This window comes from Gopherus evgoodei, chromosome 1 (assembly GCF_007399415.2).
Source record: "Gopherus evgoodei ecotype Sinaloan lineage chromosome 1, rGopEvg1_v1.p, whole genome shotgun sequence".
Lineage (NCBI taxonomy): Eukaryota > Metazoa > Chordata > Testudines > Testudinidae > Gopherus > Gopherus evgoodei.
Window position 1 is genome coordinate 242,979,196 of NC_044322.1, and position 72,089 is coordinate 243,051,284.

General features: G+C 42.0%; 1 long non-coding RNA gene across 1 annotated transcript; it reads left to right on the forward strand.

The window, feature by feature from the left end:
• Window positions 1-41,643: 41,643 nt before the first annotated feature.
• On the forward strand, window positions 41,644-56,965 carry LOC115646955. The gene is made up of 3 exons (XR_003999179.1): window positions 41,644-41,653; window positions 46,105-46,107; window positions 56,913-56,965. It is a non-coding gene; the product is annotated as an uncharacterized LOC115646955 (long non-coding RNA).
• Window positions 56,966-72,089: the final 15,124 nt, after the last annotated feature.

Consider the following 72,089-nt stretch of genomic DNA (forward strand, 5'->3'; position numbering starts at 1 on the left):
TGGAAGCACCCAACCAGCTCACCCTTAGTATCTAAAAAAGCATCAGGTCCCTTAATGATCCACCGTGGGCCTTGTTAGTCACCTTTTCTCCTCGGGGACAGGGAAGGAATTTTTTCCTCACCGCCAACTTGGCCGAGTCAGGATGGATTTTTTCACCTTCCCCACAGAAAGTTTGGAGGTTAGGTTATAATATCACAACTTAGTAAGCACAACTTGTGGCAGGTGTCCGGTGCAGGTACTCTGTATGAAGGGATATAGTTATTGGATAAAATGGACTGGAAAAGGATTTGAAGGAAAGCATCCCTAAGAAAGTTGTTGGGCGGGGAAGGGGAGGCTCCTATGTCTGGTACAGTGAGGAGTCAACCCCCTCCTCCTTTCCTAACCCCCTCCAGTCCTTTTATGAGGGAAGGCAGTGTAGTCCCAACAATGGGCTGGTTGGTACCAGGTTGGGGGTTATGCCGAAACAATTAAGGAAATTATGATGACCTACACTGTACAATTTATTGCCAGGTACTCCCACATATTTAAAGTGAATAAAGTTACAGCCTAATTGAACCATATCCATTGTTCCTGACTTTCTTCTGGAGTGGCCAGACAAAGTACACAAACCCGATATCTGCAGGTATGTAACCAGTTCTAGTCTTTGCATAAAATCATAGGGATTTCTATTCCAAAACAGGCCAAAAATCAATATAATCTGACATCCATTCTCTTTCAGTGAGGGGCAAAACTCCCTTCATATACCTAATTGCACAATGCTACTCTATTTAGTGTAGCAGCGTTGTTGACTGGATGGAAGTTTGCTAGAACACAAAGTGATAATTTATCTTAATTTGCACTGTCGATCAATCTTGTGTAAAATCCCATGTTTTCAAACAGAAAGGTGATTAAAACCTGAAAGGCCATTATCAATCGAATCAGCTCCATACTATGTTTGCATTTATCGTTTAAACATTGTGTATAATGTATAAATGATGGCAAATCTATTATATTGATAGAAACAGAAAAAAGAAAATGCTTCCATGTGGTAATAATTCTTAAACCTGTTATGTACTAGCTCAAAGAGCTCACGCATCAGAGCTTTTATTATGATGGATTTTAGCAAATGCTACATACTATTAGAGCCATCTTATTACGTAGCAGTTTTACTTGCATCATCTATCTAATTACTACATGAAATTATGGTTCTTAGACAGCTGTTCACAACAGGATATTTCTCTGAAAAAAATATTTTTTTGCTTCAAAATGTAATAGTAAATAGGTTTCCGCCTTCTACTTTTGTAATTTAAGTTCCAATTTTGTGCTAGTAATATTATCCTAGCCCTGGTACAGAAATGTACTTCTTAACAAGAGCTCAGAAGAATTCCTCCCCCGCCCCCCCACCGAATGTGCATGTTCCTGGTGTAGCTTAAAAACTTCCATAAATCAATAAAGTAATTGCTGCATAATGACCTATTGTTAGTGAGCGTGCCCAGAATGATGTCATTGGGGGGTAATGGAGCTACTGAATCAAAAAAAAATGGCAGCTGTTTCCAATTTATTTGAGAGTCAGTTGGACCGAAAATTAAATAAACACATAGACAAGCAGGACAAGGGCAAGTCCTTGCATTATTCTTAGGATAGTTTTAATTCAATCGCAGAAGTCAGCAGGCAGCTGATATTATGGCCCTGAGTTTCATTAATTGCCTGTCTCCTATCTCAGTCAGACTACACATGCACATTTCATCATTTTAAGCTTTTGTGACTCGGATTTAAAAAAGACCAATGAAACAAAGATGAAATTCTTTTGTTCTCCCCCACCTCCTCTTCAACCCTCACTCCCTTTCCCCCTTTGCAGGATAACAGGCTATCAAAGAGCTGTATTAACAGAGAGGAATTTTCATTTCTTCCATCTGGCTCCATGGTGCCTCACCCTCCTATTCCCAGGATACACAGGAGAATTTTTTTTAATCACTCACATGTCCTTAGGGAAGCCCCCTAAAATTTCATATTCACTAGGGAGAAAAAAAAAGTGCCACCCAGCTCACTACTCTTTCTGCTTTGACTAGAAGCTTTGACGTGCTCTTTTGAAGTTACTGGCTTGAGGCTGCACTAGAGAAGCATCAAATGTAGCCTTAGCAGTGTGTGTGGAAGCTGGTAGCATGTAGTGGTCACATATTGAGCTGCATGGGCACCTGATGTTTACAAGACAGCAAATGCCAGGGACCATAATAGCGAGTCCCACATCATGGATGATTCACTTCTTTTTGCAGAACACTACCCTCCGTCTCCCACTGGTAATTTATTCAGAATGCGTCAGTGTGCACAATATTGTTCACTCCTTGAAGCTCCCATTACACCCTTATTTAGGCACTCACACATGTAACCTTGAAATGGGTCCTAGAATTGGAACAGCAGATCGAAACCCCATCAAACTTTGGGAAGGTTTGGATCTGGATCTGTACTCAACACTTAAGGTCAATCTCAGTAAAATGGATCTGAATTAAAACACTGGATCTGAAACCCTTTTAAACCACAAAGAAGATTGGATCCAGATCTGAACGTCACAGGTTCGGCTCACCTGTGCTTCATCATTTAACATAAGGGTGAGAATGAAGAGGATTATTCTTTGTATTTCAGAGTCTTCATACTACAGTCTCTGCACATCGGTGCAACTTAGTGTGTGTTTTTAAGTTTCCTGGTTTTTGCTTTACACTCACTGCTACATTCTATTACTTTTTGTGTTATCTGCATTGAGTGAAATATCCAGGTATAGGACTGTCTGCGTTTGTCCCCAGCTGGAGGAACGCCTTTCCATATTAGCATTACAGCTCTTTTAAGATCAAACTTAAAGTCTTCCTTTTGACTGATTACTTTAATTCAGTCCTACAAGTTAATTTGATTGCATAGCACCCTTTGCTACATGTGAAAGGTAACTTATAAATCAATAAATAATAGTAATAATTAAAATAGTCCTATATAGCAGAGATCTAGGTGGAAAAACTGGGTTATTCCATTAACCTTTTACCTCTGGAGACTAGAATTTCAAATTTGTATTAGGTCACAAGTGTGAATGAGTTGGTCTCTGGTGGAGTTTTGTCCACATCACTAACCACTGCACTGTTTGACGACGTGGGTATTCACCCACGAAAGCTCACGCTCCAAAACGTCTGTTAGTCTATAAGGTGCCACAGGATTCTTTGCTGCTTTTACAGATCCAGACTAACACGGCTACCCCTCTGATACTTGACACTGCACTGTTTGTCACAGTTCATCATGAGTGATTGCATAAGGCTTGAAGAATAACAGATCTTTTGCAGGTTATAAGACTGAGATGCACTGGCAGAGCCAGCACCTTCTCTCACTGTGCCTGCTTCTAGCCAGAACTATCTGTGAAAACAAACCACCACCTCTCGTCATTAAGTGAATATCACTAATGTTTTGTTTTACAAACATTGTACTAGCAAAATTTTTGCCAGTAGCGAGATAGTTTTATTCACAACACGATTATAGGTAGCATACAAGAAGTTTATCAAAAAGAAGGTTAAGATGTAACTTGATCATGGTGGTGTATAATTACACACATGTGAACAAGATATCTGATAGTAGACAACTCTTTCATCTAGTAGACAAAGGTCTGATTTAAGGTCTGATTACAAGATCCAATGAGTAGACCTTCAGGTGATTAAACTTGGTAGTCCTCTCCTCTCATTCCTTCCAGCCTCCCATCTGCCTCCCCTCCCCATCATTCATATGATTGGTGGAAACTCTATTATCTCTGCTCGGAGGATGTCTGAATGGCCAAAACATAGGAATCTGAAATAAAAACCAAAAATACTACAACTTAGCACCACACGACAGCAGGGTGAGGTATTAAAGTCCAATATTATTTGCTGTCAATTATACCAACAAGCTATTTTGAGCTTCAGAAGTACAAATTATTAACTGGAAACCCAGATACTTTAGAATTAGAAATGGTCAGAAAGTGGTAATTATTTTCTTCAGATATTTTTGGAAGAACTAAACCTTGTTAATTTTTTCAACACTTTTCAGGGAAGTGTTTTGGGTTTTGATGGGGCTGGGGGGTTGTTTGTTTATTTTCTTTTATTGGAGTTTTTTTCTTTTTTGATAAAAGAACTGAAAACCAAACACTTTTCACTTGTTAGTTATTTGAAAAGAGTTAATGAGTTTTGGCATTTCAATAAAAAACTGGAAGATTTTGTAAAAATAATTATTTTAACAAAAATATTTCAACCAACTCTATTTTGAATCATATTTGCTGCCAGCTCTCATTTTTTTCAACAGCTTCTGAACCTTTTGTCAATTAAAATACATTGGGTTTCCATTTTATGTCTGTTGACATATCTGCTTTGGTTGAACCAGCACCAGCCGCACCTCTTTGAAGACTATTCATTTTTAAGTGTAATATTGCACATTAGATCAGAGTAGGCAAGGAAGGGGCAAGGAGAGGCGTTGCGTGTGTGTGTGTGTGTGTGTGTGATATCAAAGTAGGCAAGGAAGGGGCAAGGAAAGGCTCTGTGTGTGTGTGAGTGGTATATAAAGCAGTATGGAGCCGTCTCTTTGCCTCTGTATTTTGGGTCAAGTGTGCTGTGTAAGATTGTCTTCGCTTTCTCAAAGATAAGATGGGTTTTTGGTATTTCACATTGTTATCTGTCAACTAATCTTTTTATTTACTGTGAATTTTTCATATAATCCCCACACACAGCCTTTCCTTGGTTACCAGAATTCGTTTATTTTGTTTCCTACAATTCTTTGAATACCTAAAACATTTTTGTTTTCACTTTCAATTTAATATCACATCTCCCTACCTGGAAAGTGCTCTGAAAAATACTATAAGTAAAAACACCCTATGAACTTATTATGGCCTATGCTTGTCTTAAGTTCTCAAAACAGTCTCTGATATGACTTAAGTAGCTTTGTGCTACTTAAGAGAAGAGAGACTCTTACCTGGCCAGAATAACTGATTTATTCAGGGTATGTATACACTACCCACCGAACTGGCGGGTAGCGATCGATCCAGCAGGGGTTGATTTATCGCATCTAGTCTAGACATGATAAATCGACCCCCAAGCGCTCTCTTGTCAACTCCTGTACTCCACCACTGCAAGAGGCGCAGGCGGAGTCAATGGGGGAGTGGCAGCAATTGACTCACCACAGTGAAGATACCACAGTGAGTAGGTCTAAGTACATTGATTTCAGCTACGTTATTCACGTAGCTGAAGTTGCGTAACTTAGATCAATCCCCCCCCCAGTGTAGACCAGGCCTCAGAAACATCTGGGCATGTAACCCAGCCAGAAGCAGAGAAGCAATTAGTGATATTGGTAGCAGTTAGCAACAGGTTTTTTAAACCAGGCTTCACAGCCTCACCTGTACACAGAGACTTAGCAGTTCTTTAGCTTTCTCCCTGCTATTACTGCTTTGCATGCCTTATCTCCTATTCTATCCCTAGAATTCCTTTATCTCTGGCAATGCTTCCATCATCTACAAGCTGGCCAGCATATGAGCACTTGGACTGAGGTGTTTGCCTCAAAAAACTTAGTGGTTTGTGAATGAACCTGATGGAATGGGGATCTACTCAGTGGTTTTTACATTATTCTATTTGTGCATCCAGACTTTTTCTACAGCTTTCTGTTTTTGGTTCCTACTCCCTAATGTCACTTTCCAGTTTTGTGTGTTCATTAGGATTATAGCATTGCTCCCAATCATGCAAATGCATTATTATTGGCTTTTCAGTAAAATTTCCAGGGAGAAGTAACACCTACAAGCAAGGGGCAGAGACTATTTTCCCATGTGGAGACACCACACATTCCAAAAACGGGTGCCAGACTCATCTTTATGAAGAAAAGCCTCCAGGAAACCAAAGTCTCCCACTTAAAGCTTGAGGATTGGAACTCTTACCCAGAGGCTAGTGGATGCCAGCCAGAATACTGCTTAGCTGTTAACACTAAAAGTCTAGAACTTTCCCATCCCATGAGAATTTTTAAGAGTTTAGAAAAAAATTCCTGTCCCGAATCAAGACAAAAAGTCAAAATCTCAGAATTTTTCACAAACAAAAAATCTGAAAAAAAATTATTCAGATCAGATCAGTTGAGAGATTTCATTCTCATAATTTCTAAATGTATTGACCATTTTTAACTTTTTGTTTTTACTGCCATTAACTTAAATTTCAAACAAAAGGTTGTTTTGAACTGAAAAATGGAACCTTTCATTTTGGAAATGTCAAATGGGATGTTTTGACAAATTTAAGCTTTTTTTTTTTTTAAATGTAAACAGAAAATGTATTGAAACTGACCCTTTCACATGAACAGTTTCAGTTTTGACAAACTGGCAGTTTCCAATGAAAAAACATTTAATAAAAAAATACCCAACACGCTCAATAAAAGTCACGATGAATAAATGAGTATACAAAGCATTAGGCAAACTGTGGGCTTCTCATACTAGAGTGGCCACAGAGTAACTTTTACCAGCTTTTCTAAGGCTTTGTTTGTTTATCAAACATAGTACACGTTTATTATCTGATGTGCCTTCTGTCTTGAGGACTATGTCCTACCCTGGTTTGACAGTCTAATAAGTCTTCTTTTCCATCTCTAATGTCTGTTACTTAAATCCATTCCCAAATAGATTAAAAGAGCAAAAGCAGCTCTGATACTGAAACTATGACAGAAATTGAATACAGACTACACATGGCACACACATTCTATAACTCCCTGGACGTTGGTAGAATTGGGTTCTGTGCCCCCGCCCCGCTTTAGTGATTTCAGTTCTGGATTTGGTCTTAGGTGCAACCTTATTTTAAAAAAATAAAAGTTGAGAAAGGCTAGCATTACTGATTTGCAACTAAGTTTCATTGTGGGGGAGGGGAGACAATTTATTTGAGAAATCTTTGGGGAAATATGCTCCTTTTCATCCTTTCACCCAGACATTCACATACACCTCGGTACTTGCCTCTTGCTTTCACTGACAGCCAGTAGTTTCCCAAGGGGATGATACATGTCCCCAAACTGTTCATTAGTTTAAAATAGTTAGTCATGTCTTGTGAAATTTAACTTCAGTCAAAATAAAGTACACTATGTTTTCTGCATAAGAACAAGTAGACACCCTGTTAAAGAATTATGTCATTGAGCCTGCCTATTTGGCTGCAGGAGTGAGCAAACAATTGTCAAGTGTATATTTACAGTGTGAGAAAATATTTCATTTTTATCATGGTTTTTAATAACCATGAAGCAATAATTTTCCAAATTTTGTTCATATGATGTGATGGGAACAAAGAGATCTTATGTTCAAAACATATTTTCATTCTCTTCCCATTATGGGAATTCAAAGCAAGAAACATTTCACTTTCAGGATATCCCTAGGCATCTTTGCTCTGAATTTCCTACTGTAGACCCTTTCATACGGTGCTCCTGTTTGTCTGTTTTCAAGAGTCCAAAAGAGGATGGTGCACTGGAGGTGGGATAAGAAGTAATGGGCTTAATCTGCAGCAAGGAAGATTTAGGTTAGATATTAGGAAAACCTTTCTAACTATAAGAGTATTAAGCTCTGGAACAAGCTTCCAAGGGAGGTTGTGGGCTCCCCATCACTGGAGGTTTTTAAGAACAGCTTTGGACGAACATCTGTCAGAGATGGTCAAAGTTTTACTTGGTCCTGCCTCAGCACAGGAGCTGGACTTGATGACCTCTCGAGACCCCTTCCAGCCTTATATTTCTATGATTTTATGAGTCATCTATTTCCCTTACACTTGACTCTATTGTGTAATGTCCTGATGATTTTCCCTCCAGATTCCTGAGCAGAGCTTTAAAATAACTAAAGTTTGCTTTTTTTGTTGTTGTTAATTCAGGTGCAGATTTTAACAGCGAGGGTGATGGAGCATTGAAACAGCTTACCACTGGGATGTGGTGGATTCTCCATCAAACGATCAAGATGGGTATCTTTCTACAGATATGCTCAGGTTCAACCATAAGTTTATTAGATTTGATGCAGGAATTACTGAGTGAAATTCTATGTCCCATGTTATGCAGGATAGTCTAGATGACATAAACAGTTTCTTCTGGCCTTAAAAACTGTCAGTTGCTATTTAGCTGATTAACGTTTCATATAAAGGATATCTTTGTTATTGCTTAAGATGATGTAAGTTACATAGCTCAGGGGTGTGAAAAAGTCACCTCCCTGAGCCATGTAAGTTACTCCGACTTAAAGCGGTGTCTGCACCGTGCTATGTCGGCGGGAAACTCTCTCCTGCCAACATAGCTTCCACGTCCTGCAGAGGTGAAGTAATTATGCTGATGGGAGAGTGCTCTCCCATTGGCGTAGAGCGTCTTCATCAGACACACTACAGCCACACAGTCGTCACCTCTCTTGTGTTGGAATCACATGATTCTCCCATTCTCAGACTGGGTTCTTTCTGCAGTTCCCAATGAGCAACCACGATTTACCTCCGCAGGTCTGACTTATCTTCAGCACCTGCAGTTCTGTTTCCCCAACCCAACATCCTTCTTACAGAAAATATTATTTATTTAGAACAAAAGCATTTCAGAGAAAACAGATCTTAAAAATGATAAACCAGTCTACACACATGCCTGCTTTTCGTCATGGCTTACCATTCCTTGGATCTGGGAAAAGATCCAACTCTTTCAGACTCCTCTGCAGTGTCAGCCTGTCCACTGATCACACCTGACAACTGACCTCCCCTCCCCTTCTTCTCCTAGAAGTTTTTCTTTTTAACAGTGTCTAGCCCATTGATCTATTCCAGCACTGGCAGAAGAGTCACTTGAGCCTGGGCCCTGGGAGTAGGCCATTGTCTTGTAATTGCCTCCTCAGTGTTTGCTAGGAGGCTATTTATCTATTGTTGTGGTGTTGCTTCCCTGTTTTTTGTTTTTTTCCCCCCAAGCTCCCTATTAAGCTAGAACAATACATACATACAGGAAAGTCTTATAATTACTTTCCCCTTCTGTGTAAGTGAACGCATTAACAAAATGTTAACACATATAAAATTGCCAGCAGTTGCAGGCTTTTAATTCGATATATTGCAATAGATATCTGATTCCTGCCAATTTCAGCTAATTTGTATTTCACATCTTTACAGTATTTATAAGAATATGGAATGCTGTGCCTTTCTATTGTTATGTGTAAGGTCCTGAACTAAGGTACTAGACTGTGCACTGTGTGATGATTTTATTGTCCAGATGGGTTTTTGTATCCCCCGGCCATCCCTGTTATCTATGTTAATCTGAATGTTGGCCTTAGGAGGGCTCAAATCCTCATATGGGGGTCCTTGCAAGTCACATTTTCTTTGTGAATTAAGAGTGAAGTGCACAATCTCTCTGAGGCAGCATGGATTGCTAATTTCTGTTTTTTTTTCATGTACATATATATTTTCTCTCTCATGTTTGCAAGCATGTGCACACACACAGAGATGCTGTAAGCTTTTTATAGTTAATAGGGCCTTTGGGGTTTTTTAAGCTTTAGTTTTGAAGACTAGTTTTTTTTATTCTGCCTCCCCTCTGTTGTAGTTTGGTAAGTGTTTGAGGTTAGTTTAAGTGAAGTTCCTTGTGATCATTCTTCATGAAGGGTACCACAGAAGCGACACAAACTGATTGAAATGATTGATTGGATGTACTTCTCCCTGCTATGTTCTTCTCTTCACTGGTGTTTTGAAGGAATGGGACTGAATGGCTTTACATATTTCATTGGGATTTCATAGCTTTCTTGTGCAGCATAGCTGCCAACAAAGTTATCTTCATATTTATAGCATCAAAATATTTAACTGGGAGCTTAAATTAAATATTTCATTTCCAATGATAGCTTGTTTTTGTAGTTGGGAAAGACCAAGAATGTGAGGGCACTTGCAAGTTAGAGCGCATTAAATCAGCTCAGGATGCCCTAACTCCTGAGGTGTCCACACTGGCAAGGCACGTAGAGCGCCTGGACTCTGCAGGTGGAGCGCTCCTGGTAATCCACCTCCACGAGAAGCATAAAGTTTGCTGTGCCCCAGCTGAAACTCCCAGGTGTCAGTGTGGATGACATGTTGCATTACTGCGCTGTGATTAGCCTCCAGAAATGTCCCATAATCCCCTGAAGTCAAGTGGCCACTCTTGTCATTGTTTTGAACTCGGCTGCAGGCATGCAGATATCCCCTTTCAAAGCTCCGTTTCTGACATCCGGCATGCTTATCTGCTCCAGGACAAAGCAAACCATTAGTGTGGAATGCTGCTGTTGTGATTGTGTGTGTGAGAAAGAGAGAGGCAGGGAGCAGGGTCTACTGCTGTCTGAACTTACAAGACAGCATGCTGACACACTTTCTGCCCCCCAAAACACACAGTCTCTCCCCCACATACATACAACACACTCCGTGTCACACTCCACCTTCCCTCACCCCCATTTGAAAAGAATGCTGCAGTCACTTGCACACTGGGTTAGCTACCACAATGCACTGCTCTTTGTGGCATTGCAAGAGCTGCTAATGTGGCCATGCCACTGTGCTTGGAACTGATAATGTAAACACATGGCAGCGTTTTCCCTGCTGCAGTCTCCGAAGGCTGGTGTAACTCCCAGTGCTCTACATCAGCAAGTGTAGCCAAGCCCATAGACTCTTTGCAGTGCACCCTTGGGCAATAGCTGTAATTTGCAGAGAGAAGGGAAGGCATGTCTTGTCCCCCACCTCTCCCATATGCTGCGAGAAGCATGTGCCATATCTAGTAACAAGAATCACAGATAAGGGTGCTCTCACCTGGCACCCCTAGAAGTATTATGTGTGCTCTTGGCTTCCCAGGTTAATGCCATCAGATGGTCCCTTTATATCAGTGCAAATGCCAAGTAAGCCACCTATGTAACTTGCTGAGAAGTAGTACTAGGAGACAGAATAGATGGCCTACTAGGTCTTTTCCAACCTTAACATCCATGGGGACTGTTTTGTCATTTACAACCGTTGATCAGCCCAGTGACTCACAGAAAAATTTTCAAGGAAAGGCAATAAAGTATGTAAGAAATATATATTTCTTGTAAAAAGGCATTCTACTCAGAGTAACTTGAGAACAGGGCAAATAAAACATCAGTGCATTTTTGTTTATTAATAATTATCTTTTATGGAGGAATATTTTAAAATCCTTTGCCATTGGAAGGACACTACTGGGCTATGAATCTAGAAAATTCTCCTTAATGATGATGACCTACATTCTTAAACATTCTGATCAACCACGGTGTCTATAACTAGGAGATGCCTATGGCCTTCTAAGACATGTTATCGCAGTCTATGATCTCATCTGATCTCATAAACTGGGCATTTTGTGTTCATTGTTCAATATTATTCCATTAATGTTGCATGAGAATCAGTTTCATCCTCTGGAGTATGTTGCATGTCATATTCATTCTAACTGCTGTATGATAGGTCACTTGAGTCACAAGTCCTTGGTTCTGTTCCCTGATTGTTTGAACATAACTGTATGAAGAAGGGGAAGACATGATCAGGTTGCTGTGCTTTTGAAAAGGTAGAAAAAGTTTGTGGCATTAATGAGCTAGGTCGGCCAGTTTAGGGAATGCTTAATTCATTTAAAAACTCTTCTTTTGCAGGCTATTTTAGTCAGGCTTTGCTGAACACATCGTTGCTAGGAATATTTGACTATTGTGTTCAGATGTAAAATGAAGTTTCTCTCACCACATTAACACAAATACATGGGTGCATTTTCCCAGTGTGGAAGGGTGAGGCCAAATCTTTGTCTGGCATATTTAATTGCCTCTATTAAATGGGTTTTTTTGTGGTCCTAACTATGAAGGGTGCAGTCAGATACTCAAGTTCAGCCTCATTTACTGTTAATGCCAGTGTTGTCGTCTGAGTTTGTGCAATGCAGTCCACTTGGGGCTGTGTTGTTAAGTAGTCTATGTTGTCCCATAGTCAGCAGTGTTTCATAACCAAATACATTTGTTGAATTTTCTAGTCTCTAGTTTCGTGTCCACTTTTCTCCATTCACCACAGCCATTGTCATGAAGTAGTAATTGGGCATTCATATATGTGTGTGGACCTAGCTGGGAAGACCATAGTCAGGAGGACCACAAAAGAGTCTTAATTTCATGGCTCAAGCCAGAACTCTGGGCTGCATTAGGAGACACTTTGGGGGTGAAAGTGCGTATATAAATACAACATAATAAAATAATATTGAGTTTTACTCAAAGGTTTCAGGCTTCCAAGACAATTATAATCACAGTCTGAGAATGAAAATGTCACCGTTTACAGTAAGTCTAATTATTATTTCCCAGCAAGCTTTCAAAAATGCATCAGTTTGCAAGAGGCATATTTCTCAGTAAGCATTCTCTTAATTGTTTTTAAAAAAATTATTGACTGGGAACAGCCTGGTTCTATAGAGATAATCCTGGACCACCCAAGCATAGTTTTTACAAGGTCCAATTTACTAAAGAATGCCAGAATCACGGGGTTATCAAGGAAGAAATTAGTGTCTGTGCACTAGAGGCTGTTGATTAAGTTATAACTCCGAAAAAAAGAAGGTCATGGTAAATCATTTTAATATTTAAGCTACAATTCTCCATTCCTTTTGCTAAAGTATGTTATGGAAAGTGCAGTGTTAAAAATAAAAATGCGGACATTAGAAAAACCCAGACTGCCATGATTATGCCCATATGGCAAATATAGAGATTTTGCTGAAAAACACAGAAGCAGAACAATCTAAGTGACAAAAACTCACACATCGTTATAGGTATAAATTGATAACCAAACATCTAAGCCATGATGTCATTCATCCAATCGCAGAGGTGTAAAATGACAATCTGATTGCAGTCTTACGCAAACAGTCATACTGCAGTGATAATAGAACAAGGATAGAAGCAGCTATTTAAAAAGTACAAGGTCCAGTGTAAAAGAAGGAAGAAATTCATACTAGCTGTGATGTTTTACTTGCATCAGTGGCTTCTATGATGGGACTGTACTGGCTATAATCTAGACCAGGGGATCTCAACCTTTTTCTTTCTGAGGCCCCACCAACATGCTATAAAAATTCCACGGCTCATCTGTGCCACAACAACTGTTTTTCTGCATATAAAAACCAGGGCCTGCGTTAGGGAGTAGCAAGCAGGGCAACTGCCTGGGGCTCCACGCCACAGGGGGCCCTGTGAAGCTAAGTTGCTCAGGCTTCAGCTTCAGCCCCAGGCGGTGGGGCTTTGGCTTTCTGCAATGGGCAGAGTCTAATGCTGGCCCTGCTTGGTGGACCGCTGAATTCTGCTCACGGCCCCCCAGTGGGCCCCAGACCCCTGACTGAGAACCACTGAGAGGAACTGCAAGTGATAGGGTTTTGTAATTGGAATTTCTTAGTTTATTTTTTTTAATTTTTAAATGGAAAATACATAGAATTCCATAATCTGGAACTTTGTGGTTGGACAGCACTTAAAGGCAATATCACATATGAAGTTCACACACAATGAGACTAGGGCTCTCCCTTGTTGAGGGCCATTGTCTCCCTACCTCTGATAGGGGATGGGGCCCATATAACATTTGAGCAGAACTCCACTCCCTGTACAGAAGGAAGTGCAGATACTTCCTCATTCCTACTCCTGGAGGAGGGGGAGGAGGAGGTGCACAGGGCCTCAATGGAGGCAGAACTGCACTGAGAGGAGAATGCTGAGGCCTTGAGGTATTCCCTCTGGGTCTGTGCCTCTCAGCAGGCCACTTACCACAGCTATGTGAAATATGCACAGCCTAACTGTGAGTACAAATCTGTGTCACTGAGCATCGTGAAATGCACTCATGGTGTGTGCTCTGGGGGTGAAATGCTCCTGTGCAGAGAGCCTGAGGCACCACTTAAGTCCTCAAAACTTATAACAAAAACAAAAAGTAAGTGGGACTTAAAAGGTGGATAGCCATTGCTGACCCTCTTCCTCACCCACTGTGAGGAAAGGTGCCAGAATCAGGCCTGAATGGGCACTTTATTATACCTTTTAAGATTGCATAATGCCCCCAGTCCACAGATCTGCAGCTGTGCTGTGAAGGCTTGCCCTGACCCCAGAGCTCTGGCTGGTTGGGAGAATGGCAGAGTGGAGAAGGGGTACTTTTCACACTTCCTCACCACAGATACATAACCTTGGTCCACTAGAGAGTTGGCAGGAAATCCAGTCCCTTTTTTAGTTCTCCTATGATTGGAGGATGGAATTGCCATTGGAGAAGGGCCGAAGGAGAGGGCATGTGCTGTTGTGCTGCAGAGACACAGCAGGCTGGCAGTGTGAACTTGGGGCATGGGTCAGGTCCTTATGAGCATGTACCACATGTAACAATGGGCCACTGCCCAAATGGAAGGAGGGGCTTAATCTGGGGCTAAGTTGCTGAGGCTGGAGGGGCAGTCAAGATGGTGAGGTGAAGTTCCTTGTAGGCATCTGGCATTCATGCCCTATTCCCTTTTACTGTTCTTTGCAATCAGGGCCGGCTTTAGGAAGTGCGGGGCGCAATTCGAACATTTTCAGGGGGCCCTGGCAGGGATGACTTAAAAAAAAAAAAGTGGGAAAAAAAAGCCTTTCATTTCTTTCATATATTATTTACTTTCCATAACTATATAAATAAAATTATATATTATGTACATTGCATCATATATGTTGTTGATTGGTTATTAATGACTGCCGTTTCACATGTGTGGGTCCTAGCTGCTCCCTGCCCCCCTCATTGAAGCAGGTGTGCAGGGTTACTGCCCTGGGAACGGCAGGGCACAAGTGGACATGGGGCTGGCTGGAGGCAGGGCAGGGGCTGACTGGAGGTAGGGTCTGGCTACCGGCAGGGCAAGGGGTGCGGGACTGGTTGGAGATAGGGGGTGTGTGGGGAGGGCTGGCTTCAGGCAGGGCCGCGGGGGGATGCAGCAGGGGTTGGCAGGGCTGGAGACAGAGGGGTGTGAGACTGGCTGGCTTCAGGCAGGGGGGTGCAGCAGGGGTTGGCTGGAGACAGGGCAGGGTGTGCAGGGCTGGTGCGGGCAGCAGTGTGTGTGAGGCTGGCTTGCTTTGGCCAGGGCCATAGGGGTGTATGGCAGGGGTTGACTGGAGACACGGCAGGAGGTTTGACAGGGACTGTCTGTGGGCACGGGGTGCACAGCTGGCTGCAGGCAGGGGGAGCAGGGCTGGTGTGGGCAGGGCAGGGGGTGCAGCACAGGCTGCTGGAGCCCCAGCCCTTTAAATAGCCCCCAAGCTCCCTGCTATCCCAGGGCTTTGGGGGCTATTTAAAGGGCCCAGGGCTCCCCAGCTTCTATCCCGCCCCAGACCTTCTAAATAGCCGCGGGAGCCCTGGGGAATGCATGGGGGTGGTGGGGCTCTGGCGGCTATTTAAAGGACCAGGGTGGCAGAAGCAGCTGGAGCCCTGGCCCTTGAAATAGCCCCCGGAGCCCCTTACTACCCCAGGGCTCTGGAGGCTATTTAAAGGCCTGGAGCTCCAGCCAGGAGAGCGGGGCCACGGGGCTTGCCGCGCTCCGGCCGGGGCTCCAGCTGGGAGAGCGGGGCCTCGGGGCTTGCAGCGCTCCGGCTGGGGCTCCAGCCGGGAGAGCGGGGTCGCAGGGCTTACCGTGCTCCGGCCAGGGCTCCAGCCGGGAGAGCGGGGCCTCGGGGCTTTCAGCGCTCCAGCCGGGGCTCCAGCCAGTAGAGCGGGGCTTGCCGCGCTCCGGCCAGAGCTCCAGCTGGGATAGCGGGGATTGCTGCGCTCCGGCTGGGGCTCCAGCCGGGAGAGGGGGGCCTCGGGGCTTGCTGTGCTCCGGCCGGGACTCCAGCCGGGAGAGCGGGGCTTGCTGCACTACCGCTTGCGCTTTGCTCAAGGGAGCGGGACCACAGGAGACCCCTGAGCAGATCGCTGCCAGGGACCCGGGGTAAGTTTAAAAAAAATAAAAAATGTCTAAGGCGCGGGGCCCTCTTAGGCGTGGGGCCCGATTCCTGGGAATCGGGCGAATCGGCGTAAAGCTGGCCCTGTTTGCAATTGCACTGGGGTTCTGTACATGATAATGAAGGCATGGGATGGATCTTTGCATTGGAGTGATGCCCAGGTTAATTCCTGCCTCCCCAAAGGCTGTGAGAGTTAAAAACAACCTAGCAGAGAGCGCCTTCCCCTGATTGTGTTAAGCAGAGAAAAGCTGTTATGAACCCAGCTTATTTGGTGTGATCACCTCTAGAGATGTGCACGTTCAGCACTAAGAGAAAGAAGCTGTGCACACACACTACAGCCTCCTTTCCTAAGATGGGCAGTTAGTTGTATGACTATCTTTGGTACCGTTGCCTGTCCTATGCAAATTGCAACAATCAGTGCTTCCTAACGCAATCAAATTTCAAGCAGTTTTCATTGAAGCACTCAAGTGTGCTTTCCCTCAATGAAGACAATTCCCTGCGCCAGCTTTCTACTTCCAGATGTAGAGCAGGTAAAAAAGGAGACAAGTTGCAATATTTTTGTTTTTATTGTTTTTTTGGTGTTTTTGTTTTACTTTCCACATACTCCAAAATGGCAGGGACGTATTTACTTAAATTTTCCAAGAAAATTCACTTTCAGGCAGAGATAAAGCCTGGAAAATTTGAACTGCGTAGGTGAAACTTTGCAAAAGTTATGAAAGATAGAAAACAAGGGAGTTATTCTGAAAACACTTTGGCAACCTTAACTATAGTAGTTAATAGTGATCCACCTGTACCACATGCTCCTCTGTTATCACAGGAGCTGGAAGTGCTGTTGCTGTAATAATATCCTACAAACACCTAAACTGAACTTGCTTTTAAGCTAACAATTATCAAGTATGAGCCAATAACGTTTTTGTAAGTGACACCAACCTGTTTTTTTTCAAAGTATAATGTACATTTTCAGTCACCATCCAGTTTAAAACATTCATTACAGAGAACAGAGACAGCTGCCAGAGTGGACACTGAACATTCTCCTAGCTGCAATAGTAGCTCCCAGGATAATTATTACTATCATTGTTCAGAGTTAAAAAAAAAAATCCACCGTAACAAACTTACAGAACATAGGGATCAGTCTCATTAAGGAGGAAAGGGGAACTTTATGAAATATATTTACAGAAACAGAGAGCAAGAGAGGGAAGAAAAGAGTACTGTATCAACTCCACTAGGGAAATAAAAGAGACAACCAGCCTTTATACCAACAGAAAGAGGCACAGAATTACCAGAAAAACAGCTATAAAGACATTGTAAATCAAACAGCATAGAGTTTAGAACATCAAAACCACAGAAATTTTCATCTATTATTAATCATGATAAAAAAGTTCTATCTCAGAATATTTTACACAGCAGCTGTTGCCAAGAAAATCTACATCTCCTTGAGTGGAGGAACTTTAAAATCAGGCTTAAATCTTTGAGCATGTAGTCGAAATAGCATAGATATTAATGAAGCGTTTCAGCATCCACTGTCCATTTTTCAGTTATTTAAAAATACAGTTATAAAATACAAATGCTATTTTTATTTTAGTTTGGTGTTATTTCAATATTTAACTCTGCCCCATCTAGAACAGCTATATTATATGTATATATATATTATATAGGTGTCTGAAGGTCAGAAATTTCTTTGTAGTTGGGTGATGACCATTAGCCCAGGGGGATGAGCATTGAGTCTTCTATCTTCCAGCCTCCTAAAGGGCAATTTAGTTCTTTTTTTCATTTACAATGGGTGGAATATGAATAAGAACAATTTTTTAAAAAATTAACAGTAAATTTCTGATACTCTGGCCTAACTCCCTCCTCCTATGAAACCCATAAATGCCAACACCGTCAGTTAAAATTACTGTGACTGAGTTGCTATCGCTTACCTCTTGCCTATAAATATATTTGTTCTAAGGACTCGATTCTGCATTTGGATGCATGTGTGCCACTGTGTGTATCCATTGTCTTCAGTGGGACTTTAAATGGATGTAGGGGTCTGCTTGTATGAATCTGATTGCAAAATTGGGGCCTAGGTTTGCATCTTCTTCTGGGTCTCCTCATGCATGTTGTGTTGTCTGTCTATTTAGATGGTAAGCTCCTTGAAGCAGGGACTGTGTCAGTGTCTGATGTAGGACTGAGAATATCAACACAAATAAATAATTCTAACTTCTGTGCTGGAGACTTAAAACCCTCTATCCACAAAACAGGCACAAGTAGATGGAATGCAGGCTTCCTCATGCTATTCTACCAATATGCTTTGATTTCACCTAAAGACAGGGGTGAAAGTAACTTACAGGATTTACTGGTACTGCTGGAGTCCTGGGGAGGCGTGGCCTCATCCGGAAGAGGCATGGCCTCTCAAGATTTAAAGGCCCTGGGGAACCAGCTGTGGCTGGGAGACCCAGAGCCTTTAAATCAACCAGGGTATCCCAGCTGCAGAGGTGGCTGGGAGCCCCCCGGGGCTCAGGGGCAAATTAAAGGGCCCGGGGCTCTGGCCGCCAGGGGGAACCCCGAGCTTTGCGGGGTTGGGGCAGGGATTTAAAGGGCCCAGAGCTACTGCCGCTGAGGGAAGCCCGAAGCCCTTTAAATCCTGGCCCCAGCCCAGCCACTGAAGCTGCAGCCAGGATTTAAAGGGCTCAGGGCTGCCCGCAGCCACGGGGAGTGCTGAGCCCTTTAAATCCCGACCCCAGCCCAGCCAGCGGATTCCTGGCCGGGTTTAAAGGTCTCTGGGCTGCCCGCAGGGGAGAGGAGCTCTGAGCCCTTTAAATCCCAGCCGCCGCCAGGATTTAAAGGGATCTGGGCTCCTCTCCCCTGCGGCCGTGGCTCCGGCGGCAGGGCTGGGGCCTGGATTTAAAGGGCTCAGAGCTCCCCGTGGCTGCGGGCAGCCCAGAGCTCTTTGAATGCGGGTAGCCCAGAGCCCTTTAAGTCCCGGCCGTGGCTTCGGCGGCAGGGCTGGGGCCGAGATTTAAAGGGCTCAGAGCTTCCCGCAGCTGCGGGCAGCCCAGAGCCCTTTCAATCCCCGCCGTGGAAGTTGATGCGGTCTGGCACAGCTTACTGGCTCTTGCTGGTACACCGTGCCAGACCGTACCAGCTTACTTTCACCTCTGCCTAAAGGATCAACTCTAAAGTAAAGAAGATGTTTCAGTCTCTGTGTTCATTCAGTCCTTGGCCTCTCTGCCAGCATGATTTAGAGCAGGGGTCAGCAACCTTTCAGAAGTGGTGTGCTAAATTTTCATTTATTCACTCTAATTTAAGGTTTTGTGTGCCAGTTATACATTTTAACGTTCTTAGAAGGTCTCTTTCTATAAGTCTTTAATATAACTAAACTATTATTGTATGTAAAGTAAATAAGGTTTTTAAAATGTTTAAGAAGCTTCATTTAAAATTAAATTAAAATGCAGAGCCCCCCGGACTGGTGGCCAGGACCCGGGCAGTATGAGTGCCACTGAAAATCAGCTTGCGTGCCGCCTTCAGCATGCATGCCATAGGTTGCCTACCCCTGATTTAGAGTGTTTTAGACCAGCGGTTTTCTAGAACTTTTTTTTTCTGGAGACCCAGTTGAAGAAAATCGTTGATGCCCATTACCTAATGGAGCTGGGGATGAGGCGTTTGGGGCATGGGAGGGGCTCAGGGCTGGGTCAGAGGGTTGGGGTGTGGGAGAGGGTCAGGGCTCTGGATTGGAGCTGCAGGTTCTGGGATGGGACCAGGAATGAGAGGTTTAGGGTGCAGGAAGTGGCTTCAGGTTTGGGGGGGTTAGAGCGGGGCAGGGGATTCAGGTGCGGGGTTGTGGCGTGGTCTTACCTCAGATGGCTTCTGGTCAGCAGTGCAGCAGGGGTACTAAGCCAGGCTTTCTGCTTGTCCTGGCACTGTAGACTACACTGCGCCCCAGAAGGAGCCAGCAGCAGGTCCGGCTTCTAGGCAGAGGCGCGCAAGCATCTCCGCACGGCTCTCACCCGCAGGCACCACCCTGCCCAGCTCCCATTGGCTGGGAACCAGCCAATGGGAGTGTGGAGCTAGTGCTCGGGAAGGGGGCAGCACATGGCGCCTCATGGCCTCCCTGCCTAGGAACCAGACCTCTGCTTCCGGGGCGCAGCACAGTGTCAGAACAGGTAGGGACTAGCCTGCCTTAGCCAGGAAGCAACGCTGACAGGACTTTTAATGGCCTGGCGGTGGTGCTGACCAGAGTTGCCATGCCCAGTGCCTTACATTCCATTACCCAGTACTGGGTCGCGACCCACAGTTTAAACACACTATTCTATACCATTGATTGTACTTTCCAAAAATTGATTAGTGTGGCCCTGAGTTGTGGAGGGAGAAGACAAGGCATACAAAGATATAAAAAAATTAATTTGATGAAACAGAAGATACTAGTTGATAGATGATAAGATAATTTTGAGGTGAAATACCAGTTATAGTGAACAACAGTAACCAAGTCAACTTTTATGGTTAGTATTGGACACTTAAAGGGAGGGGATCCAAGAAGTAAAACACATCAGTCAAGATAATCATGGAAGCAGATCACTCGGAAGAATTAGAGTCTGTTAGCTTATTGGAATTGAAACTAAATGACAACTTTTAAAATGCTTGCAAGAATTGAAAGGAAACATTTCTGACACTGATGTGAGAACATATGACACTATTTGCCCTGATTTGGATGTTGGCCTTTTTTGTGCAGAATGCAGAGAAGCTTATAAAATGCCTGAGCTAAAAATACAGGAACTTTGATCTTCTGACGAATATGGGGAGCAAGGAATGTTTTGCCAGTTAAGAAGTCCTACACCTCATTTTGTGACCACCAAGCCTTGTTGCTGATAAAATGAAGAACGTATGCAACAAACCTAACAATTAATGCCAATGTCCTTTGCTGCATAAATAATCTGAAACATATTCTAGACCAGGAATTTTCATAGTGTGGACCATATGTTATTATAATCTCCACTCCCATTGATGATTGTGTGAAAAACCTATCACTAATTTGCATATAAGATACAATATTATTTATTTGTATTACAGTAGTACCTAGGGGTTCCAACCAGTTGCCGACGCAATGTGCAAACACATAGTAAAAGACAGTCCTTAACTAAGGGCCTGATTCAGTGCCCACTGAAGTCAATATGAGTCTTTCTCTGTATAGCCAAAAGATAGAAGGGGAAACGAGGCACAGAGCAGTTAAAATGACTTGTCCGAGACCACACAGCAGATCTGTGGCAGAGTCAGGAATAGAACCCAGGTGTCCTATTCATTGGACCATGCTGCTGCTCTGACCTCAATTGCTTAAATGGAAAAGTAACATTTAGGAAAATATTTCATGTATTTTTAGCAGTCTTTTAAGGAAAGGAGGAAGAAGGAAGAGCACCAATATGATGTGACCAGACAGCAGACTACTGGTGGTCCATAGACCACATTTTGAGAACTCTGCTCTAGAACAATTCAGCCCTTCGATGTGCATGTGGAACTCCCATTGAAGTAAATAGGACATGAGCACATGTACCTAAGGGCAGAACTTAGCCCCATGTGTTTCCTAAACCACAGATGATTTGGAAGCTTATGAAATTGCATCTGCCATGCTTATATAGATAACAATAAGAGCAAGAGGGTGTCCCTTCTGCTGGTAAGGGATAAGGTCGAGAGTGGGTCATGTGCAGGCATTTATAAATGTAAGGGAGGGAAATAAATAAATAAGCTCTGAAATCAAATGCAAATTTTACTTTTTGTCACATAGAATATGGAAGACGTGGTTCATTTTCCAAGAAACCATGAGGCTAGTGGTTCTAAGGCAAGATGGGCCATATTTTCAGAAGACCTCAGGATCAGATTTTCATATGCTAAGCACCCACAATTGATGCTCTATTTTCCAGCTCCGATTTAGGCGCCTAAGAAAGAAGCAGATTTACAAAAGTCCTTAGCACCAAGCCGCTCCCATTATGACACTTATGGCTGATTGTTCTGTCAGAGACTCAGCTCTGTTGAAAATCTGACTACTTGTTATAGGGCTTAAAAGGGAGTCCTGATTCTGGGGTCTGAGCTCTTTTGAAAATCTGGCCCTAGGAGACAATTGTGAACTTCACCCCTTGATTTATGTGTTAAATATACATCTAGGTGAAATCCTGATCCCATTGAAGTCAAAGCAAAACTCTTTTTGATGTCAGTGGGGCCAGATATTCATCTCTGCAATCTACGTATCAAATTACTTAGCACAGAAGAATAATGATACTATTATTTTCATTATATTCAATTTTCCAATTAATTGTTTTCTCCTTTTTTACATTGTTCCTCTTTGGCATATATTATGTTGCCTCTGATGTAATATACATCTCCAAGTCCTACTTTCAGAATGTAAGCCTCAACTTCTCAAGTGTTCATTCCTAACTTTTGAATAAAGTAATTTTTCCAAAACAAAAACCACCCGCAAAACCAAATGTCAAGCTAGAGAAGGTTGAATCTCAAGTAGTTCAAAGCTTAGCTTCAAACTGGCTCAGATGAGAGCACCCAGGTGTTTGCAGCACTATCCCAATCTCTTGGAAATTTATTGAACCTCTGGAATTTGCAAAGTTTGCCTGGAGCTTTTACAAGAACAGGCCTCCTTGTTAAATCTAGTGGAGCAGATTACAGTCAGCTCAGGTCAAAACTAGGAAGAGCACAGGTGCACAAAAAGTAATACCAATGTAACACTCAGCATTTCAGAGCCTCCACAAAGGGATCAAGTTCCGTTCTAGTAATAAAAAGAAGTTACTTCAGGGACTGTTCTGTAGTTCATCCCTAATCAGAAACCAGGATTCACCTATCCGTAGGGGACTAGGGTCCAGATTCTGCCCTGTGCTATGCACATGCACAAGTAGTGTAGAAAGAAAATGATGTAGAGAGATTTCTTCTTCCCACATGAGCAGGGTCTTTACTTAGTATTCTGGAGAAGGTTAGGACAGACCCTGACTTCATTACTGGCTGAAGCATGGAGTCATGGTCAGGCATTCAGCCAGCTAGTATCTGTGCAGCAGACACTAGCTGGAAGCATCCATTGTACCTTTTCAGAGGAATGGGAATGCATTCCTCACACTCCTATAGGCCTCCCAGAGCATCCTGGCAGGGTGGCTCTGGACCTAGAGGCATGCCCAGCGTTGATCTGCTCCCCTCCTACACAGCTACCTCAGAGAAAGCTAGTATCTTACCCTCTAATAGCATAACAAATTAGGAAGCGCTTGTAGGTCTTGCAGTGTCATGCATATCAGGAATAACTGATGATATGTAGATTAATTACTACAGATCTGTGTCATGGGCAAGTAGCATCATTCTTCTGCATTGGATCATGATGTATGACGATATCTCCCATACTTTTGAAAATTGAGCTGCCCTTCAGGAAAATTTAAAACAGTCATGCTTCCCCTGCAAACCCACCCGATGTTGTTAAATACATACCTGTCTTAATGTGTTCTTCCTCCATAATGACTCTCGGCTAGTGCTTCAGGCTCCCCCTGATATATAATGACTCATCTGCCTAGTTACTCCTTAATCATTTGATATCATCCAGTTATTATATTTTTACTTGGAATTATTCACAATTGAATTAATTGTAATTTGTGAAGGGCAAATCCTTGAAAGTTCAATTGTTAATTACCCTTCCCCACCCCATTTTGTATGCCTCTACTGCTCCTCCTCCCAATCCCCACTCCATGAATTGGAAACTGAAATACCAAAATATCACAAGAAAAATGATCATGGTATTTCAGATTAAGCCATAAACAGGAAATATTGGAAACCTCAAGAGTCAGCATGTTCTTGCATGAATTCCAGTCCAGGCTCTCAACCAAGAAGCTTTATGAATTTGGATAAAGGACAATACAGGATAAATTCTGTACTGTCTTACTATTTGCATGATCCCATTCCCTTTTGGAGTTGCAGTCAGTGTACGTCAACACAGAATTTGTCCCCAAAACTTCTGATGCTTTACCAAACTGAGCTAAACTTTCCATTAGCCTATCACTAATGTTTAAATAAAAGACCAGAGTGTTTCCAAATTACACATGTAGGCTTTTAGTAATGTATAGTTGGGCTTGCTAAATAGGTATGTTAAGCATTATTAGTAACAGCATATTATTTGGCTGACTAAAACAGCATGTAGGGCCAAATTCAGACTTGGTATAAGTGGGCACAACTTCCTTGAGTTGCAAAACTACAACAAATCTGACTTGGGCTTTGTTATTATTTAACATTTGTTTTGCTGTAGTGCTTAGAGGCCAAGCAGGTCAGGACCCCATTAAATACTGTATAAACACATATAAATTACTGTACTTTTCATTAATATACTTTTTTTTTAAACATGTGGTTAGAGTCAGGAAAGTGACTGTCAAAATCAGACTAGCTGCTCCCTAGCAAATCCTATGGATATATTGGATGAAATCCTTGCTCCTTTGGAATCAAATCTCCCATTGACTTCAATAGGGCCAGAAGTTCACCGATTCACTTTTGTGACAAAAGGTTTTGCTCCTGTATTCCCTGCAGAGCCAAAATGGGTTATTATCCTATTTTGACCCTTACATCATCATCAAAATTAATTGTCAAATTCCAGCTGTATAATATATATATATATTTTTTACTGGTGATGATAAAAGGAAACCCAGCTTTGTTATTTAAATCCCAGGGTGAATCAAAGTGCTGATAGTTAGAAAATAAATACATCCTTTCACTTGTAAAATGAGTAAATTTGATATGGAGTCACTGAGCAAGAATGGATGGAGTACCCCCATATTGTCATTTTTACAGGCATTTTTTGGACTGTAACCACTTATGGGGCCACTTTAATACTATAAATATCCTCTTCGTGCAGAAATGGTTTCATATGCCATGCAGGAGTTCCTAAGTAGCACTTTGTATTCTGGAAATTTATTAAAAGAAAAATGTAATTTGGTTGGGTTGCTGTTTTGTCAATCATCGTAGTTAAAGATGGGAAAGATTTGTCTTGTTAACAAGCCACCCCCATGCAAAGACAGGATACAATACCCTATAGAGAATGCATCCAATTTTAAACTGATATTGTATTCACAGTAAAAAGCTTCTTTTTCTTTTTCTTTTTCTTTTTCTTAAGGACACAAAGCCTCAGAGGCTTCCAGGAAAAGAGGGTTGTACAGCAGGAGCAAGATGGACAATCATCAGGAAGCCTTCTGGCAATTCAATAAGAATATGCAAATAATGTCCCACCTTTCCTCGACCACTTCAATATGCCCCTAAAGGAAAGCAGGGCAGTAAATATAGTCCTCTCTTTGCACAACATGTGATTTTTTTTCTTGTTCTTTGCTATCTTCCCTTAACCCTTTGGTACAATTGCTGGATTTTTTTAAAACCACAATTATAGTTTTCTCAGAGTTAATTTCCTTTAGCTTCTCTCTTTTCCCGGTGCTAGTCACAAAAGCAAAGGGAGAGCGGGGGAACAAGCCTGTTGCTAAGCTCACTCTGATCCTGTCCTAGAGATATCTGAGGTGTTAATCTTGTATGTTCTTTTGATCTGGGTAATGGTAATGGGCTGTTTTTCAATATTGTTTCTGATTCATTAATATTTATTTTGGATGCTTCTATTTTTTTCTTTTTTGTTCAGGAAGCACTTTGAAGGAACCTTTGTAGCCTCTCTCCTGCTTCAGGCCTAACTTTGACTTTTCCGCTGTTCATTGTTTTCTCTTGCATTTTATGTTTTCACCCCCACGATAGCCACTTGTCTGCTCCTCCTTGCCACTATTGCAGTGCCATCCCATTCTCTTCCAGAGGAACATTGCAAACAATGCCATGTTGGGCTGCCATCTTATTCTGTCTGACAAGCTAAACCAGGCCTGATGTGGTTAATATAGATAAGAAACAGAGAGAATAGCAGAAAATGGTCTGATAACTCAACAAGTATCAGTCTCCTCTCTTAGGATATGTCTACACAGGGATAAAAAACCTGCAGCTTGCCCAGGTCAGCTGACTCGGGCTCTTGGAACTCAGGCTCCGGGGCTGAAAAATCGCTGGGTAGATGTTTGGGTTTAGGCTGGAGCCTGACAGTCCCAGAGCTTAGGTTCCAGCCCAAGATGGAACATCTACACAGCAATTTTTTAGCCCCAGAGCCTGAGTTCCAAGAGCCCAAATCAGCTGAGCTGGACCAGCCACAGGTTTTTTATCCCTGTGTAGAGATACCATTAGTCACTGTGAAATAATGTCCCAGCAAAGGGTCAGAGGAACTGTACAGCTGCAGGTATTGTTTTTCTGATGAGATATATACCACGGTTGGTGACACATGATACTTTTTGGAAGAACAGGAGGTGTTAAGTCTGTTGTAAAGAACCAAGTCAGCCTCCCTATATTGCCCGTACAGTTTATATTGGCTAAGCCATTCTTCACTTACGCTACTAAAATTTGTTCTATAGTGTTGCTATGCACTCTTAAATAACTGCAACATTGCACCCTATCAGAGGGTGAGGTAATATCTGTATAGCTTTTAAAGCACTTTGGGAAGAAAAGAGCATTAGATCACTTCCTTTTCCTTTTTCTTTTTGAATACTCCCTTCTGCTACCATCATTGGGGCATCTTGACTTTCCTTTCTTCTGGCAGGAATTGCTTCTTTTAGTATGACTTGGTGTATTTTTTGGCTTAGCAATAGTCTCACTGATCTCATTTTGTTCTTTCTTTGCTTCTTCTCTACTTTCTCCATATCAGCATAGTGTATGTACATCGATGGTTAGTTCACTCAGAAAAACTGAGCTGTGTGGTGGCTTTTTTTGTTGTTGTTGTTGTTGTTACTTTTTGTCTACTGAATAATTTTACAGCTTTGTCGGCACAATATGTATGGTCACACAGAATACGGTGCCTCAGTCAGAATAAAAACCCAGCTAGGGTCATCATGACATCCAGTCTATTGATCCATCCACCAGAGAATCATTTACATTCCTTACTAAACTTGTCTTGTGCGAAAGTGGTAATTCTTTTTGACGTTACCTGTTTCCGTGGCATCACAGTTTTAAGTTGCATCAAATCATTTTCACAGGCATGAATACAGCATGGTCTGCGTAATAGACAGTGACATTATAAAACCTTCTAATAAATTAAGAAATGGAATGTTGCTTGTTTTTTGCCAATAGATAAATGAATTAGAGCTGGTTAGGGATGTCCCCAAGACCAGCCTTAATTCATTCTAGGATTCACTAGAGGAAAAGTTCCAAGGGCACAAAAGAAGACAGTCTCTGAGGGAGAGAAAGTGATCGGTGGGAAACAGTTGAGAATTTGTGAAGCACACCTAGACAGCTGTATCTTGGCAAGGCCCGAGACCAGCACGCCAAGGTGCAAGAAGGACTGGAGAGGAGGGGGAAGGACTGGCTCTCCATTGTGCCCTCAAAATACTGGGCTGTGTGTGGAACTGTATGCTGGAGCAAGGAGTACTGGGAGAGGGAACTACTTACTGAAATAAGAAATAAAAAATGATAATCAGGGCCCCATTGTTCTAGTCACTCTTGAAGCACACGGTAACAGAAGGTCCCTGCCCTTATGAGTTCATAATCTAACCAGCAAGACAGACAGACATGGTAGAAGAAAGGATTGAGAGACTAAGGCCCAGATCCTCCAAGCTATGTAGGCACCTTATGCCCATTGAAATCAATGGGAGTTAGGTGCCTAAATACCTTTGAATATCTGGGCCAAACTGGATGCCTGATGGAGACCTGAGATTTCTTAGGCAGTCTGTGACAGATCTGGGAACTGAACCCAGATCTCCTGAATCCCAGTCCAGAGTATTAACCAAAAGATCATCTTTTCTTTTCTTTCTTTGTTTTAAAATGTTCGTTCCTCGAGGGAACACGCATCTTCAGGAGGGGGAATTGGTGAATTTCATAAAACAAATAGGGCAGTTCATCACTGTACCAGAACTCTACTTAAAAACATTGAACAATATTCAAAGACTCCTCCAATATTCAAGTCAAATCTCCTGATGGAGAAGATATAAGGGGAGGCAAGACAAGAACAAGACAATATTCAAACATATATAACAAAATTACCCTGGTCCAAATGAAAGACTAATTTAAAACTTATTTATAGAGAAATTGTTATATTTAAATTTCACTTTATCTTCTTTAAGTCTTTTATGCACTAATTCTTTGAAAAGCAGACTAATTAAGAGAAAAATCCAATTGGCAACTTTTAGTTTTAACATCTTTCTTCTTTACTGCTTTGGTCACTATTGCTTTCTTTTTCTTTTGGAGATTTTTTCCTTCAGTTTATCGACGAGACTTCAGTTGTCTCAAACCTTTTTATTTCAGCTCATTTAAATATATCAGCCAGTTTCTAGACTTGATCATAATGAATACAATTAAGTGTAGGGTCCTAATAAGAGTTAGGGAAAGAGCTTTTATTTTGACAAGGCAGGAAGAGTCAAATTAAAAGAGTATCTGGTAACCCTCTGAAAATGTGAGTGTGGAAATTTCTGATTGTAATGAATTTTGTATACAAAGATAATGACTTGCATTTATATAGCCTCTTTCTGCAGACAGAATCCTAAAGTACTTGTGCAGTATGTGTGTGAGAGAAAGAGTGTATATTTATGTGTGTATGTATGGGTAAGGTAAGATAGAGTGGCAATATCCATTCATAGTTAAGGTCGCAACTTCCACTGTATGCGAGCCTTTTGTCCACCCTCTAATATCCGCAAGCAAAGGACTATTGGTGTCAAAGTTGGTAGAGTAGGTCTGGGGAGGAGGAAGACTTTTCCAACCAAATTTGAATTCCATTGGGCTAGAGTTTTCTGAATTATTACACCTCAATATTAATACCCAGTATTTATATAATGCTATTATCAGGAGATCTCAAAGCACTTTACAAAGCAAATAAAGTATCATCATCACTCTACAGCTGAGGAAACCGAAACAGTGGCAAGCAAAGAATAGAACACAGGTCTTGAGTCCTAGTCTAGTGTGCTATCCACTAGGCCACTCTGCCTCCTAGAAAAAGTGTTCGCCAAAGTTTTAAAGAAGTCTAACAGTTCTGTGCTTTTTGTTTTATTTTTGGGGGGGGGGTTTACATTGCAAAACAAAGAGGGAGAGAGAGTTAAAACTTAGATTTACATGACTCTGCTAATTGAAATCTCATGCACCTGATCAAAGTTTAGTTGGTTAAACACTAATTTTAAAAATTAAGATTTTCCAGTAGCAATAACGGACTAGGCCTTTGGTACTGATGAAATCAGGGGAAGGAGCTGGATGCCTGATGTAGAGCGAAGTTTTAAAGAAAAATGTCTCTAGCTGTTCTGCTTAGTGAAAATGTTTTGTCTGTAGATGGAACTAGAGCTGACTGAAGAATTTTTTATTTTTTTTCAGTGGAGAAAAAATATGGCTTTTGATAAATTTCTCACAAAAATTATGTCCTTTTTTCTGGCCAGCTCTTGTTAGAACTCAAAATGCAAAGTAATCATTAGTGAGTTTCATGCCCACTGGACAGCTTAGTAAATCCCAACAAATTTATGTCTGATCATCAGACCTCTGATGAGTCTATATTGGGTCATAGAGAGAACAGGAGACTGACTTGGTGTTAATTATTATTATGCTACTTAGGCATTTCATGGGGCTGATGATCCAGTTTTGGCTTGTTTAAGGCTTGCAGGAGATGAGGAAGGACTGGCTGGACCCCAAAGAGCAACCTCAGGCTAGCTTGTACTTTGTTAGCATTCACACCATTTATTCATCCACAGTACTTATTATGAACACAGTGGCAGTATTGCCTAATAGCTAAAGACGGGAGGACTGAAAGTCAGGATACCTGCATTCCATTCCTTTAGCCTGCCACTGATTTGCTGTGTGACTGTTGTTCTAGCCAATTAATCTCTCTCTGGCTCAGATTCCTTTCACCTGATTCTTCTGCCACTTACACCAGTGTAGCCACATTGTTGTCAGTGGAGTTACTCCTGATTTACTCTGCTGTAAATGAGTGCACAGTTTGGCCTCCTATTGTAAAAGTGAATGGTATTCACCTCCTTTAGAGAGCCTTTTGAACTCCTTGGGTGAATGTCACTAGCCAAGGCGCTACAGAAGTGTGAAGTGTTGTGACTGATATTGATTACATCTGGTATTTAATTCCTGGTTTGTTTAGCATTGATCTCACAGTTACAGAAACAAGGGTGCAGCTGAAATAGGAATCTTGAGGAGGGATGTTGTTGGACCAGAATGTTGAGCAGAATTGACCCGGAATAAGATGCACAGGCTCTACAGAGATATATAAATGTGTTACACTGTAGAATACATAGAAGAGTCTTGAGATCTCTCCCTGCTCCTAAAATTTAAAAAATGGGATAAGGTATTTTCATCCTTCAACACTAAAGGATTGTCTCAGGAATCCACTGCCACATGATGTCATAGAATCAAATACTGAGAGATGAATAATTCAATGATCAGTAATAAAATGTGTACCCATATATGCTAAAATACCTGATTGCAGGAAAGGTTCAGGAAGGAATTTCCCATGTACAGCTTTACATAATTAGCCTGGTGGATTATGGAGAGTGAGGAGGCGGGGCCACCTTGCATTGAGGTATTGGTAATTGACTACTGCAATATATCAGACTCCATGGACCTGTGGTTTGAACGAGTATCACCAAGAATATTGGTTTCAAAGAGGCATGGTATCAGAGAAATTAAGAGGTACTGGTAAACATTGTCTATCCAAACATTTCAGGGGATACAAACAACTTTTGCAAAAGCTGGGGGGAATGTGCCAGGCTGGTGGACACTATGGCTGGGGGTCTTTTTGTGCATTTTAAGTCATTTTTGGAAGTTATTAGAACTGAGTCTGGCTGCTTTGTTAGAAATGGGGGGAAGTAAAATGTTGGATTAATAAGTATTGCATAACAGAGGCGTCTGTCAAGTTAAGGTTCGTGTGCATAGTCAAAGGAGAAAAGATAAATCTTCAGCTGCTCTTTGAAATGAGATGGAGGGCTGGTAAGACAGAGCTATAGAAAAGAGCTGCAGGAAAGAAGGCTCTTGCTCAGTTCTGTGGAGCTGTGACAGAGATCTTGATGCTAAAGAAGGAGAGATCATTGTCAAGCACTTTGCTGAAGTTAAGTATGGACTGGTGAGGGTGTGTGTGTGTGTGTGAAGGGCTCACTTGAGGCAGGGCAGTGATAGTGAACTGCTAAGCAGATGATGTCTTCCTGTCCTTCCAAAGTAAGTTCTCACTGAAGTTTTTCTATTGTTTTCTCTCCATGGCTATTGGCAGCAATTTTAGCTGCCTCACACCCTGACATAATAGTAATCACATCTTCTCTCCATGCTCCAGTCAGCTTCTCCCTTACTAGTGAGATTCAGGAGCAGATATTTTATAAATGTGACAGTGTTACTATACATTTTTAGATCTCAGTTTCTTGGAAGGGTGCCACCAAAAGCCATAATGTTCTGTAATTGTTCAGCACACCTGTTTCCAAATACCTCAGTGTGAAACTATTTGTTTTTTTCCTGTGAGAAGACTATAGTGCAAGTTCTGTTAAGCTTTTGACACCCAGCCAAGAAATACACCATTCATTTAAACTTGAGCATTCATTAAAGGCTCTATTCACAGGGAGAAAAACTTCTCCTGTAGAATTTTAAATAGAATTGAGTGCATTAAAACATCATCCAGTCCAGCATTGCCTCTCATAGCCATGGGATACAAGAGGTTTTGGTGATCAAACATTTGTATGAAAAATCATTGTGGGCATAGAAGAGTACCAGTATTTTGCAATATGAAGTGAATGCATAAAGTGTGAGGGCAAGATTGTGGCCTTAAGCCAGTGCCTGCATTTGCAGGAGCCTGGGGCACCACAAAGCTGTGCATTGTGACAGCTCCCAGAGGCATGTGCCTATAGGAGGGACACCATTTCCATGGGCTCTGGGGGAGTATCACCTTGAGAAGCCTCTCATACACCATTTTTGAGGGTGCAGAGTGTGTTCTTCCTCCACTGGCCCAGTCCTGTGGCTAGTGCCGAGGGTGTCAGGGCTCGGTCTTACCCTCAACCCTTTTCCTCTGTAGATCCTAGTTCCACTATGCATGATAGTTTTGTGCCTGAATCTTTGTGCCTGTCCTCCATCTTCTGCACCCAAACAAAGCTAGGCATATCCAAGTCCACCAATGAAATTTGTGTTCTGTCTGTATTACTGTCCTGCCCTCCCTTACTCAAGATAAAACTGCTGTTGTGAGTAAGGGAAGAGTCACCTCAGTAAGGACTCCAGAATTTGGCCTAAGGTTAAACAGATGGCAGGATCATGGCCACAGAGTGGAAGCTTTCAGGGCAGAGAGAGTTATTGTGTCTGTCAGTATGTTTCTTCCCATTGTGCTATTGTGGCCTCTTGCCACTATTATAATACAAATAATAAATAATAATTATCCTTATTTTAGGGTAAAATAAATTAAAATCAGGTATAAAGCACAGTGACTAAATTCCAACTCAGGTCATTACTTTCTTGCTACGTAAAGTGCCCCGGCAGTTTCAGTGGGATATGGTATTCTTCTGTACATCCTGTTTTAATTTCTTGCTTAGTGTTTCTATGTGCGGTTAAACAGCTGCCACATTTCACCCCAGAGATGGCTGTAGTTTAGTGATAGGTAAAGTTAGAGATTGTATGAAAGAAGTTATTTAAACATAAGGTGGTTATTATCAGTATAGTCATCAAGTTTTCCAGACTTTTTAATATTCAGCCATACTGTTTTATTTTATCACCTCCTGATGTAACAGAAGAAGCAAAGCTACCTCCAAGGGGTTTACAGTTACAGCCCTTCTGATCTAAGACATGCTGATTGCCTAAGGGCATTCAAGGGGTTAAATATCTGCCCACATCTACTCTTCAGGCATTGAGAGGAATGCAAGTTTTATTCTGGCTACCAACATTGCTTAATTGCAGAAGTTATTAGTGCAGCAGAAGCTAACCAAGTTGCATTCTAAATGTGCTTGTTAAACATATGTATTTCTTCTAGCTGGGATGGTAACTGTGTGTATACAATACATATTTATATATGCCCTGAAGCTCATCTCCTCTTGTATAGGACTAGTGTCTCATGAGCCAACCTAAGCTCAGTTACCTCACCCTGGGGAAGGTAGCTTATTCCCCATGTTCAGTAAACATCTTGATATTTCAGACTTTCCCTGAATATGTCAAAAGGTAAAAGGGACGAGGTGTAGCAGAGTTAGAAGGAGGAACTATACTGTTGTTTGAATAAAGAGCAGAATGTGAACCATCAGCTGGAATGACCTTTATTGTAGATTGAAAACAACAAAATAAAAAAAAGCAAAAGTAAAACCTCAGTGGGAACCACTCTACATATTTGTGTCTTTTCACAGTCCGCCCTGAGCTTTAAGAATAAAATGACTTCTTATCTGTGCACAGATCAAGTGCAAGAAATGTAAAGTGGCAGCATACAAACCAAAAGCCATCACAGCCTGACACAGCTAAATATGCCATACTCTGTGCTCAAACCCATCAGCTCGGTTCATAAACATGAGCTGATTTTCACAAATGTCACAGAAGTCACGTTCCACCATGATTTCTGCTGAGTTCTGTGCAAATTATTTGTACAGCGCTAGTAAGTGCATGTTTCGCCACTAGATTCATTTCTCATGGTTCAGAAACGTCTGATACACGCCCATCTACTGATCACCTCTTTCAAGCTATGTCTTACCCTCAATCCTTTTCCTCTGTAGAGCCTAGTTCTGCTATCCATGAGGTTCTCCAAAACCTCACATTTTTTTAAAGTACATCTCTAGCTGATTCCGTTTGCAAAGAAAACCTCAAAAACGTGAACTCAGTAAACATAAATGATGCTAAAACAAGAGCCCATGGGGAAACCAAGCTTAGAAAGCCAAGCTCAAGGAGCTCAGTTGAGCCAAGTGACACACATGATCATGTTTTGATTATCTGCACAATCTAGTTGGAGTGGCAGAACTTATTTTGTGGGTGGTAATTGTACCAGTACACTAGCCTGTTTTCCTACACTGACCCCTGTAGATACTCATATACTCGTGTGAAGTTTCCTGCCAAGTCAACATTTTTATGAACACTCCTACTGCACCATATTTAAAAAAAAATTCATCCTAAAACGTATGGCATGTACACACTCACTCCAAAACAGCATGGTTTTCACAGCAGTACTTTTCAGTAACAACCCTTCCCAAACACATCCACAACTGGATGAAATATATATAGCAGCGGTTAAAACCGGAGTATGTTCAAAACAGTCTCGTGACTGTGCGTATAAATCCAGTGAGCAAGCAGGGGGAAACAGAGGAGTACAGGCACATCCTTGCTCACAAACCAAATAAAAAGTTGAGATTCTTTATTAAAGAATTTAATGGTCCTGAAAGACTTTGGCATGAAGGTGGTGGAAACTGAAGTCATTTGTTTATCCATGGAACAGGTACGACAGCACTCCAACAATATACCTCACTTTTGAGTTGGAAGGACCACCTCTAGCGATGAAAGGGAAGTTCAGTCTCCATGTCCATTGAATTCTTGGCCTCTCAGCTGAGAATTCCAATATGGGTGCCAATAAGGGCCAGTTGAGTTGGCAGTTTTATGATGTAGATACATATCCAACAGGGACTTGACTGAGTAAATATTATTTTAATACAATTTTTCTGGTGTATATAAAACTCCACTAAAAACTCTGTGCTTTGGAATGACCACTTCAAGTTTTGATGTGTCTGTGGAGAAATAGGTATTACAGGAATAAGAAGGAAAATGCTACAATTTGCAGAAAATCTACCCAGTTTTGGACTGAATTCTTTTAATTTGCCAAATAGGTTATGCAGCATATATAAATGTAATATTCCTTTACACCAAAACATAGGATTTGCTATATCAGATTACTAGATAATCTGCCTTCAGCAAATATCAACACTTAATGCTGCAGGTGAAAAAAATGTAATGCACTGTTTCAACGATGCAGTGCTGTGTGTGGGATTAAAAATAAAATCCTTCCTGACCCGTATGGCAATTACTTTGTGCCCTGAAACATGAGATTTAATTACCTTTATTTTAGCTCGCATAACTATAAGTGTTGATTATCGTAAAGTTACCTTCCGTCTTGAAATTATTTCCATTAATTCTTTCAAGGTTCTGTTGCATTGTATTGGCTTCCAATAATTATGAATGATCATGCTAAGCACTTATGTCATGCTTTCTATTTCAAATCTCTTGATAAACTCATGCACTGCTGTGATGTGGGTGTCACTATTTCTGGTGGGGGAAACTGAGGCACAGATCGCACAGAGGGAACAAACGTTGTCATTAGGATTTAATACTGATCTCCCCCACCCCAATTATCTCTATACTATAGCACTGAATAAAGTAACACAACAAGATATTACAAGTTTCAAACTGCCACGTCTCTGAGTTGACTTAAATTCCATTGGTCTGATTGGCTATCTGCACCACTTTAGACAGAGCACCAAATTTAGCCCTTCAGTAAGCATGTAAACTCCTACTTAAGACAATGGAGTTAGGCTAGGTTACACTAAAGCTGGATTTGGCCCAGAGAGAATATCTATCTCCCATGATATAAAGCAACTGATTTTGAGTGAAGGCCAAGTTCCACAACTGCTGGCAACACTGGTATTCTCTCCCTCTGCCATGCATCATCAACAGGGCCAGCTCCAGGCATCAGTGCAGGAAGCAGGTGTTTGGGGCAGCCAATGGAAAGGGGTGGCATGTCTGGGTCTTTGGCGGCAATTTGGCTGCGGGTCCCTCATTCCCTCTCGGAGGGAAGGACCGGCCACCAAAGTGCCACTGAAGAATTGAAGTGGTGCAGTAGAGCTGCCACCAAAGTTCCGTTGTATCGCGGCTTTTTCTTTCTTTTTTTTTAAATTTGCCGCTTAGGGCAGCAAAAAAACGAGGCCGGCCCTGATCAAAGTTTATTTTTTGGATGGATTCAAATCTCAAAGAGCTGAATTTCCATTACATGTTCTTAATTGTTAAACAGACCTGTTATACTGCTTGAAAACTAGTCTGTTAGTTGTACTTGTTACCATAACACCAGGCTGAAATATTGCTTCTGCCTAGTTGGTTAAACCACAGTGCACGGTAGCAGCCAGCCTAGCAGTGTCAAGGCATTAAACAAAGGCAAAGCAATCCACAGTCAACAGAATGAATAGAACAATTCACACTGTTGTACACAGATATAGAGGTTAAACCCAAACACATGAAAAAGTGATGCTGGAAGCACTTGGGAACAGCTGGGACAGATGAATAACTCAATTGGATGCCATGAGGAACAAATTAAACAACTGACTGGAGACTAGGCTGCTCCTGTGACAGACACTTTAATCAGGAAGTCAAAAGCTGATTGACAAGATGAAAAGCTGGAATGACATGAAAATGGAAACAGAAGGAACAACACAAGAAAAGGGCACCCTGGGTCAGCATGCTGACAAAATAATCAAGTACGACAGGCCATAATCAATCTTCGAATGTTTGGCATGGTGCTAGTTATGCGAGTCTGCAGCCAAGAGAAAAGAAACTATTATTAGCAAAAGAAATTATCTTTCTTTCTAGAACTCAACTAGTACATGTTCACTACAGATTTTTCCCCTCACATGCACTCAAAGTAGAAATAGCTCTCATTGGGTTTTATGGGATAAAAGTAGAATGCATTATTATATAGGGAAACAAAGTGGTTTTGTAGCACTGTTAAAATAATTCATTGCATTTTGAAAATCTGCATCTAAATGGGTGCTAACACTGAGTAGGTATAAAAGCAAAGGCTATCAAAGTGCACAGGGTTTTTTTCTGTAGCTGAATGCAAAGCTATTCCTTTCAGGTTTTCTACAGGGACCTGTAGTGACTAAGCTCTGTTACAACTGCTAACTGGAGAGAGTATGAAATGCCTTCAGTTCATATTTGTTAAGACTGACATATACACGCACAGCTCAGTTGCATCTCCCCCAAATTAATGGAGTAATTGAAAGCAAAATTTAGCTTTTAGTCTCTGCACTTTAAGGCCAAGATTTTTAAAAAACCAAGGTCCCAAAATTAAGCTCTTCAATTCATAATTAGGTACCAAAAATGTTGCCTGATTTTCAAAAGTACTGTGCATCAAATAGGAGCTTCCAGGGCATTTAGACTTATGTGGATTTCGGAGCTTAACTTCAGACCCCCGTTTATGAAAGTCTTGTCTTAAGTGCTTTAGGATATAGAGGGGAAAAATCTATTATTGCTGCTGGAATATTGATCACTGATTTTAAAATGTCATTAAAATATTTTGGGTGGGTCCTTAGACAATGTAACTTTCCAGCAGAAAAAAAGTTACTAATAGAAGGATAAGAGAAATAGCGAAGAAGAGGTTAATAACCACTTTTCTCTTTTTCGATATTGTTTCTATCATCTTCTTTCTGGCTTTATTTTCAAATTTTCTTAGGTCATCTACACCACTGGTCCTTTCTCCTGTCCCTCAGAAGCTGGGCTGCCATTTCAGTATCAGCATGTATCCACCAGCCAATCTCTATACCCCATCTATTGTAAAAAAACACCTTTGCAATTTGCACTGTTCCCGGTTTAACATTTACCACAGACAGTGGGTTAAAAGATGCTGAAGGTCCATAAACTGCAGCTGAAAGAGCAAGTTGATGCTTCAGAAGGAAAGGGTAGTATAAACAGCTACATTTAGTCCTTCAGCACTTCTGTCTCTCCTATCCCTGACAGTTGCCTCTGTGATGCCTTTCTTTGGACTGTACGGCTAAGTATTTGCTTACGTCCGCAGGAGAAAATATCCATTTTACTATGACAGTTTTCTGAAATCTGTAAAAGATGGGACACACCTATATTGTGCTCTCTCATGGAGACTTTATTTTTGTTCTTTTTCTGTTTTGTTGTTCTCTTATGCTCAAATAAAGGTCAGCCTAAAAGTATACATTTGCTCTTTGTGTATGTAAAACATATGAGAAATATGTTGTGTCCTTGGTTCAATTCCTAGTGAACAGATGTTTCTAACATAGAAAACACCAATACATTTGACAGTAGTTGTTTTCTGTGTTGCGCACCAAAGATGCCAAAGTTTTTGCATAGACACAGGAACCATCGGCATAGTTTGGGAGAGGGGCAGAGGGGCATTGCCCTCCCAGACAGAGGCCCAGGCTGGGAGCAGAGGGGGGTGGTACAGATCTGCTTCTCCTGCCAGATGCTCACTACCTCTGCAACGCTGCCTCCTGGATCCTAGTGCAAGTCGTCTTCCCCTTCCACATGTACTGGCACCATTTGTCCACCATCCTGTTTTCTGTACAATGGTGAGTGCTCATGGGGGAGAGGCAGGGCAAGGGGGGGAAGGGATAAGGGGAAACGGGGTGGGGGGTGTGTGAGGTGGACCTATAAAGAGACAAGAGAGAGTTATGAAAAGTTTTTAAAAAACCAGTGTAGTCCAAAAGGAATACACAGTGGAGATTTTTTAAAATGTTTAATATACTACTAGGATTTATATTTTACTCACATTTAAAAGTAGGCAGACTACAGTATGTCTTATAGATGAATCTGACATTGTTACAAGGACATACCAGTTCCAATCCTTCAGCAAAAGAATGGGACTTGTGGGTAAGGAGTGCAGGATCAGGTCCAAAGAAGCAGTCTGGGGATCATGAGAAAAACTTCTCTTGGAGGAACACATATATTGTGCTGAATAAGATTAGCACTGAGCCTGGATATCTCACACACTGCCATCTCTGGTGCGTTGCCAGCAAGCCACAGGTGTTCACACAATGAGCAGGTGAAAATGTGATGGTCAGGGGAGTGATGAGGTGTCACTGGCATCACAGCCCTTCATATTCTTCCTTTGATTTATAGATGATAGAAGCAGAATCATCAGCCCAGATTGGCATGTGTCTAATGGGAAACATTCCTGATGTCAAGATTCCCTGGATAGGAAAATAAAAATATTATTATGTATTTTAAATAAATTTTGTATTTTGAAGTGAGTCAGATGTAGGCACAGTATTGTATTTAAATAATGGCTAGAGATCTTTTGGACCACATGGTTTAAACGCAGGTTTATGCATTCATGCTTCATCCCACAGGATTGCACAGTAACTATAGTGTATATACATCTAAATGCCTTTATTGACATCTGGGAGTGGTGCTAATACTGACCATGTAGGAGGGAAATGGATACAGTAGGGGTGTGTGTGTGTGTGTGTGTGTATACGCACACACACATTGGAATAAATTTTCACACCAATGAAATGCAGCCATCTCTGAGTTGGAATACATTAACAACAGCACTGAGTAACAGCATACAACATTGTCCAGAAGTGGAATAGAAAAATGCATGCAATTGAAACTAAAGAGAAATGTGGGTAAGCAGAATATAATTACCCAAACCGGAATTCGATTAGGACTTTATTGTGAAGGGCATAGAGCTGCTCTGTAATAATTTGTGTACCCTATACATTCTGTATGTTTGATTGTTATAAGTGGGTTACTGTATGAAAACCACGAGGCTAATTCAAGAAGAGGCATTTGCATGTTGAGAGGCAAAAGCAACACTTCAGATGGGCATCCATCTACCAACACTTGAAGAACAATGCAGATGCCATTAGCTTTGAAGCTCTCCTCCATCTCTGACACCTTGCTAAGCTCACCGGACTAGTTTTGGGCAGAAGAGGAAAGAAGGTGCAGGAAACTGAGAACAAAGGCCCAGATTCTCAAAGGTATTTAGGAACTGAATATTTTGAGGATATGGGTCAAAGAGCTTTGGTTGGCTGTAAAGATCGGCCCTCAAGAACAGAGTGAGAAAGAGTTAAGGGAAACGTAGACTCCTAGAGGTTAGGTTCTGGGGTAAGATAGGCCTCTACATAACACAGACATGCGTGTAGACAGTTTGTTGTTTTAAAAATCAATTTTTCCTATGTTATGCTTTGTTCCTGCTGTTAAGATTACACAGTGTTTTGGTTTAGGAAGGCTGGTCCCAGAGTCCCACAGAAAAGACTCACAGGTACCAAACCCAATTGGAACCGTTGGGTAAGCATGGTTAATACAAAGTGTATTGTAGCCTAGGACTTGGTCTAAGAATGGGAGAATTGTGAGATTCTACTCTGAGAGGTGAAGATGTGAGGCCTGAGACTGAGGAAGGTGCTCTTAGAGATGCCGGGGAGGGATCAGGGGTGCAGCTAGCCCTTTAACGGTGACACTCAGTGTTACATCTGAACTAAGTGACAGCATCTCTAACTGCAAAATGACCCCTAATAACTTAGCAACAATACCACTTGGGTTTTCCTTTGAGATCAGCCATCCACTTACTAGAGACATTGCTCTGCTTAACATGAGAAATCAGATAGAGGTAAGGATAGTCCAGTGCTTAAGGCACTCGCCTAGGACCCGGGAGACCTACATTAAAGTTGGTGCTCCCCAACAGATTTTGTCTGTGACCTTGGGCAAGTCACTTAGCCTCTCTGAGTCTCAGTTCCTCATCTGTAAAATGGGGATAATAGCTCTTCCCTACTTCACAGAGGTGTTGGTAAGAACAAATACCTCAAAGATTGTGAGATGTTCAGATTTTATGATAATGGGGGCCAACTGGTACCTAAAATACATAGAAAAATAAATAAATAATCTAGTTGAAGGAGTTATGGCAAGAGACATTGTTTAAACTGAGGACATCATAAGGTATCAATCAACAGCCCTAGGGGCTTGTATTCTCTATCTACAGAACAAGTACAATACAGGCAGCAGTAGGGCAAGTTTCCCCCAGCAGTGTGATTCAAACTTCATTTTTAGGGGCACTTTATAAGGTACTAAAAGTAGTTCAGTTTCCATTATTCCTTGTACTCTCTGCTAAAAGTGCCATTTGGTGCCAACTGAGATGCAGACAAGTTGAGATGTAGATTCCACTTGAATCCATTTCAGATCGTCACCCAAGAGTCATCAGATGCTAATGGCTTTCAGTCATTATTTTGAACAATTACCTACATATGAAAGGTTCTATGTTCAGTAAAGATTGAACTTCCCTGTCTCCAAATTGACCTATAGCCTATTCCTGGGCTGAATCTGGTCCCATTAAACTCAATTGAAGTTTAGCCTTTGGCTATAATTTGGACTTCATATCTCCCTTATATCATCATAAATTATCAATATCAGAAATTCTGTGTCATGTAGATGTGGTTACAATAAATATTTATTCTAAAGCAACAATACCTGAGCTATTTTAAGCATTCATTACTACTGTTTGTATGTATCTCTCATTCTTTGTGTGGTGTTGCACCCATGCAATTGGACTGTGGCAGGCTGCTAATGGACTGTAGTAGGAAGTAGCTCAGGGAAATCAGACATTAATCTGCTTGTATTGTAGTTTGTATTGTATTGCATAGTGTGTTTTGGCAGGATCCCCGCTGATCCAGTGGAAGGACTACCCATCACTATTTGGGCTCTTGGCTGGGACCTGGTGGAGTAGGGTAGGCCCAGGTCCCCCTACCCCCTTGCTGCTGACTCCCCCCCGAAGGCCTGTGTATTAGCTGTCTGCCTTAGCCAGAAGGGCTGGGCTGAAGACTTCTCATTACTCTGCCCTACTAGAGGGTCAGAGCCCCAGACTATATTACTTGCAAGGAGGCTGGACTAAAGACTGCCCTGCACTCTGCCCCGCACAGGAGGGTCAAAGCCCCGGATTATGTAAATTATTGTCTGCCCTGCCAGGAGGCTCAGGCTATAGTCCTGGGCCCAGGGGGCCAGAGCCTTACCTAAATCTGCTGTGTGACATAGTGAGGCAGAGTGGCCTCCCTCCAAGCTTGATGGAGAGGGATCACCACAGGCCGCTACAAGCATATTTTTACGGTATCACTTAAACCTATGATTTTTTGTTTAATAAATGTACTTTACTATAAACCAATTCAGTGCTGTGATTGAAATAAGAGTGTTAGTCAAACCCCAGTTAAATTAATGAGCTGCAGTTTATTGTCTCTTTAAAGGAGCAATGAACTTAATTTCTATTAGTGTTCAGTGAGAGGGCTGGGCACTGCAAGGAGATGTATCTGGGGTACTTGGGAGTTGAGGTTCACTGTTTATTACTTGCAAGGCAAGGTTTGGATTGACAGAGTCCTGAAGAGTTTGCTGATGAGGCATACAAGCTGGTGTGTCAGGGAGTTGTGTCTCAGTTTAGCAATAGCAAAACTCTTCACTTGCTGAGGCTGAGAAGAGTAACACAGAAATTCACAGTTCTGGGAACCTCAGCAAATTGTCCTACTGGAGGATGATTTGGGGGAAATTCAGAACTGGGAGGATCTTGGGGTCACTCTGCAAAACAGTAGCTAGGTTGTAGAAGCCAGGGTGCAACCTGCACGTTATATGCTGGCTGCTGGCGTCAGCTCGGTGAGCCATAGCAATGTAGCATTTAAGGCACCCTAAGTAGCAAGGCAGGTGGCAATACAACCCCGCACTGGTCTGGGTTGAACCTCAAGGCATCACACTGAGGGACCCTCAACCCTAGTTAAAATCAGTACAAGCTGTAGGTGCTCAGCATCTCAGAAAATCAGGTCCAAACTGTCTCAATTTTAACACACCCAAAATTGGAGGCATTCAGAATCAGTGGTAACTTCTGAAATTTGGCTGATAGTATCTTTCATATTCAGGAAACTTTGGGGCCAATCCTGCTTGCCTTACTCATCAAAATAGTCCCACTGGGTTTTCCTCATCAGAGAAAGATGAACCCGTTTTGGTCCAGTTATGAAAAGGAAATCATTTCATTAACTACTACAGTGCAGTCTCCATTGGCTGGAGCACTTTGCAGTGCAGGAGAGGAAGTAAAGGATTAAATTTCACGGGGATCTAGGAAACAGAAAGAAATTACCTGAAAGTACCCTAGGATTTGTAAGGACTGTTAATGAAAAGAAACATGGTATTATGTCTATGAAAAGAAACATGGTATTATGTCTCATCCAAACCATGACATCTGTAGCTCACTAACACCATGCTAGGAGGCAGTAGTTCAGTACTGACTCAAGTGCTACTGTGTCAATCAGCTCTGTGTGTCATCTGGGAGAGTTGCCCTTTCCTGCCTCCAAACTAAGGGCTTGTCTATGCTACCGCATGGGGTCATTCTAAGATACGCAATTTCAGCTATGTGAATAGCATAGCTGAAGTTGACCGTACTTAGACCTACTTATTGCTGTGTCTTCACTGCGGTAAGTCGAACGTGATGCTCTCCCATTGACCTCCACTTGCGCGCCTCATTCTGGGTCTCTCGGAGTCGACGGGAGAGTGCTCAGCGGTCGATTTATCGCATCTATATAGACGCAATAAATCGACCCCCATTGGATCGATCGCTGCCCCCCGGACAGATAGTGTAGACAAGCCCTTAGTGTCAACAAGAAATATATGTCACTCTGCTTGAAAAGGTTTTGCAGAAAATCACAACAGCACTTGGGAATGTGGCTTAAATGCAAGACTTGGAGCCCTGACTTTATCAAGCAATGGTGCCAGCACAGACCATGCAGTGAGAAATGGTGGTTATACATCATATACCTCCCTGTGTAAATTGCTTGCATGTGCTGAATGGTGAATTCTGGACTTTTTTGTGACACTTAAAATATGTCAAGGATGATTAGGTAAGATCAGTTAAGGTTTTGCCCATTCTCTCAGGGCCAGAAAGATGCTGGAGGTCTAGCTTCAGAAACATTTTGCCAAAACATAAGCTCAAGCAGAGGTGCTTGCTTGTCAACACTCCCTGAAATGTATTCTTGAGACAGAATTTTTATGAACACATCGGTTCAGCAATTTTCAAGTTATAAGAGAGTTCAAGACTTTACTCATGCAGTTCAACTTGCTTTTATACTTGTGCAATTGTATAAAGACTTATTTTTAAAAAAGAATTTGGCAATTGATTAGTCCACAAGATAATATGGTCTAGCGTAAGGGTTCTTAAACTTTTTCACAGCACAGACCACCCCTAACATACAAAATATATAGGCCACTTCCTCGCGTTGGAGATGGAGTAACATCCCTGTGGAAACTACAGACATTGCTTACATGGAAAAGTGATATTAGAACAGTAGTTGGTGTATTTTTAGATGCCCTTTAATACTACTTAGTAGTTGGAAACAAGGAGTACTGTGGCTGTTGAGAGCTGATGTACAGGCATGCATGGGCAAAAAAGACTGAGAGGGCTAATCAGAAAGTGGCTTTAGACCATCAACAGCTCCAGACATTTTCTAACAGATGAAGAGTCAGTGAGGCAGAGGCATCCAAGAAGGCTGGCCCAGGGGTAGGAGTTGCAAAGGAGAAGGTTCTTGCAAAAAAAGCTCTAAGATTTTGTGAAGAGAAAGCAGAGGCCGGTGACAGACAAGTGGAGGAAGTGAAAAGTGGAGTAGAAAGAGAAAAGTCCTGTGATACAGACTGGAGTAAGTCCTCTAAATCACCAGGAATAAATATTCTTCAATGAGAACTTTGTTGCTGATTTTATTAATGAACAAAGCAGAATAGAATCCAGTTTACTCCTCTCTAGGCCAGCCATGAGGATCTCTTGTGATGTTATTTCAAGTCTCAGGATATTTGATGTTTCTCTTAAAGTCCCAGCTCCTAGGGGAATTTGACGACTATCTCAGTTTTCATTTTTTGTAAGTTTCTAGCTCTCATGATTGCAGAAAAAAGCTAGAAAATTTGGCCCAATTGTGCCCCAAAAGCTCAAATCCTAGAGGACACATAAAAAAAACCTCACATTTTTAAAAACACGTGATTTTTGAATGCTTGGGATTGACAATACTGCTTTTATGAAAACAGGATATTAGTCCTTTTGTTTCACCATTCATCCAAAGATATTACCATTAGCAGCATGGTATCCAGTCCATCTCAGGTATTTCTAAGAATACAGTCATAGTGTTATTTAAGCTTCCTAGCACCATGCAGGATATTTTGATTCAAACACATCACAGAAGGAATGGTGCTGTTTACCAAATCATTGCCACACCTTATGTGGCACCACCGGGTATCTTGGAATCTAGTATCCAGCTAATGATCCATCTTAGGTTGTGAAATCTGATACAATGGCAGCATGAGGTGGTGTGGTCAGATGCATTACACCTGTCCTATCCCTTGTGACCCTAAGTTAGAAGCCTCACCGCTTTATCTGATCTCCTTATTCTGACAGTCCCCACTGCCGCGCTTTAGGAGTGAACTTGAAACATACCATGTCCAAATAGATATTTATATGTAAAACATGAAAGTTATGCAGCACAGTACTAACATCAGTGCAGGTTTATTTCCAATACAGTGTTTTTATACTCCTCAAATTAAGTTATTTTAATGGGAAAATGCTCTTATCTTTGTAAAAAGCTGCATCCTAGATGTAGGTTGAATTCTGTCAAAGGACCACTTGCAAGATGTGTACTAAAGAAACATTTTCTGGTTTTTTTGTTTTTTTGTCCCTGTTGCTCAACACTGTAGACAGGAAACACAATCCAGCGGTAGCTTTTATGTCAGAACAAGAACCTTATGGACATGAACTTTATAAAGTTAAAGCTTCCCTGGGAGATGAAGGTCTGGGAATCAATAGATCAGTCAACAACTTTTATAAATCTGCAAGAGCCATCTTTCTTTGGATGTCTGAAAATAAGATCAACATAACTTTGACGGGGGGGAAATCAGAAGTTGAATTTGTCAACTTGTAATGCACATAAATGACATAAAATATAATCACTCTTGAATTTGGGCCCCTTCAGGCTTCATGTTGATTGAAGAAAAAAGAACCAGCGATTTCTTCAGTAGGAATCAGAGGAAAGATAAATATTCTTTGGTCTATGACATTTTATGGAGTTTCCAAAAGAAACCAGTTCATTGTTTAATTATTGGGTGTGTTGATCATGTAAAATATAATTGGCCTGGGGCATATAGCACTGCAATCCTGGGAGCTGGCTGACTGAGTTTGCATAATATGCTTTTTTGCCAAGTATTTTTCCCTGTGAAATCATTATAAGATGAATTAATGCTACCTAATCTTTCTTCCAAAGTTTCATAAATTAAAAAATATACCTAAAATGTAGACTTTCCTCTCTTCCCCATCACCATCTCCCACAAGCAAGCAGTCTGCAGACAGAAAAGTTAGTAGCAAACATAAATATTGTGATGGGCAATTATAACTTTGTTTAGCTAACATCAGTTTAAAGAAAAGACAGTCTGTTTAAAATGGCTGCATTTAATCTTCGGCTTTGTGATGTATTCCTCAGTGGTACATGTAGTAAAGAACCTGGGGCCAAATGTGTCTCTCATTAGCGTCCCATGCAACCCCTCTGGAGCAGGTCTGGATAAAGGAGGTAATACAGAATCAACGAGGATACTGTGTAGATCTCATCATTTGCACAGATTTCATGCTGGATGAAAGTGACATAGAGTTTTCTTTTACAACATTTTATATGCAAATAAATGAGACTATACAAGTTAATAAATGACAGATTTTATTCAAGAAATAGGTCTTCGAGTTGCAAGGTTTCTCTCTATGGATGTGCCCGAACTTATTCTGTTGTAGCTGTTTTCCTGCTAAGAAGCAGGAAGTAACTGAAATTAGGACTGAAAGAAATTTATGACTCGTCCACCCTAGGTTTCTTTTGTGCTAGTTCAGCAGTTTCTTACATCTGGGAAGGACAGGTTACTTGCATAGTGTTCTGAGTGATTTCATCATTGGGTGGCCTGAAAAAGAACTAGGCTGCCAAAACATTAGATAAAGATGATGAGAGAAAACAGAGACAAAGAGAGAAACTGATGCTCAATGAAAGTAGTTGCTTCAGATCTTATGGGTTACCTTTCTTTACATAAGAACAGCCTATTTGGATCAGACCAATGGTTCACCAGTATTCTGTCTTCCAACAGTGGCCAATGCCAGGTGCTTCAGAGGGAATGAATAGAACAGGTACTCATCAAATGATCCCTCCCCTGTCACCCATTCCCTGCTTTTGGCAATCAGAGGCTAGGTACAGCCAGAGTGTGGGGTTGCATCTCTGACCATCTTATCAAATATGTATTGAGAGACATATCCTCCATGAACTTATCTAATTCTTTTCTGAACCTTGTTATAGTTTTGGCCTTCACAACATCTCCTGGCAACGACTTCCACAGGTTTAACATGCTCACCGTAAAATTTCTTATAGCTTATTCTTCTGGGGAGCCAAAGAACAAATAGCTTCCTCCCTTCACTCCAATTTCCCTAGAAATCCAGTGGTGGTTGTGTTATATTCTAGTAATTATATGCCAGCAACAAAGCTGCCACCACCACTGGATACACCAAGAAAATGCCTGTAAATGTGCTTTAAATTTCTCTTAAAACAAAGCTGAGACGAAGTCTGGTTAACTTTGTATCACAGGTTTCATTTATAGTGACGAAAACTGGCTAAATTCTGTCATCCTTAATTAACCAAACCTCTCATGAAAGTAAGTGGGAGTTGGGTGCCTGACTGCCTTAGATAATCTCAGCCTTGGCGTTTTAATCAAATGGTAGTGACAGGAAAAACAAAAGGATTCTAGGCTTACTCACATCTACTGTTTCTTTCACTGTCCTACCACACAGGGTTTTTCCTGATAGTAAACTGTTGGTGCTGACTGCGTTAGGGGCCATGTGCAAGTAAAACGTTGTCAGTGTAAGAGGTCTTTCAGGATACAAAACCAAGATGGAGTTCTATCTTCCATGGGAACTTTATTTCTTTATCTAAAATGGGCATCATTGACCATATCATGTACAGCTATATTGAGAAAGGAACTGCTCTCCATCCCAACCTATAGACCGTCTTGGAATAATGTTTTCTGAGCCAGGCACTCAGAACTGAGCCATGTTGGTGATTTGTTAACAAAGAAATCAAGGCTGAAAAAGGATATGATCACACTCATCCAGCTGTTGCAGAAAAACCCAGATATAGCCAGAGTCTTCTCTCCCATTAAAACCCGCTTGTCTGTATTGTCTACTTCACAGAAGCTGCTTATTATGGGAGAGGGATGAAAACAAACACATGTTACTATAGCTACTTTCTCATGGCCAGAGCAGCTTTCTCCCTGTTTAAAGTGCAGTCTCAGAAGAAGAGATTGCTGATGAGTTTGAAGCAGTGTTTCTGCCAGGGGGCCAAGTTTCTCCTTGTCTACTTATACTCCCTCAGAGATAGCGAAGAAATGGCAGAAAATCTGCTAACTAAAGTGTTTTCTGCAGAATTGGCCATTCCTTCAGAGAGCTTAGCAGGCAGAATGCCAGCAAATGAATAATAATTCTGAAATTCTTTGCATTGTGGCTCCTCAGGCATCACAGTGGATAGAAACATACCGAGGGTCCCATCCTCTGCAGCAGTTAGTGTTCCTGTATGGTGCTGAGCCCCTTCCCACATAAGCCAGTGGGAGATGAGGATGCCCAGAACCTGTGGGATCAAGCTTATTGCCTTACCTTGACGTAAAAGAAAGCCCTTTCTTTGCTATACTCCAGTGCTTGTGGCTATGAAGCTTGGCTGCCTTCCTACTAGTATCTATTCTGAAGGGCCTTTTAGTTCCTTTTAGGGGATGTGGTCAGTGATTGACAACTCGCCCCCCTCCCCCTTTAGGTAGAAAAAAACTACAACTTAAAATTAATTCACTAATTCTGGGGATATAATAAGGGTGTGTCAGTCTTCCAAAAATGCTGGTGATTTCACAATTACAGCTATAAATGTTAAGGCAGACTTTGGCCCCTGAAATACACGTAGGTAAAAACAAAGTTTGGTTAATTCAGATGAGAGTCCATACTCTGGGAAACTTATCTAAACCATGCCAAACCTCTGACTTGTTATACAGTTTACACATTACTAATTGTAATAATCATGCTTAGCACTTAACACCTTCAAAGTACTCTGCAAACAGGGTTGATTATCATGACACCTCTTTCAGGTAGTTAATATTAGTAACCCCAATTAGAGATGGGAAAACTGAGGCACAGTGAGGTGAAGTCTTGCTTACAGACAATAAATGAGCCAGAGGGATGAGACAAATTCTGGGATTCCTGGCTACCAGCATAAGTCTCAGTAATAATGATAATACCTAGCTGTTTTCATCAGTAGATCTCAAAGTGCTTTACAAAGGAAGTCAGTATAATTATCCCCATTTTACAGATGGGGAAACTGAGTCAGAGGGGCAGTGACTTGCCTGAGGGCTTAGGCACAGCTGGGAATTGAACACATATCTCCTGAGTTCCAGTCCTGTGCTGTCTCCATGTTGTGTCTCTAATTATAAGATACTCTCTTATCTGAGAGATTAATATGCTTTTTGAGGGGGAAAGTTCTGCATGATGAGATTTGTATAGGCTCGTCAAAGCTTTAAATCTCACTGTCTGTACATGTTACAGGAGTTGGACAAATAGTGATTTTCCATTTGTTAAAAGGTTTATTTGCAAAACAGCTTTTGGAAATAATTGGTCTAATTCCCAACATTTGTGTTTTAGACTCCATTGATTTCAAGGCAATTTCATTGTGGAAAGTTAGCGTACGAGAGTGAAGAATCAGGCCTGGTGTGTCCAATAACACAGATTCAAAATAACAAATAGCTTAATGGTGCTTCAGACTTTAAGAAATTAAGCAAAGAAACTATTTGAACTGGGAACAAAAAAAAGCTATTAGAACATTCCCTCTGGTATTTTTATTTTGTTTACTCCTGAGACCTGGCTCATGCCCCTCTGAATCACATTTAGTCCATATTTGGAGAACTCTGCACTAGCTAGCATACTTATGCTCAGGCAAATTTTAGATCTTTTTTTTTAATATACTGCGTGCTTTTCTTCTTATTATTTTTTCTTTTTTTCTTAAACAATTTAAATCAGAAAGTTGCCCCTTCCATTTCCCTTTAAAAACATGACCAAAAAGGAATTTTACTGCTTTAGTCAATTAGCTGAAACTAGCATTTCTCTTGGTTTTGTTATTGCTTGCTGGTCATCACATTCCATTCCATATGTCTTCTCTTAAAAAGAAAAGAGAAGTCTATGCTGTCCTTGGGTTGTGATGGGGGAAGCCTCAAAAAATTTGGACTTTGGGGCAGTTCAAATAAACTGCCTAAAGTTTAGATGCTTTTCCATATTATTCAGGTCTGCAAAACTGGGCTGGAAATCTCCAGAGTGAGTTTTCTCTTCAAATGTCCAGTACTTCTTGCTAAGAGTCATGGAGGAAATAGCCTCAAATGCAGCAGCCTTTTTTGCATATTTTGGAACTTCCACTTCTGGCCAGAAATCAGGCATACAACAAAATTAACAATAATGGGGAACAGCATTTAACCAAATAGTGCAGAATTTGAAAAGTAAATAAATAAATAAAGTAGTACAGTGTTTAGGCAAAAGGGTCAGGGAAGTTATTCTGTTTTCTCTAACTGGTTCACCTGTCTTATTTTTAAATTAGAGGTTTCAGTAAAACGCCTAAACCCTACTGACATCAGTAGGACTTAATCAAATGCTTAAAGATAAGCATGTGTTTAATGCTTTCTGGAACTGGGGTCAGAAATTAAAGAACCCTATCCAGTTCCCTTTGAAGTCAATGGGAGTCTTTCAGATTATCTGCTCTGATGTGTAGTCAGTCATATTAAATTTTGACCACTTCTTCCTGCTGTTAGCATTGGAGAGTCAGTGTACCTGTGGGAGAAAAATATAGAGTCTGCTCATGTGCATCCATACCTCTCAGCCTGCAAGGCTCAAATGTGAGACAAAGACCCAAAATGAGGTAAACAAGCAAACAAAAATTATTCATGCAGAAAACTCAAGGTTCTGTAGGATTGAGTCTCCTAGTGTTAATAACTCTTTCTCTAACCTCATTTCCATGACTGTTAATTCCAAATCTCAATAATCTTCAATCAGAAAAGTGAAAAAGATACCAAATTTGTGTGGAACATAGGTAACTTTGGGACTAAAATGACTGATGTCCCTTTAGACATTTTGAGACAATATATTTATTAATTAAGTTCTAACTGCAGTGTTAAATTCTCAGTTATAACTCTGCAGCTCAGCTAATGCCAATGGGTTTGCACAGGGCAAACGAAGGGCATAATTTGAAAGCAATGGTGGCTGAGATTTTCAAAGTAGCAGTGTTGTCAACTCTCACATTTTTATAGTGATTCTTATTATATTTTGTTTTCTTCTTAAAGCCCCAGCTCCTGGATTACCTGCTAACTTAACCTACTCCTGAGGGAATTCTGCACCAAAAAATTAAAAATTCTGTGCACAATATCTTAATATTATGCAAAATTCCAGGTGCAGCTGGTTGGGAATCAGTGGGGTGGGGGTCTGGGAGTGGGGGGCTTGTCAGGGTTGTCCAGGTACAGGGGAGGTGGGGACTCATTGGGGTGGGGATTTGACTGTGAGGGGCTCAGTGGAGGGTGGTCTGGCTTCAAGGGATGGGGATCCAGATGCAGAGGAGATGGGCCCTGTGGGGTCCAGATGTGGGAGAGGTGGAGCTTGGTGATGGGGGAGGTCTGAGTGCAGGGGGCTCAGAGGTCATTTTTCTCTGGGGAAGCATAGAAATCTACAGGGGACATGAATTCTGCGCGGGTGCAGTGTTGCAGAATGCCCTAGACATATTAGCCCCAGGCAGTCACACAAGCACGGCTGGGCCCCATTTGAGCTGTCTGATTGGCTAACCCACCCAATGGGATTAGCAGATCTGCTTTTAAGATCAGCAGCAACAGCAGGACACTGACTGTTCAAAGCATTCACCCATGGCTCAATGGCTCCTGCACTGGCTTGTTCTGGTCCTGCTCCTGTCTGATTCCAGCCATGGACTTAGCCTTGCCTCACTCCAGATAACTCAGTTATGACCCCTGGCTCAGATTCCTTACTTCTGACTTCTGTTGTGACCTTTGGCTCTGGCATCTGGCCTCTGACTGTGGTTCTGACTCTGGGCTCCTGACTTTAACTGTGACCCTTGATTCTAATGCCTGCTCTGACCACCAGGTATGACTGCCCACATCCTGATCCCTAACACTGGGGTCAAATTATAATTGTGAGTTTCAATTTAAAAAAAAAGATGATTTGTGGGTGCATCAAAAAGCTTGAAAACATAGCCTGACTGCTCCCCAAGGGGTCAAATCCAGAAGGCAAGTTTTTATTTATTTTTTTAAAATATGATTTTTAAACAATTTTAATGATTTTTTAGGACCTGACTCATGATTGCTGAGTGCTTGGGCTTAGTGGTATAGAAGAATCTTGAGGGCTTGTCAAAATACAAAAACTATATCAGTATTGTTAAAGCGGTACAATTCCCACTAGTGTGAATGCAATTATACAAATAAAAAGATACTCATGCTGGTAAAGATTATTTCCACACAAAAAGGGGAATAAACTATACTAATATAAGGCATTTTTATACCGGTATAACTCTGTGTACACTAAGGGTACGTCTACACTACAGGATAAATTCGAATTAGCTTAAACCGATTTTATAAAACAGATATTATAAAGTCGATTGTGCGCGTCCACACTAGGCACATTAATTCGGTGGTGTGCGTCCGTGGTCCGAGGCTAGCGTTGATTTCTGGAGTGGTGCACTGTGGGTAGCTACTGTAAAATAATGAGGCCAATAACATCGATTTGTGTCCACACTAACCCTAAATCGATATAGTAATATCGATTTTAGCGTTACTCCTCTCGTTTTGTAGAAGTACAGAAATCGATTTAAAGAGCCCTTTAAATCAATATAAAAAGCAGTGTAGTGTGGACGGGTGCAGCGTTAAATCGATTTAACGCTGTTAAAATTGGTTTAACAGCGTAGTGTGGACCAGGCCTAAGGTTGGTACCAATATAATTATATTGGTAAAATATACCCCTGACTGAAATAGTTATACAACTCATACAAAAACAGTGGGTAGACCACAACTTAATTTCAATTTGATTTGGGTGTATAAGGCCTTGTCTACACTTGAAAATTGTACCACCATAACTATTTTGGTTAGAGGTGTGGATTTTTTTTAACCACTATAGTTGGTACAACTCTTTGGTCTGGTCTTCATGTAGAATGTAGGTCACCATAGCTAAATAGGTCAAAAGGTGTCAGAAGTCCACACCCCTGACCAACAAAGCTATGCAGAAATAACCCCCAGTATAGATACAGCTATGTCAACAGACAAGTGCTTCCATCTGTCCACACCAGGGGGACTAAAACAGCTTAACTATACTAGCATAGTTAAAATTATACCACTTTCTAGTATAGACAAGGCATAACTCCCTGACATCTGACCTACATACAGACTTGCACCATAATAACTAACATATGCACTTCTGTCTTGCTTCAGTGTAGATACTACCTATGCTGACAGGAGGGATTCTCTTGTCAGTATAGATAATCTGAGTCCACAAGATTCTTCCATTGACCTAGCACAGTCTACACAGGGGTTAGGCTGGTATAGCTAAGTCTCTCAGGGATGTGGATGCGTCCAACAAAGTGGGTATTCACCCACGAAAGCTCATGCTCCTATACGTCTGTTAGTCTATAAGGTGCCACAGGACTCTTTGCTGCTTTTACAGATCCAGACTAACATGGCTACCCCTCTGATACTTGACAGGATAGAAAAGATGGCTCTCCTCCTCCTCCATGGAAGACCTAAAATATGATGGCTGGAGAATGTCAACAGATACCTATCCCTCACAGGAATTCTACACCATAACATGCCAGATTTGTCTCAGGACAGAACATCCAGGAGGCACATAATATGTTTGGTAGTCTCTATACTGTCCAAGCAACTGCATGAGAACTAACCTAACCAAACTCACTGTACTAAGTCCAAGAGAAGAATGTGTATATCATATTTTACATCATTTTCCAGACCAATATCCATTGCAGTTAAGACTGACTATTGACAATCTGCCTTAGGTATGTGTCTGGCTGCCATTATCATAGCATGAGTGTGTCATGGTATAATTCCCCACTCTGAACCTTAGTGTCCAAAAGATGGGGTACCAGCATGAATTCCTCTAAGCTCATTTACCAGTTTAGTACTTGTAGCGCTGCCACCAACCAGGAATTCCAGTGCCTGGTACACTCTGGTCCCCCAAAACCTTGCCTGGAGACCCCCAAGACCCAGACCCTCTGGATCTTAACACAAGGAAAGTAAACCCTTTCCCTCACCATTGCCTCTTCCAGGCTTCCCCGCCCTGGGTTACCCTGGAAGATCACTGTAATTCAAACTCCTTGAATCTTAAAACAGAGAGGAAAATTCACCTTCCCCCCTCCTTCTCTCTCCCCCTCCCAGACTCTCCCTGAGAGAGAAAGTAATCCTAACACAGAGAGAAATTAACCTTTCTCTCCCCCTTCCCTCCTTTCTCCCCACCAATTCCCTGGTGGATCCAGCCCCAGCCCCCTGGGGTCTCACCAGAATAAAAAAAAACAATCAGATTCTTAAAGAAGAAAAGCTTTTAATTAAAGAAGGAAAAACAGTAATAATTACCTTTGTAAATTTAAGATGGAATAGGTTACAGTGTTTTTCAGCTATAGACACTGGGAATACCCTCCCAGCCTAAGTATACAAGTACAAATTAAAATCCTTTCAGCAAAATACAAATTTGAACTCCTTCCAGCCAAATACACATTTGAACTCCTCCCAGCCAAATACACATTTGCAAATAAAGAAAACAAACATAAGCCTAACTTGCTTTATCACCTAGTACTTACTATTTTGAATCTATAAGAACCTGTATCAGGGAGATTGGAGAGAAACCTGGTTGCATGTCTGGTCACACTCAGAACCCAGAGAGAACAACCACCAAAAACTAACAGCACACACAAAAATTTCCCTCCCTCAAGATTTGAAAGTATCCTGTCCCCTGATTGGTCCTCTGGTCAGGTGACAGCCAGGCTCACTGATCTTGTTAACCCTTGACAGGCAAAAGAGACATGAAGTACTTCTGTTCTATTAACTCTTAACTATCCGTTTATGACAGAGTGCCTCACAAGCTTTTTACATATTTATCCTCACAGCACCCCTGTGAGGTAGGGAAGTACTATTATCTTCATTTTATAGATGGGAACTGAGGCATAAACAGACTAAATGTGACTTGCTCACAACCACACAAGAAGTCTTTAGAAAGGAGAGATTTGAACCCAAGTCACCTATCTCTCAAGTGAGTGAAGGGGATGAGAGATTTGAGTTGCAGGAGGGTGCTCTGTGCTTGGACCAAGGGATTTGGAGGGCAGGAGGGGGATCAAGACTGGATCAGGGGAACGGGGCACAGGGGGGGTTGGGAGTTCTGGCTGGGGGTGCAGCCTCTGGAATGGGGCTGGCTATGAGGGGCTTGGGGTGCAGGAGGGTGCTCCGGGCTGGGACCGAGGGGTTGAGAGCAGGAGGTGGCATGGGTGGGGGCTCAGGGATGCAGGCTTTGGGCAGTGTTTACCTCAAGCAGCTCCTGGAAGGAGTGGCATGTCCCCACTCCGGCTCCTATGCAGAGGTGCAGCCAGGCAGCTCTGCACACTGCCCCATCTGCAGGTGCTTCCCCCACAGCTCCTGGAAGCAGCAGCATGCCCCCCTCTGGCTCTACATGGAAGCGCGGTGCCGGCAAGGCAGCTCTGCATGCTGCCCCATCTGTAAGCGCCGCCCCTGCAGCTCCCATTGGCCGCAGTTCCTGGCCAATGGGAGCTGTGGGGGGTGATGCTTTGGGCGGGGACAGCGTGCGAGCCCCCTGGGTGCCCCTTCCCATAGGAGCTGGAGGGGGAACATGCCGCTGCTTCTGGGAGCCGTGCATAAAGCCCCCCGACCCTGCTCCCTGGCTGGAACACTGGAGGGGGGCAAACTCCTGACCCCACTTCCCAGCAGGAGCTCGATGGCTGGATTAAAAGTTCCTATGGGCTGGACTTGGACTGTGGGCTGTAGCTTGCCCACCCCTGCCCTAGACACTACTGTAATATTCATAATTAAAAAGGTATCTTTCCCACCTGCCCGTGGGAGTGATTCCTCATCTTAGTGGGGGCCATGATCACAAGCGCTGGCTTCCTCTGGGCACCAGGGGTGCTCAAACCCCAGCTCTGCCCCAGGCACCACCCCTGCCCTGCCTCTTCCCACGCAATTCATCCTCCGAGTGTGCCCTATAGCTGCTCTTCTCCCTTCCCCAACCAGTGCTTCCTGCATGCTGCGAAACAGCTGATTGCATTGGGTGGGATGCGTTGGGTGGGAGGGGGAGGAGTTGAGTGGTGGGGCTGCTGGTGGATGGGAGGTGTTAGGGGGACGGGTAGAGCAGGCTGCCGGTGGGTGCTAAGCACCTGATATTTTTTTTCTGTGAGTGCTCCAGCCCTGGACAGCCTATGAACATGATACTTCAGAGAGGAGCCTACCAATAAATTGCATTTGAAATGCTGGTTGGCTGCCTTTGGTGGAGTTGTATGATAAGGCGACAGGCAAAATCAGATCCCTAGCCAGATCACTTACAAAGCGTTAGTATGCAAAAAATAGTAATTTCAAAACAAAACCTCAATTAAGGATAAAAATAATTGTGAAAATAATACACTATTTGCAAGGAAATATGCAAAATATCCACAGTTAGTTCTTAAGCAACCACAGAGCTGTCAAATGCACAAGTAAGGTAATTTGGCTGTTAATATTGTTGCACATTGTAAATATTAATTGAATGACATTCATCATTAATTTCCCCCTCAGTCCCCCATTTAATTGGCATATAATTGGCTTTGTTCTGTTCACTTCTGTTCTCATGAAAGAAGATTTATGTTGAAGGGAAAAAAACGAATAAACAAAATAACTAAAGGGTTTAAGTACAATAACAGTTGTGGTTCTAAGTACATTGGAGTAAAGCTGGAAACTAAGTAATTAACTATTGGATAAATCATGCACCAAAAGGAGATTCATGGCCTTTGAACTGCTGGCCAGCCTGAGATCTGGCTCCAGCTATCCTTCAGTTCTGAGAAAAATGTATCCTTACTGCTTGTCATGCCACCATGGTTAGAGGGAGATGGACTGGAAGCTCTGACTAAAGGTGATACAATAGCTGAAGAAAGGCAACAGACTGCCTCTGGGTGAGACTGTTTGGGTTTTATGTCAAGAAAAGCCAAAGGATTGTCTTTAGGGCCCTGCAGGCAGTAAACACAGTTCATTAATCACTTAGTTACTAGTAACATCACTTTAGGGTGACCAGATGTCCTGATAAAATCAGGACCGTCCCGATATTTAGGTATTTGTGCTATGTCCCAACCAATCTTTGTCCCGATATTTTGGGGTACTCTTTTTTTTTGTTTTTTGGCTCTGCCGGCAGCACTCGGCGCTTTTTCCCCCCTCCGCTGGCGACCCCCTTCCATGTGCCACGATATTTTCTTCCTCTCATCTGATCACCCTACATCACTTGTTAATATTCAGTTGTCTGAGACTTGGACAGATCCTGATAATAGTTATCCTGGGCTAAATCCCAGGTAAGTGCCTTGACTTTAGGGTGCTCAGTTGGATTTCTTGTGTGTAATTAAGATCAGAATCTGGCTCTCTGTGCACTTATTGCATATGTATGTTTTTCATACCAATAATATTACTTTGCACTGTTTTAAGCAATTAAGCCTGTCAACAGAACTGCGAGGTAGGGAAGTGTTATATCCATTTTACAGGTGGGAAAATCAGTGCAGAGAGTAACATTACTTATGAAGGAGAGACACTGAGTCAGTGGTAGAACCTGGAAAAGAACCCAGGTATTTGGACTGCAGTAGTGAAATCCTGGTCCCACTGAAGTCAGTGGTAAAATTGCCATTGATTTCTGGGTGTGTGTAGGGATTTCATCCCAAGTATCATACTCTAACCAGGTCACATGCTCCTTTCATCCCTGGACCCATAGCTCCTGAGTGGAAGAAAGTGCATACAAAATCCTGTATGGCCATAGACCAAACCATTCAGCAATTATTTCTAGCAGTGTAATTAATGCAGATTCCTAGGTTTCACATTATTTTCTCTTTCATGTCCTAGCAATTTCACTGTGGCGAGTGTAGCAAATCAATGTCTATAGGGAGAAATCTTTTTCTGAGCTAGAGGCTGCACCCAGCCCTTCACATATGCACTGTCACTGGAAGTATAATGCGGACAAAAAGAGAACAACCGCATGCCAGTTGCTGTGAACTGAGACTTTGGTTAAGTAGTCCCTGTCTCCCCCTTCCATACCTAGTGAGAATTTCCTTTCATATCTGGAATGAGTTCCTTCACATGCACAGTCTGGGTAGGAGTCATGGAACAACGGCAGCGCTTCTTTTTCCACACTCTGCAGCACACTAGTCTGGGTGCTATGTACAATGTATAATCTGGAAAGATGTGGTATATCAAAGAGAACATGAATGGGTGATGGGGTCTTGCCTTCCACTGATTACATGGTCAGGCAATAGGAGGTGATACTCTTCACGTCTACTCAGGGTCTGCCAATAAACCTGGCATGACTGCAGCATGACCTGGCCAACACTAATCATTCAGTGTTTCCTGTGCATGGTATAAACAATATTTTAACTTTTACAGACCCTCATATGCATCATCAAGAGAAGGTCTTATTCATATTTGACATATTCAAAAATCTCACCAAATTCCTGTGTCCCTACTGTCTCCCTTCTCACTCTCTGGGAAGAACCAAACAAGACACAATTATGGATGTCTCTATAACAAAAATAGCAGTAAGTATGGCTATTTTCATCACTGTCAAATTATTTTTTCACTCAAGAGAATTTTTAAAAAAGAGGACAATAATTGATGCATAACTTTAGGACTGTGTGAATCCTGGAGGAAACACTGTGCAGACAGAGCCATAAAATGCAGATATTGGCAGGAAGTCAAATGCAGAAGGATGGTTTGGAAAGAACCTTTGCAACCCAGACCTCTTTACTCATCCTCAGGTGCCCTTTGGCTGCCATCAGCGCTACCCCCAACAATAACCCAGCTGCTTAACTTAAATGTCTTTATGAGCAGAAAAGGGTAACTGTTGTGGGGAGACTGGCCAAAAGGATGTGGGAGGTTTACTATGCCAACAATCTTAGCCCTTGTTCCCCAAGATTTCTCAAGAATGGGCTATGAAGAGAGTCGTGTAAAGGGGTGAAGCTGTACTTGGAGCTGACTGAGTAATTGAATCAGTAGGCATCTTTGTGCATATTACATTGCTGACAATAACAAAGGCACAGAAACTCAAACAACTAAAAGTGTACTGCTCACATGGGCTGGATGTTAAAGATAGACAAATGCAAATTAGAAACTTTGTATTAATTTTTTAGGTAACTGCTTTGGGGTTTAGAGAGCATGGCCCCTTTAAATCTTTTTCCTAGAGGGGAGGGGAGAGTGAGAAAAAAGGAGGGAAACTCCAGGGTGTGGCTCTGGAGCTGGGGGGTGGGAGAGAGGCAGCAGCCCACAGACCCTAACGATGTGAAGCGCAGAGAACCTGCCTGAAGCCGGGGAAGGACAGAGCAGCCAATCGGGGACAGCCCAGGACAGGAGCCAGGAGGAGCACTGTGCCAGGGAGGAATCGCCCAAGGACAGGCCCGGTATCACGGCTGGCCAGAGCTGCATGGGGCTGTGAGTACTGGGGCTTGTGACTCTGCATTGGGAACAAGGAGGGAGGCTGCTGGCTAGTTAAGTGGGGAGGTGGTCACTCTGTGTGGCTTTGCAGAGAGCAGCAGCAGAAGGCACCAGAGGGGTTTCTTGGGGAAAGTTCACTGGCGCCGACGATGACCAGGAGCACCCAAGACTCCCCACTGGACTGGAACTTTGCCCAGGACTCCTGAACTCTGTGTGCAGACACATTCCTCGGTGTCTGCCCTTCCAGACTGTGCTACCACTGGGCCTGTGGGGCCTTGGTTTGGATGCAGCTCTGTTTTACTGCTCCCCCTGTATTTCCCCTTGTTGTTTTACTCCTCTCATCCCTCTGTAAATAAATATCTCCCTTTGTTATATCCATTGTACTTTTCCTGTGGGTGGGGTGTTCACTCTGAGGGGGTTTGGAACAGATGCCCCTGGGGTGGAAGGGATTTCTCCTGCTGCATTGCTGCGCGCACTCTCTCTTGGCCAGAGCTGCCTGCAGAGCAGACTCCATCTTGGCCATGAGGGCGCTAAAGTTACATTTAACAGTAGGGTGATTGTTCTAATGGTTAATCTACCAAGGGAAATGGTGGAGTGTCTGTTTCTTCATGTCTTCAGATCAAATCTGGATGCTTTTATGGAAGACTGGCTAAAGCCTAACACAAGTTATTGGACTCAATACAGGAGTAACTAAATGAAATCCTGTTACACAGGAAGTCAGACTAGAAGATCTCCTTGTCCCTTTTGGCCTTAAAATCTATGAAAATATGAAGTGAACTTATCTATCCTGTATCCACCTCAGAGAAATATTGTGAGGCATATTTAGTTACCATCTGTAATGCATTTTTAATCCAAAACTCTCAAAGTATTAGGTACAAAAAGATTTTAAAGGAGCAGTGTCTGCCACACCCTCATATGTGCGTAAACCCCAATTTGTTGTCTTTCTGTACAAGCAAAGGTCGGTTTTCATGGGAATTGCCAGCTGTTGCACTGGGAGGATTATAATCAACAACAAACTGCTTTACCTATTTGCCTAATGCCAGCACAATACCAGACTATGCCAGGACTGATCCTGGTAGGCATTATCCAGTGTCGACCAGCAAAAAATGAGAAATCAGAACTGCTGGTCAGTTTATATTTATAGAATGTAATCGAGGGTAAGGATTTGGAAAGGTGGATATGAGAGGAGAACGATGTGTATGTAGGAGAGGCACACACTTATTGACCTGTGATGTGGCATGTTTAACAATTGCTTCAAAGTGGAGAGAACAGAAGATCCTCTGCAGTTGATGAAAATGGGGATATGGGCTGGTTATCTTGTCTCCTGAATTTCACCCTCTGCCTGAATGACACAATGATTTATTATTTTAAGCCCAGAGGTATGTTTATAGCTCGTTAAAGGGGGAGGTGTGCAAAGCATAAACTACTGTGTCTCTGAATCGTACCGAGCCTGGCATTAGGGTGTGGTGCCTTTGCTTGCTTTGAAAACATTAGCTTTGTATAAACAAAGTTATGACAGTTTGGAAGCGCCCAGAGAGGAAAAATCTCATGCAAGTACATATCTCTATCCAGCTATTTGTCTAAGTGAATAACTTTTGATAATTATTTAAGCGGCACATTTGACCAAAGTGCCTGTCAATATCAAACTGAGGATTGGACTTCTTGGGTTTGTTTTTATTTATTTACAAATAAAAGAGAAACTCAACTACATACAAAAAACTAGTATTAATGCAAAAAAAACAAAAGACAATTCCACTGGTCACATTTCTCCCACAGTACATAACTATATTACGCACAGTCCATAATGTATTGTATTGGTTTCAGTCAATATTGCAAAATATACAGAACTTGCAAGGTGACCAAGTTAATTGTGCAGCAGGAACCTTAACTATCAACATTTATTGCTTTTGACTAACTGCTTAATGATAGGGGTTGAGATCCTCACTCCACTTCACCCCTTTATGCAAGGTAAAGGGACTGCATGGTGTAAAGACCACATTGTGGTGGGGTAGGATTCCCATATATAAAAGGAGTCTCATATATAAAAGACAATAGAAAACAGGCACAGAATTTCTTTTGAATACAAATGAAAGACTAAAAACCACATATCTAAATCTTAATGCAAATTGTGGATTTTCAATTTCTTCACCATTAGCTTGAACCTCTTCAGATGAGCTTATCTAAAACAGGGAGGGATATGGCACATGTCCCAATCAAGCCTGGCAAGGCTTCTGAAATGTCTCCTTTCTTTTGAGACAATTTGGGTGGGAATGGCACTCAGTGAAAATCCCAAGACCTGATGCCACAGCCTCCCCTTTTAAAGCATAAAGATGTACAATGTGCATTCTCTTTAGTACTGTTCTCAGACACAAAGTATTTTGAACATTGAACTGAGAGATCCATAATTGGAGCCATGTAGTAAGAAAATTAAAATACCCAGGAACAGGCTTAAAATGTTTTTCTTTGCTCAGACATATCATTTATCTCTCCCGCTGGTAGGGAAAGGGGTACAGGAAGGGGGAAGAACACTGTGGGATCCTCATAAAGCAACACAAAGCGGTAAATAAAAAGATTTTGATGTACTGTGAGACTCTATTTGTTGAATACAACTTCTAACTAAGAATGATATTCTTTTCAGCTATCCCAGTCTTTCTATTAATTGCCATCACATGCTTTTTAAAAACCATATTGCTACAAATGCATATTTAAGATTTAATTACACATTCTTATCTATTCACATGTGCCAAGCACACAGCCTACTGTAACAGATTAATGCTCCTAAAGTTGTTACAGAAAGGTTAAATAAAGTGTTATTTTTATGATATTGAATATCTTTATGATGCTAAAGCATAGACTGTTTGGTGATGCCACAGATGTGCCAAGTGTTTATCTCAAACTGGTGATTTTGCCAATCATCTCTCACCTTTTCATAACCTACCAATTATTCTACTATGCATAAGAAGTATATCCCAAGAGCATTTCCTTTTATACATTTAAGAGCACAGTATAAATTCAAGGCATCCTAAGATTGTGCTTTAATAGAATGAGCTTTGATTCTAAACCATAATAAATTTTAGTTTGGAAGCTTCTGTATGTTTTAGTTGGTAACCGTCCCTTCACTATGGATACCTCAGGATCCTGAATTACAAGTTCTCTCTATAGTTCCTGGAGAAAGTAAGTAAATTTAAAAGACATAGCTACCAAAGAAAGAGAGAATCTATGAAAAGTGATTAGTGATGTTGCAAGGTTAATATTATTCAAAAAGTCTGAAAATACAGAGCTATGATTGGTGAAGCAAGTAGTGAAAAGTCAAAAGCTCAACCTTAATTCTTCACCTTTGAGTTTATCCCTTTAAAAAAACATTTCTGGAGTCAGTCAGAAATTTTGAAATGTTAAATCTTGACATATTGATCATAATTTCAAATACAGAGGAAATAATATGATTTTTTTGCAAACATAGATTTTCTTACAATATTATAGAACAGTCTTCAGACTTGGCTTGATTTAAGTGTAACCCTTCTGCCTCTCTGAGTTGGCAGCAACAAAAGCCTGGTTCAGTATCCACGGGTTCCGTTTCAATAACACAATGCAAAACTGGCTCGAGCCTCCACCCAGTGACCTGGGACAATTACGTACCTCCCCCCCCGCGGGTGCCTTTAGGTGGCAATACTTCCCCTCTTGCAAGCACAGAGTCTGAGTGTAGCAAAATCCTTTTAATAAAGAAGAGAAACAATGTGGCATTATATTGGGGAAACATCACAAACAGGATTCATAACACAGACCATGAGCAAAAGAGCCACCCCCAAGTAAGTTTGACAGTATCCTTTTCCCCTCAGGGTCTTAAGTTCAACCACCCAAAAGATCACCCCAAAGTCCCAAAAGTCTAGAGTCCATCAACCCAAAAATCACATAAAGTCTCTGTCCCTGGTCAGTGCAGCCCCAGAGTTCAGAAGTTTATCTGCAGAGTTCTACCCCCACCCCCGCTGGATGGAAATGTGGGGGGGGAGAAAGGGGCACACAGGGTGTTAAGGGGCACCACGACTGCCTGCCTCACCTCTCCATGGGGTTCTGCTGCAGCCTTCATCACGCGCCGCTCTACTCCACCAGCCATCCTGTGAGCCACTCCAGCCATCCTACAAACTGCTCCGCTCTGTCCCGCTTCACTCCACTTGCCATCCCACAAACTGCTCAGCTCCGCTTCACTCGCCATCCCATGGGCCGCTTCATCCATCCCACAAATTGCTTTGCTTTGCCAGCCACTTAGCAATATATCTTCAGGCTCCCCCACTAGTTAACACAGCACTCAATGATCTCAGCTCTTAGTAATTTCTGCTTGTAGTAGAGGAGCCCCAGTGCTGGTGCACCATTGGCCCAAAATGAATTTAGCACAGCAGCCTGTAACTAGACTCCTAATGGTATCAAAATTAGTTCTGCTATTCAACAGTGGCGGGGGGGAAGATACAATTGGTGTTTCAGGCCCTCAAAGGGGCCCATACCATCAAACAAAAATACCTGTCCCCAACACATCCACCAACCATCAGCCTCAATTCACTGGGTTTTGAAACCCATGTCCCTTGTCTAGCGAGTGCTACTTAGTTGATGGTGAGCCCCTATGTCATAAACAGTTCCACTGGCCTTGATTCACATAATCAGGGTAACAAAACTTTAGTCTTCCTGCCCCAATAACAGAGAAACTGGGGATCCCACAGCAGCCAAAGTGACCATTTGGGGCAGCTGTGGGCACATGCTAGGCGGGGTGGGGGTGCCTATGCAAACAAGACCAGCCCTGGAGTTCTTTTCCACAACTAGCCACACTTCACCACCAGATGTCAGGGTAGAGCTCATCCTGACTCTGCTTACACAAGTCTGAAGGAATTTTACAAAACAAGCCAAGCTTGAAGTTTAACATTTAATTAATGGTCTGAAAGTTTAAAGTTTTTAAAGATTTTCGTGTATTTTTATAGCTCAACTCAATTCTAGAGTGATGTAGAAGAGCATGAGACTCGAACACACTTCCACTTCAAATAGTTCTCACTTGTAAGTACTAAAGTTTGGGTTTTTTCCAAGCCTTTTTTTTTTTTTAAGGAAAGTGGGCAGAGATTGGGCAGATGTCTGAAAAAAAGAATTATAGTTGGGAGACACTACTACCAACACATTATGAAATGAAGCAAAAAGAGCTTCAGATTGTTAAGATCTACAGTATTGCTACTTTCATATTGTAAAGTTTATTAAATGCATGTATAAGTATTAAGAGTAAATTACATTTACACACACTTTAAGGTCCCTTTATGTGGCCAGAATGGTGTAAAGTGGCCTTACTGTGAATGAAAAATCAGTCTCACAATATTTTATTTAGCTTGTCTTAGGTTAGTTTATGGGCCTTGTTTCTGAAAACTCCATTTCACAAAGGCTGACAGAAAGAAAGGGCCTTTTGTTAGAGATGAAGCCAATATCTAGATAAAAAATCTAGTGCTACAGTGATGGAAGAAATCTCTTTGCAAAGAGGATTGGACTCATGAATCAAATTTTTGACTAAACTTGCAGCTTTCTATGGCGTCTTTTAAATAGTTAAAGATGACTCATGGTGCATATTTTCCTTATACAGAAGAATATAGAAATACATTTAAAACAAAATGCAGAAAGAACTCATTTAGGGAAACATCTTCTGCCTGATGCCTGAAAGTTACACCCACATCACTCATTAATGTTAATGGGAGTTGTACAACTAACTCCTCACACAACGCCCTGAAAATCTGCCTCTAATTCTCTGAGGAGGCGGATGGTTCACTTGTACAGGACCCCTGCCAAATCCAGAGCACTGAAGCTGAACAAGGGTAATCAAACCTCCTGCTTCAGAGCATAAGCTAATCACCGTGGGGCTTGGAGAAGGGATTTTTCCTCATAACATTGCATGTTTGGCCTGTTGCATTGTGGGATTCCTCCTTTCTCTGAAGCACCAAATGTGTTTTACGAACAGGCTTTGCTCACAGTCTTTTCCAAGCACTGCTGGTCATCCAAGGAAGTTCAAAATTAAATGACATCTGTATGGGTCAATTTATTTTCAATTTGTTAGTCACGTTCGCTATAGATTACAGTTTATGGGGCCTGTTTCTGAAAACTCCTTTCACAAAAGCTAACAAAAAGAGAGGGCCCTTGTTAGAGATGAAGCCAATATCTAGCCCAAAAAAATCTAGTGCCACAGTGATGGAAGAAATACCTTTGCAGAGAGGTTTGGACTCATGGATCAAATTTGTGACTAAACTTGCATCTTTGGAAAGAATAGCTTACTAGAGACTTAATAGACTTGAACACTTGGAAAATATTTTGATCCTCAGTTTCATTTACACCAACACTGCTTTATACCATTCTGTTAGGGTAAAGGGACTGTAAAGTGAGTATAAATGTAATTTTATACCAGAAAGGTCTAAAGGGGTCTTAATATAAATTAGAATCTGGCCCATTGTATTTATTCCTTGAAACAGAAAGGTCAATGATCCATTGTACATTGTAATCCTAGGTATCACACTGCTACACACTTCTTTTTATTCCCCCTTCCTTTGCTTCTTCTCTTCTCATGGTCAATGTTTTTTTTTCTTTCTGGTTTGTATACCTACCTGAAACCCGAGAAATTTTTTAATTGGAAAAAAAACCCTTCTATGTATTATGATAATTGGAAATTATTAATAGAAAAGAAAAATTAATAGTTAACTAATATGTTTTGCTTTGTGGGATTATAAGGTTGACTAACTTTTGGTAATGGTTTTTATTACTAATGCCCTGTAGCAATAAATGATCAAATCTATTACACATGACTAACTATATCATTTATTGCTGTCTTCATGATTCAGTTGTGGCTAAATAGTTTCCAGATATTTCATATTCAGTTATATACTACAGTTAGACATTCAGTATTCCCTAGTTCTGAATAATAAAATCAGCATGTAATCATAGTATCATATATGTCACATAGATACTGTGCTAATAGCAAAAGACTTTGTTTCTTCTATTCATGGTTCCACCATGGACTTGCTGTGTATATTCATGACCAAACCACTTCAACTCTGTGCTTCAGCTTCCCCATCTGTATATCAAAATAAACACCTCCCTCCTTTTGAGAAGTATTTTGATACTCTTGGATGAAGGACACTCTCAAAGAACCAAGTGTTATCAATTGTAGCTGTGGCTTTCCTAAGTCTGTTATTAAATAACACAAAGAGTTGCTGAAAACTGAGAAGGTTTGCTTGAAAATTACAAGGAAACCTATCTTCAGCAGTCTGACCTTTCTCATTCCCCTTTTTACTACAATTACAAAAAAGTTATGACTCTCCAAGATTTTGATTTTGAAATTCAACACATTTCAGGAGCTTCTAACAAAGTAGCTAATGCACTCTCCCGTGAAAGTTTCCCAGACTCAACTGGTTAAAAAGTTGTCCTTGAAATGTGAAAAATCTTGTAGTTTACATAATTAGTAGTATATGTAAAGGTGCATGTGTTTTATTAATCTGTTTATTCTAAAATTCTAGGAAGAAATCACCCCCAGTGTCTGAGATTTGGGGGGCGTGTCATAAACAGATAGTTAAGGGTTAATGTCTCTTTTACCTGTAAAAAGTTAACAAGCTCAGTGAACCTGGCTGACATCTAACCAGAGGACCAATCGGAGGACAAGATACTTTCAAATCTTGGTGGAGGGAAGTCTTTGTTTGTGCTTTTTGGGTTGTTCTTTGTTCTCTCTTGGGATTAAGAGAAGCCAGACATTTCTCCAATCTTACTGAAACAGTCTCTCAGGTTCAAGATAGTAAGTAATAGATAGAAAGCGGATTAGATTTATGTTTGTTTTCTTTATTTGCAAATATGTATTTTGCTGGAAGGATTTTACCTCTGTTTGCTGTAACTTGTATCTTATGCTAGAGGGGAGGGAGTCCCTCTGGTCTAGGTAAAGCTGAGACCCTGTAAACATTTTTCCATCTTGATTTTACAGAGATAATCTTTACTTTTTCTTTCTTTAATTAAAAGCTTTTCTTTTTAAGAACCTGATTGATTTTGTCCTTGTGTAAGACCCAAGGGGACTGGGTCTGAACTCACCAGGGATTGATGGGGGAAAAGGAGAAGGAGGGAAGGTGAATTTCTCTCTGTTTTAAGATTCAAGGAGTTTGAATCACAGTAATCTCTCAGGGTAACCCAGGGAGGGGAAAGTCTGGGAGGGGAAAGATAGGGGAATGGTTTATTTCCCCTTGTAGTAAGACCCAAGGGGTTTGGGTCTTGGTCTCCCCAGGGAAGGTTTTGGGGGGACAAGGAGTATACCAAACACTGAAATCTCTGGTTGGTGGCAGCACTATCAGATCTAAGCTAAGAATTAAGTTTAGAGGAGTACAATCAGGTCCCCACTTTCTGGACGCTAAAGTTCAAAGTGGGAAAGAGACCCTGACATGGTGGTAGAGGTGGGATGTCTAGAACCCAAAAGCCAGTAGGATTTTTTTCTCTCTCTCCCTGTTAGCTGTTTGAATGCAGGCTGAGGGGGGAGGGGTTAAAACTGAAGCTAGTGAATTTTTTTTTTCTTCTCTCCTTTCTGGCTGAGGAAAACCGCCTGAAGGCATAGGTGTTAAGTTCTTTAACAAGGGTCTTTGTTAAACAAAGGAGGCTTAAGCTGTGAGCCAGCAAACACCAGCAAAGGGGCATTTGTAAATGAATTGTTTGTTTTCTTTCTAACTCTTGGGCAAAGTAATAGTTAGAAGTCTCTGTTGCCAAGCAGCCCTGAGGAAACAGCCAGAGCTGCAGCATTTCAGGCAGTAAGCAGCAGAGCGCGCAGTCAGCACAAGGAAGCAGGAACAATGAGTTCCAAGGAACAGGCAAAACTGGGAGCAGAAGAACATGCCAAAGAAGCTGCCCACAAGAAAGACATGGAAAGGAAACTAAAAGAGATAGAAATAAAAGAAAAAGTAAAAATTATCTCTGTAAAATCAAGATGGAAAAATGTTTACAGGGTCTCAGCTTTACTTAGACCAGAGGGACTCCCTCCCCCCCCAGCATAAGGTACAAGTTACAGCAAACAGAGGTAAAATCCTTCCAGCAAAATGCACATTTGCAAATAAAGAAAACAAACATAAATCTAATCTGCTTTCTACCTATTACTTACTATCTTGAATCTGAGAGACTGTTTCAGTACGATTGGAGAAATCTGGTTGCACGTCTGGCTTCTCTTAATCCCAAGAGAGAACAAAGAACAACCCAAAAAGCACAAAGAAACACTTCCCTCCACCAAGATTTGAAAGTATCTTGTCCCTCGATTGGTCCTCTGGTCAGGTGTCAGCCAGGTTCACTGAGCTTGTTAACCCTTTACAGGTAAAAGAGACATTAACCCTTAACTATCTGTTTATGACACCCCTCCTTTTGTGAAGTATTTTGATACTCTTGGATGAAGGACACCTCAAAGAACCAAGTGTTATCAATTGTAGCTATGGTTTTCCTAAGTCTGTTATTAAATAACACAAAGAGTTGCTGAAAACTGAGAAAGTTTGCTTGAAAATTACAAGGAAACCTGTCTTCTGCAGTCTGACCTTTCTCACTCCCCTTTTTATTACAATTACAAAAAAGTTATGACTATGCATCTTTGGTGCATTAGATCCAGAAGCATTTATTTGTCCCTTATGAAAAAGCGAAACATTATACTTCAAAAATCAACTAAGGACAGCATTTTTTTCTTTTATCTTTTCCTTTTTTAAAATCAGTTTAGTCAAATTTTCAGGAAGGATAACCAGGTCTCTGAATATGAAAATGCAAGGGAGAAAGCAATACAAATGAAAAATGGAGAATCCTGAAATCTTTTCCCAAATTGCAAAACAGCAAAGTGCAGTTTCCTGCACTTTAGAAGATTTTAGACATGATTAGGCAAACTCCAAGAGGAGGGTGGGTGACTAACTCACTAAGTCCTGCCCTACAGATCTTATACTGGCTATAACTATCTCGTTTCTCCTCCCTTGGTATCCAGCTGTTAATTGATTTATCTTGATAGACTGATTTAACATTTAGTAAAACAATCCACATCTTCTCATGTATGTATACCTGCTCCTGTATCTTTTGCTTCAGACATCTGATGAAATGGGTTTTAGCCCACAAAAACTTATGCCCAAATAAATTTGTTAGTCTCTAAGGTGCCACAAGGACTCCTTTTTTTTTTTTTTTTTTTCAGTTAAGGATATGTATTTAATAGAAATAGTTATAACAGAATAACGGATCCCTTGTGTGGACACAGCTATACTAGTATAAAAGTGCGTATAGTAGTATATAGCTTATTCCCCTTCTACAGGAATATGCTATACCAATATAAGCACCTTTATACCAACATAGCTGCGTCCACACTTGGAAGTCAAACCACTTTAACTATGCTGTGTTGTTAAAGTAGTACTGTACAACTTTGGTGTTGAGGGCCTTAATGGGAATGAACTCACTACAAGGAAGAGGTAATATCTTTTATGGGACCAACTTCTATTGGTGAGAGAAACAAGATTTCTTAATGTTTTCAGAGAGTTGTTAGGCTATGCCTGAGTAAGGAGGTGTAAATTGCACATTGACAAGTGGGTCTAAGTAAAACAACATGCCAGAGTATACACCTGTCCTATACTAGCTATAGTTACTTTAAAACAAAAAGCCACATGAAGGTGTCTGTCTCAGTGATGGCAAAACTCGGAAAGAGCTATGCCTATTTATAATAGAAATTTTATTAATAGCTTTACATTTAACAGCCTGGTGAAATTCTAAATCACTAAAATGGTATGCTACAGTTGAACTGTTCAGTTTGCTTGTTAATTACATCAAAAGTTACCACTCTTTGTGACACTTGATCATTTGAAAGCATGTCAAGATGTTAAATCAAAAATGTGGCTTGCGGGCCGTAGTTTGCCCACCTCTGTTTTAGTGCCTCTGAACTTTATTAGGAGTTAATCAGGAGGAAAAGCCTGTGTGCTGAAATCTAACCTTAAAGACCACAACTCCCATGAATCCATGGGGAAAGAGGGAGCAACTTCCTTGTGCAGGAAGAACAGGAAATGGACTGCATGTTGGGAAAAGGAGTGAGATTGCTACTGTGGAGCTCTGTCCATACCAGGCAGCGCGGATTTACCATGAAACACGCAGTGCCCTGGCATGGGCCCTCCCAACAAAAGGGGGCCCCAGGGCTGGGCACTCAGGCAGCTGAGCACCAGCGCACCCCCTGGGGGGGGGGCTGCTCCACAGGAGGGAAGCTGTGGGGAGCAGGGAGACAGGCTCACCTGCACCCTCAGGGGAGCAGGCAGGAGGTGCAGGTGGCTGGAGCACTGTGAGCATGGGCTGGAGGACTCGGGAGGAGCATAGGGCAGCTGCGCAGCCCGCTGGAGAGAAGCGGTGTTTTGAAGGGGAAATCGCTGCTGCTTTCTGGCTTCGTGGCTGCCCTGTGCTCCTCCTGAGACCTCCAGGGCCTGATTCAGAAAGGGGATGAGCTTCAGGGCTGCAGTCCAGGAATCCAGGACCCACTTAGTCCTGGACTGTAGCCCCTAAAGCCCTTATGTTCTGGCGGGGTGGAGGTGGCTCTGAGAATTGCAGCCAATAGGAGCTATGGGGGGCGGTGCCTGCGGGGCAAGCACAGGGCCTTACGGAGCCTGCATTCCCCATACCACACGGGAGCTGCCCAACCCCCTGCCGCAGCCCTGAGCACCCTCCTGCACCCTAACTCCTGGCCAGAACCCCCATCCCCAGCATGTTCCTGCACCCTAACTCCCAGTCAGATCCTGGACCCGCAGCCCCAGACTGTTTCCGCACCCTAACTCCCTCCCAGACCCTACACCTCAACCCTGAGCCCCCTCCTGCACCTTAACTCCCACCCAGATCTTGCATCCCCAGCCCGCTCCCACAACCTAACTCCCTCCCAGACCCTGTACCCCCAGCCCATTCCTGCACCCTAACTCCCACCCAGACCCTGCACCCACAGCCCCAGCCTGCTCCCACACCCCAACTCCTTCCCAGACCCTACACCCCAACCCTGAGTCCCCTCCCGCACCTTATCTCCCACTCAGACCCTGCACCCCAAGCCTTCTCCCACACCCTAACTCCCTCTCAGATCCTGCACCCCCAGCCCTGAGCCCCTGGAGGAGAATGCAGAAAAAAGAATGAAAAACAGGGCAGGGGAGATAAGAGAGAATCCTCCCCGCTCCCCCCGGGGGGATGACCCAAAATGAAGCTAAGCACAGGGTCCCACTAACTCTAAATCTGCCACTGATACTGGGAGCTGCTGCTGACAGTGTGCTGGGGCTTTGATCGAGCAGGGAGCCTCGGGCTCTTGGTGGCTTCAGAGCTTGTTGCTGTGCCTAGAACTGACTAGGTTGGACCTGCAGTGAAGGAACTGTGAGTAACCCCCACTCTTGTTTGGGAAAGTACTTGCAAGTGAAGGGGCACAGCAGAGAGACTGAGTTGGAAGAGAGGCAGAATGATCTTTCCACCGAACCAGGACCCAGAACTGCTGACATGTGGTGGAGCCAGCTCCAATCATTGTGCAGCTTCTTGCCTTGGCTGGACTGATAAACAGAACCAACAGAGTGCTGTCTCCAGCTGCAGATCTTCAAGCGCACCCATGCAAGCATCTAGGACTCTGAAATCCAGAGGAGTATATACTCCAGGGTGGGGTAAATGGTGGCAGTGTAAATGCCAGTTACATAAGTTTCATTTATTATTGTAAATTATATTCGTTAATTGATTTTATTCAAACTGCCCCCTGTGGATTTAAATTAGTAGTGACATTTAATCTTAGACT